The following is a 72,089-nucleotide window of genomic DNA, read 5'->3' on the forward strand; positions in this document are numbered from 1 at the left end:
GGTAAATGTGCATTGACTTCTGCTACGGTTTCTTGCTTAATCACACGCTTTACCAGAGATTAAAAAGGAAGTTTCACATGTTCCAAATGGGTTAATAGAAATCACGGCATTACAGACGCCGCGGCCACTAAATGCAGAGATAAGCATGTTGCTCTGAAGGCAAAAGAGCATGTTTAAGCCCGGGGCTGCACATGTAAAATATGTCAGCTCGCTTCTGCTGTTTTTAGCACGCCTAAATTTCAAGAGTGGCGATGCTGCTAAAAGCTGTCAAGACTCACAAGCACGCAAATGCTAAGTGCTTTGAGGCGCCGCTATCAAACATTTTATTTTCACTTCAGACGCTACGAAAAGAGGAGATGCACTTAAACCCAAACTTGTGTGTTTATTAAATGTCAAAAACACATCTGCCTGATGTTGTTTTGTGCCAAAGGAGGAGCAGACCAAGACTCTGCAAACAGTACCACCTTTAAAGGCCTACTTAAATGCGATTTTCTTATTTAAACGGGAATATCAGGTCCATTCTATGTGTCATACTTGATCATTTCGCGATATTGCCATATTTTTGCTGAAAGGATTTAGTAGAGAACATCGACCATAAAGTTCGCAACTTTTGGTCGCTGATAAAAAAGCCTTGCCTGTACCGGAAGTAGCAGACGATATGCGCGTGACGTCCCAGGTTATGGAGCTCCTCACATCCGCACATTGTTTACAATCATGGCCACCAGCAGCGAGAGCGATTCGGACCGAGAAAGCGACGATTTCCCCATTAATTTGAGCGAGGATGAAAGATTTGTGGATGAGGAAAGTGAGAGTGAAGGACTCGAGGGCAGTGGGAGCGATTCAGTTGGGAAGATGCTGTGAGAGGCGGGTGGGACCTGATATTCAGCTGGGAATGACTAAAACAGTAAATAAACACAAGACATACTCTATTAGCCACAACACAACCAGGCTTATATTTAATATGCCACAAATTAATCCCGCATAACAAACACCTCCCTCCTCCCATCCATATTGGCAATACAACTCAAACACCTGCACAACACACTCAATCCCACAGCCCAAAGTACCGTTCACCTCCCCAAAGTTCATACAGCACATATATTTCCCCAAAGTCCCCAAAGTTACGTACGTGACATGCACATAGCGGCACGCACGTACGGGCAAGCGATCAAATGTTTGGAAGCCGCAGCTGCATGCGTACTCACGGTACCGCGTCTGCGCATCCAACTCAAAGTCCTCCTGGTAAGAGTCTCTGTTGTCCCAGTTCTCCACAGGCCAATGGTAAAGCTTGACTGTCATCTTTCGGGAATGTAAACAATGAAACACCGGTTGTGTTTGTGTTGCTGCAGTCGGCCGCAATACACCGCTTCCCACCTACAGCTTTCTTCTTTCCTGTCTCCATTGTTCATTGAACAAATTGCAAAATATTCACCAACACAGATGTCCAGAATACTGTGGAATTTTGCGATGAAAATAGACGACTTAATAGCTGGCCACCATGCTGTCCCAAAATGTCGTCTACAATCTGTGACGTCACGCGCAGGCGTCATCATACCGAGACGTTTTCGGCAGGATATTTCGCGCAAAATTTAAAATTGCACTTTAGTAAGCTAACCCGGCCGTATTGGCATGTGTTGCATTGTTAAGATTTCATCATTGATATATAAACTATCAGACTGCGTGGTCGGTAGTAGTGGGTTTCAGTAGGCCTTTAAATATTTCAGGCATCTGAAAGAAAGACGGCCAAGATATCGGCTGGTTTGATCCGAATATGCAGATTTATTCGTGCAATCTTCTATTTCCCATTTCACACAATTAAAGGGGAACTGCACTTTTTGGGGTGGGGGGGGGGGGGGGGGGTTGCCTATCATTCACAATCCTTATGTACAAAAGCAGTGAAGTTGTCACGTTGTGTAAATGGTAAATAAAAAGAGAATACAATGATTTGCAAATCCTTTTCTACTTATATTCAATAGACTGCAAAAGACAAAATATTTAATGTTCACACTGGTAAAACATTAATTTAGAATTTAATGGCAGCAACACATTGCAAAAAAGTTGTCAGTGGGGCATTTTTACCAGTGTGTTACATGGCATTTCCTTTTAACAACACTCAGTAAAGGTTTGGTAACTGAGGAGACACATTTTTGAAGTGGAATTATTTTCCATTCTTGCTTGATGTACAGCTTAAGTTGTTCAACAGTCTCCCTTCTCATATTTTAGCCTTCATATTGCACCACACATTTTCAATAGGAGACAAGTCTAGACTACGGTCAGGCCAGTCTAGTACCCACACTCTTTTACTATAAAGCCATGCTGTTGTAACACGTGGCTTGGCATTGTCTTGCTGAAATAAGCAGGGGCGTCCATGATAACGTTGCTCGGCTGGCAACATATGTTGTTCCAAAACCTGTTTGTACCTTTCAGCATTAATGGTGCCTTGACAGATGTGTAAGTTACCCATGTCTTGACCACTAATACACCCTCATCCTCTTTATGTTCAGGCTCAAAAATAAAAAAATGTTGGTTCATCATGTGTCCCAACGTAGTCTTTGTCGTCTCTCATGAGGTCTGCCATGATTTGTGTAGTGTTGTTGTTGTTTAAGGAAACAGTGAACGTTAAATGTTGCCGTTTGCGTTAAATGATCAAAATACGTCAATATTCCATGTTATTATTTTACATATATACATACAGCGTGCATGTAAGATGTTAATGGAGGTTTTCGGAGCGCTTCATAGGCAGAATAGAGCAACTTCAAATATCTCCATTGTTGGCTAGCGATTAATCACGAGTGCTTAGATAAAGAAAAAACATGTGCGTGCTTGTTTCGCATATAGATGGTGAATGACAACATGCACATCATAATACATAAAAACATATTATTCAATCAGAAACACGCCGATGCACAGGCACAGCGTGTTAGAGCGCTAATAGGCTTTGCCGACGGCTCTTAGCCTTTCCTACGTCAAAAGGATCATCGCTGTCACGTAAGCAGCCATCCAGTGTGGCATTCAGAACTTAAATTGACCCTTTAGACCAACCCCATGAGTCATGCGAGGAAATCAGGTCCTGTTTACTGCGATCTCACTGCCTCTCATGCTACCCTTAAATGAATCTACGTAATAGTCAAGTCTTTTCTTCTTTTTCTTTTCTTTCTTCTGTTAATTCAAATGAAGACGGCATGCTGAGGCGGACATGAGGCCATCGACAGGCAGGAGTCGACTTTCATCGAGTTGTGTAACCCAACTGTGCACTACAGTAGGTCGCACAAACATTAATATTCATTGTTTTGGTGTTGTTTTCCAGTTTGTATGGGACTAATTTTGTTTTGCTTTCCAGTGATCCAGCTTGTTCACAGATCACAGGGGGGGTTCAAAGCCTTGAATAGTCAGCCTCCCCTTAGAGAACATAATAACTACACAAAACACTGATTTCCTGCATCAGACTGTCAAGTGTTTTGTTTTTGTTTTTTGCTATTGTTTACTCGATCGCTGCAGGAACTAAAAAAACGGTTTAATTTTACCTTTTATAAATAACTCAAATTAGCTTGGCACGGTTAAGAGAGCCTGCTGACCAACAACATCTCTGACTGGACTGGAGCCTGCAATGCCTCAGACTGGAAGTCTCTCCAGAGAGTGGTGAGGACGGCGGAAAAGATCACCAGGACTCCTCTTCCTCCTATCCAGGAGATCGCAAAAAGCCGCTGCCTGACCAGGGCTCAGAAAATCTGCAGAGACCCCTCCCACACCCCCACCAAGGACTGTTTTTACTGCTGGACTCGAGAAAGAGGTTCCACAGCCTCTGTAGCAGAACCTCCAGGTTCTGTAACATGCCCTAAGACTCTTGAACGCATTAAAATAATCCCCTCAATTCCCCCCAAAAAATGGATTAACTGGCTGGAATATAAAGACAATATAACATACATCCATAAACGTGGATGCATATTCAAAAGTGCAATATATTTATCTGTAAAGTAATCTATTTATTTATATCTGCACCTTATTGCTCCTTTATCCTGCCAAAAAAATGTGTTCTTATCTGTACTGCAAAGTTCAAATTTGAATGACGATAAAAGGAAGTCTAAGTCTAAGTCTCTTAATAGCTGTGTTTTTTCTTTATTTTTGTCAATTTGCTGCATCTGCCCTGGTGTCTTCTGGGTTCTTACACCTTGAGAACCGCTGGTCTAGACCGCTCCGTTTTGGCTTGTGAGACAAAGTGTCAAACGTCACCGTGGCAGTGTTGGATGTCAGGGTTCTTTGTGGCTCTACAGTCTCTTTTATTTCAGTTTTTGGTCTTTTCTCCCCCGTCTCTCGCTCATGCGTGCTTCCTCTCCGCTGGCCCTCTCCTCTCATGGTTCTGGACGCTGCTAATAAAGGAGACAGGTGATTAGATAACCCGTTTCAGCTGGAGAATCCACTCACCTGTCAGCTGCTTCGTAGCCGGCTCCTGCACACGCCCTTTCCGCAGGAGACACGCCGGCCACGCCCCCTCCACAGTCACTTTTATCCAAAGAAACGTACGCTGTCAACCGATGGAAGAGAGAGACAACTTCATATAAGTATTGATTTTGCAAATGCTGCTAGCCTCATAATTTTCTCGCTGAATCCTGGCACAGTTAGTATTCATTAGTGGCTAGCCTTGCGAGTCGTTGGGAGGGTAGCTTTCGCATTTGGACCGATATCGTACCAATTCCCGGTTCCTGGGAATAGGTGATCAACAGTACCATACCGCTGCTCTGTAGTCCATCATACCGCGGGGGCGGGGTGCAATCTATGTAGTAGTATCAATGAGTGCGTGCTTTGTACATAAGCCAGAAGTAGCTCCGTTCTGCGTCACGGAACAAAGTCAACATTCCAGGTGTTTTTGATGAAAGGGGAAGGGATTTCAGAGCGTCTTTGGCTGCAATGCTCTCACAAGTGGGGTTTACAGTATTTCCCTGCCAAGGCCAATGCACAGGGAAACAAATTATAGATAAGGTTTATTGTGGTTAGGGCAAGCAAACACATGCCCTAGTTCAGTGGTTCTTAACCTGGGTTCGATCGAACCCTAGGGGTTTGGTGAGTCGGCTTCAGGGGTTCAGTGGAGGTCAAAACACACCCGACTCATCGTGTGAATAAAAACGTCTCCCTATCGGCGTATTATGGATACAGCAACAGCAGAAGTTAGACTGATTTGCAGGTGTGTAATTTATTGTGAGTTTATGCACTGTGTTGGTTTTGTTGTTTGAACAAGGTGATGTTCATGCACGGTTCATTTTGTGCACCAGTAAAAAAACATGGTAACACTTTAGTATGGGGAACATACTCACCATTAATTAGTTGCCTATTAACATGCAAATTAGTAAAATATTGGCCCTTAACCAGTCATTATTAAGTACTTATTAATGCCTTATTCGGCATAGCCTTACTATAACCCGAACCATCTAACCCTAACCCTTGCCCTAACCCTAACCAAATGACTCTAAATTAAGTCTTTGTTACTTACAATATGTTCCCCATACTAAAGTGTTACCAAAAACCTATAACTTTGTCTTGAATTTGAAAAAAACATTTTATTTTTCACTAAAGAAGGGTTCGGTGAATGTGCATATGAAACTAATGGGGTTCAGTAACTCAAACAAGGTTAAGAACCACTGCCCTAGTTGTCTGTTCTGATTTTAAAATGTATTATATTGTCACCTTGCAGAGCAGAAACCTTCTCCGAGATGATCCAATATGCGATTCATTTAGACATCGCCAAAGTCCGAGTGCTCGCAGATCTGCACAACCCATCCATCACTTGGCTACTTGTACAGGTGCCATCATCTTGTGAATTTGTCGATTTGACCAGAGCAGTGCCCAAGCCAATCAGCAGATGACCTGTTATCACTGTTATCTTCAGAAAAAGAAAGAACTACTAGGCACACAACCCGCCACTTTTCCCGAGAATCCCTGAATCCAGTAGCAAACGTTCCATCAGGACCGGCAGCTTTTCGTCAAAAAGATCTTGATCATTTAGTTTAGGGACAAGTTTATCAATCCCAATGTTTTAGATTTCGGGGAACCGCGCAAAAGAGAGGCTCTTAGAAAGTTAAGACGAGACGAAAGTGCAAAGCAGAATAAATATGGGAGAGCCAGGAGAAGACCGAGTTTTGTCAGGAGTTCTTCGGTACAGGTCTATTAGGAAAACCACCCCCAAAAGAGCGTCTACATGCCCAGATGTAAGAAGTACATGACGCTACATGACTGCTAGGCTACCCAGATAAGTTGATTAAGATGCTGCGATTGTTGCATGACGGCATGACTGCCACTGGGCTGTACAATAACTCGGAAACGGACGCTTTCTCCACTATGACCGGTGTCAAACAAAGCTGTGTCTTGGCACCCTCCCGTTTTGACGTCTACCTTTCTCATCAAAGACCAACTCCCCGCCAGTGTCACAGTAGGATACCGGTTTGATGGAAGTATTTTCAATCAAAGCAACTACAAAAGTCCAGAAAATAAAAATAAATGACCTACAATTTGCCGATGACTGTGCCGTTGTAGCCAAGTTGGAAAAGGACCTAGAGGATACCCTTTATCTCTTTAATCCAGCCTATAAGCTGCTTGGCCTCCAAATGAAGAAAAAGAAGACGAAGATTTTGATTCAACCTGCTCCTGGCCAGCAGGCTCTTGTGACAAATATTCAACTAGATGTGGAAACACTGAAATCCGTTGAAAACTTCTGCTATCTCGGAAGCACTCTCAACACTAAAGCAAACATCCATGATGAAGTTACTCACCGACTAGGGCAGGGGTCGGCAACCCGCGGCTCCGGAGCCGCATGCGGCTCTTTGATCACTCTGATGCGGCTCAGCAGCTTACTTGCTGAACCCCCCAATTTTCCCGTGAGACTTCCGGATTTCAGTGCCTCTCGCAGAAAACTCCCGGGATTAATACTCACCGATTTTTACCCTTACAGCTATAATAAGGGCGTGCCATGATGGTATAACATTTGGCGCTCTCTACAATCTGTATTAACAGCGTGCCAGCACAACACTTGTTATACAATATACATCTTCTGCTTACACACGTACGTGACAGCAAGGCATACTTGGTCAACAGCCACACAGGTTACACTGACGGTGACGATATAAAACAACTTTAACACTCTTACTAATAATGCGCCACACTTTGAACCAAAACCGAACAAGAATGACAAACACATTTCGGGAGAACATCTGCACCTTAACACAACATAAACACAACAGAACAAATACCCGGAATCCCATGCAGCCCTGACTTTTCCGGGCTACATTATACACCCCTGCTACCACCAAACCCCGCCCCAATCCCAACCCTGCTCCCTCACACATCAACCCCCCCTCTGTGCGTCGGTTGAGGTGGGCGGGGTTTGGTAGCGGGGGTGTATAATGTATCCCGGAAGAGTTAGGGCTGCATGGGATTCTGGGTATTTGTCCTGTTGTGTTTATGTTGTGTTACTGTGCAGATGTTCTCCCGAAATGTGTTTGTCATTCTTGTTTGGTGTGGGTTCACAGTGTGGCGCATTATTAGTAAGAGTGTTATAGTTTTTTTTATACCGCCACCGTCAGTGTAACCTGTGTGGTTGTTGACCAAGTATGCCTTGCTGTCACCTACGTGAGCAAAGCGGAAACACCATACAACGTGTGGCTGGTTGTAGTGGGTGCTGTATGCTGTACCATCACGGCACGCATGACGCTGACAAGCGCCATTCATTTAAAACCCGCGTGCCGCACCAGCTTTCAAATTCTATATAAAGGTGTGGGCAGCGTGTCTGAGACCCCTGGTTTATACATAGCACAAAGCAAAAAGAAAACTTTGTATGCAGTGTTATTTCATTTAAAATTTAAAAAACATTTTGCGGCTCCCATTGTTTTCTATAATTTGCGAAACTGGTCAAAATGGCTCTTTGACTGGTAAAGGTTGCCGACCCCTGGACTAGGGAGAGCATGCGCATCTTTCAGAAAACTTCGGGAACTTGTATTCGAGAACTGTAACCTCAAAAATGACACAAAACTAATGGTATACAAATCCGTGGTCATATCAACCCTCTTGTACGGCAGCGAGACATGGGTGACATATCGCAGACACCTCAAAACCCTGGAGCTATTCCACCTACGAATAATTCTTGGGATCTCCTGGAAAGACTATTGGACAAATGTCAGCGTGTTGGAAGAAGCAAGGAGTTCCAGAGTTGAATCCATGGTCGTGAAGGACCAGCTACGCTGGGTAGGGCACTGTGCCGGAATGGATGACACATGTCTCCCGAAACAAATCTTTTTTGGAGAGCTTGAGCTGGCAACTCGCTCTCAGGGAGGTCAAAAGAAGAGATACAAAGATACTCAAAAAAAGAAAAGTCAAACCAAATATCTTTGAAAGTCTCACTTCAGACATCTCCTCCTGGCGATGGGCGACGACCAAAATAGTCGCGATCTACGAATCCGAACGTATAGACGATACTGTTCGAAAGAGATTGGCCCGAAAAGCAAGGCAGCAAGCCCCAAGTAGACCAACTCTTCCAGGAGGAACAACCGGCCCTAACTGTGGCTGCTCATGCAAATCGCGAATCGGCTTGTTCAGCCCAGTGACGTGCGGTGAGGTTGATGGCTGGTGAGGCACTGACTTCATCACAGTCAGATTTACAAACATATGAACCCTAAAGAGTATCTTATTCACCATTTGATTGGCAGCAGTTAACGGGTTATGTTTAAAAGCTCATACCAGCATTCTTCCCTGCTTGGCACTCAGCATCTAGGGTTGGAATTGGGGGTTGAATCACCAAAAATGATTCCCGGGCGCGGCGCCGCTGCTGCCCACTGCTCCCCTCACCTCCCAGGGGGTGAACAAGGGGATGGGTCAAATACAGATGACACATTTCATTACACCTAGTGTGTGTGACAATCATTGGTACTTTAACTTAACTTTAACTTTACACATACAAACTGTAGCACACAAAAAAGCACATTTAATAAAAAATTTTTTATTATGGTCTTACCTTTACTTACAAATTAAGTCCATGCGCCGCAACTAAAGCCCTCACTTAAACTTTCCACGTGCAAGATTGAATCTATTTAAAAAAGTGTAACCAAGGGTTTATAAATGTCGCCTATACTGTATGAAACTACAAAATAACAAACACGGAGGCTCCAGTTTACACGAGGACCACCCCATGTCATCACTTCCGCTCTTAGCGCCTTCAAAATAAGAGCTCAAGGCATATACTGTATAACAGCGCATAACAGGAACTTAACATCACAAAGAGGAAAGCCCATGAAAATAGGTTACAAAGGTTATTTAATAAGAAGCCAAAAAGTGCAAAAACAATAATGTTCATGTTGGAGGAGTTGTGAATTAGATACACCTGCAGTCTGCAGGTGTACCTAATGTTGTGGCCCTGCAGTCATTTACAACTCCTCCAACACGAACATTATTGTTTTTGCACTTTTTGGTTTCTTATGAAATAACTTTTTTAAATAGATTCAATCTTGCACGTGGAAAGTTTAAGTGTGGGCTTTAGTTGATATAACAATTCTACGGCGGGGGTGCAGGAGGCGGGGCTACTGGAGCCTCAGCCAGTGCGTCTTTTGCAGCCGTTTTATGATCGCTCAGCACAAGAAATACTTTACACACATACAGTTGTTGACAAAATACACTGTACATTATATACCTCAGCTAACTAAACTACGGAAATGTATAATATAATTCATATAGCAATACAGTCTCACTGCACAGCAGGCCAGCAGTTAGCCGAGTCCGGAATCCATGTTGAGGCACTGAGTGACGTGCCTCAACTGGCTGCTGTTCACCGCACCGTCTCTTCTCGGTATTTGAACGACAAATGTGAATATTCAGCGATTTTGAATAAAAATAATCTAAAACTGGTGAAGTTAAATGGAAAATAACTTTATAGTATAATCACTGGATACATATAACAATGTAATTATTATTTTTTTCTTTTTACATTTTTTTTTCTTTCCATGATGGCAGGTGAGGCCCTGCCTCACCTGCCTCTCGTGACTGCACGTCACTGGTTCAGCCATATGAGGAGCTGTAACAACTAACTATGAATGAACGACATAGACAATACCTCGCCATACTCTCCGGAGTGGCCGTAAAGATTAGGAAAACCACCCCCAAAAGACTGTCTACAGGCCCAGATGGCAAGAAGTACATTACGCTACATGACGTACAGCAGGGGTCCTCAAGTACAAATCTTGAAGGTCCACAAATGTTTTTTTGAAACAGGCTGGGTCCGTTTATTATCGGTCAAGCTTATATAATAGCAGGAGGTAGGTAGTTTAACATTTTCTTAAAATTAACAAAAATAAAATAAATATCCAATAAAATACATGAAATATTTTCTTTGAAACAAAAATAAATAAGAACTTTGAAAAAATGTGTCCTCTGCATTCGACCCATCCCTTGATCACCCCCTGGGAGGTGAGGGGAATCATTTTTGGTGATTCAACCCCCAATTCCAAGCCTTGATGCTGAGTGCCAAGCAGGGAAGAATGCTGGTATGAGCTTTTAAACATAACCCGTTAACTGCTGCCAATCAAATGGTGAATAAAATACTCTTTAGGGTTCATATGTTTGTAAATCTGACTGTGATGAAGTCAGTGCCTCACCAGCCATCAACCTCACCGCACGTTACTGGTATGTTGCTATTTGTTGTTGTGTCATAGATTTAACAAAAATCTTGCTTGATGTTTCATATGGCTTTTTCAGCCTCGTGATTTCTTTTTTTCTTAGCTCTGAATCATGAGGAAATGTCTCTTCAAATTCGCGGTGCTCTTTCAGATAGTGACGTTTCAGATTTTCACTTTTCACCAGAGCAACAGTACTGTTGCATATTAGACACATTGGTCTGGTACTTGCAGTAGGTAGGATGAAAACATATTGCTCTGTCCATTCTTCCTTGAAACGTCGGTTTTCCCTGTCCACCTTTCTTTTACCAGCCTGAGCCAACTTGGAGCATGCCATTGTGATTTGATTCACATTCAGTGACTGACAAGTGAACAGTTGGCGAAGTAGCGATACGAGACAACTGTGTGCCTGCAGCGAAAGGTTCCATGCAATGTGCACATGACCCAGGTGGTAACAGCCTGTCAGCGCGTCATTGTGAAAGAGATGACAACCCATACCCCGGAATTAGCCAATCAGAGTGGCGTTCTCTCGCTCTCACTCAGTCTTTCTCTCTTTCTCTCTCTGAGAGAGAGAGAGAGAGAGAGACGGAGTGAGTGAGACACGAGAAGTGTAAACGAAACGTGGAGATATTTGACTAAAAACAACAAAGAACGTTGACTTGCGCTAGCGATAACTCACATATAAATACAATTATTATATTTTTTTATAATAATTAGGGCCCGCCATGGCCCATTGCAAAAGGACTCCCACAGGGAGTCCTTATGCAATGGGACATAAGGACCTATTGAATTTCTAAGGTTTTATTCTTTATTATTATTATTATTCTTTATTATTCTTCCGCCGCCTCTTTGAGCACTAATTTGACCCACTTAACATGCTTCAAAATTCACCAAATTTGACCCACCCATCAGGACCTGCGAAAATTGTCTTTTAATACAAAAACCAAACCGCAAAAATCAAATTTGCGCTCTAGCGCCCCCTAGAAAAAAAAACTAGACTGCCTGTAACTCCCACTAGGAAGGTCGGAAAGACATGAAACAAAATCCTCTATGTAGGTCTGACTCAGACCTAACTTTCATAATGGTACATTCTCGGGCTAAAATCAACAGGAAGTTGGCAATTCCCCCTTCAAGACAAAAAAGTACTAAAAACAGTCACTTTTGCCTCTTTGAGCTGTAATTTGACCCCCTTAACATGCTTCAAAACTCACAAAACTGAACACACACATCAGGACTGGCTAAAACTGTGATCTAATGAAAAAACCTAACCCCAAATCTAAAAATTGTGCTCTACAGCAAGTTTTGAATACAACTGATAAAAAACTGCTCCTCGGAAGAAAAAAACTACAAAACTGCCTGTAACTCCCACTGGGAAGGTCGGAAAGACATGAAACAAAAACCTCTATGTAGGTCTCACTTAGACCTACATTTCATAAATTGACAACCCTCAGCTAAAATATACAGGAAGTTTGCTATTCCCCCTTCAACACAACATTTTTGTAAAAACCCGTCCCCTTTCTTCAAACATTATCTCCTCTGAGCGCGTTTGTTGTTTCGGCTTCAAACTAACACAGGAGAGAGATTGAACCCTTCCGATTAAAAGTTGGTGAAAGAGTTGTGATACCTGCTCCGGTTTTGATTTTATGACCCTTCAAAGACCCGCTGCACTGATGCTCCTGCGGTGCTGTTTTTTTAAGATGGCTGCTCAAAAGCAGGAAGCACCAACGTGCCCACACAATGCAGACAAGGTAGGTACACTAGACAAAAGTCTTGGGACACTTCAGACTAAAAGTAGACAAAACTATTGGGACACTTAGGACTAGCACCTGCCAAATACGCGGGCCCGAACAACGCTGCTTGCAGCTTTAATTATTATTATTATTATTCTTTATTATTCTTCCGCCGCCTCTTTGAGCACTAATTTGACCCACTTAACATGCTTCAAAACTCACCAAATTTGACCCACCCATCAGGACCTGCGAAAATTGTCTTTTAATACAAAAACCAAACCGCAAAAATCAAATTTGCGCTCTAGCGCCCCCTAGACAAAAACAAAACTAGACTGCCTGTAACTCCCACTAGGAAGGTCAGAGAGACATGAAACAAAATCCTCTATGTAGGTCTGACTCAGACCTAACTTTCATAATGGTACATTCTCGGGCTAAAATCAACAGGAAGTTGGCAATTCCCCCTTCAAGACAAAAAAGTACTAAAAACAGTCACTTTTGCCTCTTTGAGCTGTAATTTGACCCCTTTAACATGCTTCAAAACTCACCAAACTGAACACACACATCAGGACTGGCTAAAACTGTGATCTAATGAAAAAAGCTAACCCCAAATCTAAAAATTGTGCTCTACAGCAATTTTTGAATACAACTGATAAAAAACTGCTCCTCGGAAGAAAAAAACTACAAAACTGCCTGTAACTCCCACTGGGAAGGTCGGAAAGACATGAAACAAAAACCTCTATGTAGGTCTCACTTAGACCTACATTTCATAAATTGACAACCCCCAGCAAAAATCAACAGGAAGTTTGCTATTCCCCCTTCAACACAACATTTTTGTAAAAACCCGTCCCCTTTCTTCAAACATTATCTCCTCTGAGCGCGTTTGTTGTTTCGGCTTCAAACTAACACAGGAGAGAGATTGAACCCTTCTGATTAAAAGTTGGTGAAAGAGTTGTGATACCTGCTCCGGTTTTGATTTTATGACCCTTCAAAGACCCGCTGCACTGATGCTCCTGCGGTGCTGTTTTTTTAAGATGGCTGCTCAAAAGCAGGAAGCACCAACGTGCCCACACAATGCAGACAAGGTAGGTACACTAGACAAAAGTATTGGGACACTTCAGACTAAAAGTAGACAAAACTATTGGGACACTTAGGACTAGCACCTGCCAAATACGCGGGCCCGAACAACGCTGCTTGCAGCTTTAATTATAATCCATCCATCCATCCATCCATCCATCCATCTTCTTCCGCTTATCCGAGGTCGGGTCGCGGGGGCAGCAGCTTAAGCAGGGAAGCTCAGACTTCCCTCTCCCCAGCCACTTCGTCCAGCTCCTCCCGGGGGATCCCGAGGCGTTCCCAGGCCAGCCGGGAGACATAGTCTTCCCAACGTGTCCTGGGTCTTCCCCGTGGCCTCCTACCGGTCGGACATGCCCTAAACACCTCCTTAGGGAGGCGCTCGGGTGGCATCCTGACCAGATGCCCGAACCACCTCATCTGGCTCCTCTCGATGCGGAGGAGCAGCGGCTTTACTTTGAGCTCCCCCCGGATGACAGAGCTTCTCACCCTATCTCTAAGGGAGAGCCCCGCCACCCGGCGGAGGAAACTCATTTCGGCCGCTTGTACCCGTGATCTTGTCCTTTCGGTCATAACCCAAAGCTCATGACCATAGGTGAGGATGGGAACGTAGATCGACCGGTAAATTGAGAGCTTTGCCTTCCGGCTCAGCTCCTTCTTCACCACAACGGATCGATACAGCGTCCGCATTACTGAAGACGCCGCACCGATCCGCCTGTCGATCTCACGATCCACTCTTCCCTCACTCGTGAACAAGACTCCGAGGTACTTGAACTCCTCCACTTGGGGCAAGATCTCCTCCCCAACCCGGAGATGGCACTCCACCCTTTTCCGGGCGAGAACCATGGACTCGGACTTGGAGGTGCTGATTCTCATCCCAGTCGCTTCACACTCAGCTGCGAACCGATCCAGTGAGAGCTGAAGATCCTGGCCAGATGAAGCCATCAGGACCAAATCATCTGCAAAAAGCAGAGACCTAATCCTGCAGCCACCAAACCGGATTATATATATTATTATAATTATAATAATAAAAAAAAACATTTTATTTTTTTTTATTTTTTTTTTTATTATAATTTGTGCTGGGTCCGGACGGACACATCGCTGGGTCCGGACATGGACCGCGGTCCGCCTGTTGAGGATCACTGACGTACAGTATATGCGTACTCCTAAGTGACATTATGAGTTGGCTTTAGAAAAGCCACAGACGTTTAATCTCCCTGTTGTCACGTGACAACGTCTGAGGAAGGCAACAGCTGGAGCCGAAACCATCAGGTATGGAAATAACCACACTGGTCTGGCTATGAGAATAACACATTGCATCATTTTTTTGAAGACCCAATGAACATCTTTGGATCACATTTTATCCGTTTGAGAATGATTCTAAAGTCAGTCCTCAGCAGATTCATGATATCTGTTTCCACATTATTCTAAGAATACCGTATTTTCCGCACTATAAGGCGCACCTAAAAACCACACATTTTCTCAAAAGCTGACAGTGCGCCTTATAACCCGGTGCGCTTTATTACGATTCATTTTCATAAAGTTTCGATCTCGCAACTTCGGTAAACAGCCGCCATCTTTTTTCCCGGTAGAACAGGAAGCGCTTCTTCTTCTACGCAAGCAACCGCCAAGGAAAGCACCCGCCCCCATAGAACAGGAAGCGCTTCTTCTTCTACTGTAAGCAACCACCCGCCCCCGGAAGAAGAAGAAAAAACGCGCGGATATCACCGTACGTTTCATTTCCTGTTTACATCTGTAAAGACCACAAAATGGCTCCTACTAAGCGACAAGGATCCGGTTCATAAAAAGACGCAATCTCTCCATCCGCACACGGATTACTACCGTATTTCACAGCAACTGATATTCCTGTGAACCGCACTGTGGAACGGGAGCACGTACGGTGAATATTCGCACCACAGGGAATGAGAAGTCATCCTTCACTGTGGTTCTAGCTTGCCATGCTAACTTCCACCCATGGTGATATTCAAAAGGAAGACCTTGCCAAAAGAGACCTTTCCAGCCGGCGTCATCATAAAAGCTAACTCGAAGGGATGGATGGATGAAGAAAAGATGAGCGAGTGGTTAAGGCAAGTTTACGCGAAGAGGCCGGGTGGCTTTTTTCACACAGCTCCGAAGGCGAACACACCTTCACTAAGACGGGCAGACAGCGCCGGACGACATACGCCAACATTTGCCAGTGGATCGTAAATGCCTGGGCAGATATTTCGGTCACAACTGTGGTCCGAGCTTTCCGGAAGGCAGGATTCACAGAACAACAGCGACACTGACTCCGATGACTTCGACGAGACGGAACCGGCCATTTTGGATACCACGCTTGCGCAACTTTTCAATTCGGACACCGAAGACGAAGAATTCGAAGGATTTACGAATGAAGAATAACTTCAGAAGGTGAGCGCTATGTTTATTTTGTGTGTTGTGACATTAACGTTCGAGCAACATTATGTTGCTATTGCTCTACACCATTTTGAATTTTACTATGTTTGTGATTGCACATTTGCGTACATTTTGGGACAGAGTTGTTAGAACGCTGGTTTTCAATATATTATTAAAGTTTGACTGAACTATCTGACTGTTTTTTTGACATTCCCTTTAGCGCAGCGTAGGCGCGGCTTATAATCCGGGGCGGCTTATTGGTGGACAAAGTTATGAAATATGTAATTCATTGAAGGTGCGGCTAATAATCCGGTGCGCCTTATAGTGCGGAAAATACGGTAAGTAAAGATTGTTTCATCAAAAGCTACAATAAGGTATAATAGTTCCCCTTTGTTGAAAACAACTGAGTGTATATTCTGTGTGACACAAAGCGTAGGTGGGGTGTCTCATTTATGACTTTGACACAAGTTGGCTCTCACTACACCAACGCTGTTTCAAACACAAATGTACTTTCCGTCCATCTGTGTGCCTATTTTTTGTCTTGAAGCTGCAGTCAGGAAAGCGACAGAAAGTGCTTTCCTATTTAAATAATGTCACCAAAAAGGTCAATAGCAGCCTCTTTTGGCAGCTCCTGGTCCCGCTGCGTTCTATATCTGGAAAAGCGGAACACTTGTAAGCCGAGAGAGTGCACTGATCCGTTCCTAGCAGAAAGTCTTTGGGGCTGAGCTGTCACTTGTGGGCACTCCAGCAGTCTTGCTGTTACATTCTCCAGTCTTGAAAATTAACTCAGCAGATACTAAGGCAGGGGTCGGCAACCCATAATGTTAATAGAGCGATATTGGACCAGAAATAAAAAAAAAAACAATTCTGTCTTGAGCCGCAAAAATATAAAGCCTTATGCAAGTCTTATAATGAAGGCAACGCCTGCTGTAAGTGTCTATATTAACTATATTAGCCTATTATCTAAATTACTTTAAAAAAACGTATAGAAGTGTTATAATGAAGACAACACATGATGTAAGTGTCTATATTAGCTATTTTAGCCTACTATCAAAATGACTTTAAAAGTCTTATATAAGTGTTATAATGAAGACAACACATGATGTGTCCATATTAGCCTACTATCAAAATGACAATTTGTCGCAGGTTGACACAAATCTTCTTTGTCAGAAATGTTGAAATGTAATATTTATTCTACACATTTTTACAACATTTGGAAAACATTAGTAAAACCGAGGCCTTTCAGAGGGTGCAATAACTCCTGGAAATGACCGTCTTACAAACCCCGTTTCCATATGAGTTGGGAAATTGTGTTAGATGTACCGTATTTTCCGCACTATAAGGCGCACCGGATTATTAGCCGCACCTTCAATGAATTACATATTTCATAACTTTGTCCACCAATAAGCCGCCCCGGATTATAAGCCGCGCCTACGCTGCGCTAAAGGGAATGTCAAAAAAACAGTCAGATAGTTCAGTCAAACTTTAATAATATATTGAAAACCAGCGTTCTAACAACTCTGTCCCAAAATGTACGCAAATGTGCAATCACAAACATAGTAAAATTCAAAATGGTGTAGAGCAATAGCAACATAATGTTGCTCGAACGTTAATGTCACAACACACAAAATAAACATAGCGCTCACCTTCTGAAGTTATTCTTCATTCGTAAATCCTTCGAATTCTTCGTCTTCGGTGTCCGAATTGAAAAGTTGCGCAAGCGTGGGATCCAAAATGGCCGGTTCCGTCTCGTCGAAGTCATCGGAGTCAGTGTCGCTGTTGTTGTCCAGTAGTTCTGTGAATCCTGCCTTCCGGAAAGCTCGGACCACAGTTGTGACCGAAATATCTGCCCAGGCATTTACGACCCACTGGCAAATGTTGGCGTATGTCGTCCGGCGCTGTCTGCCTGTCTTAGTGAAGGTGTGTTCGCCTTCGGTCATCTATTGTTCCCACGCCGTTCGCAGTCGTGATTTGAATGCCCTGTTGACACCAATATCCAGCGGTTGGAGTTCTTTGGTTAATCCACCCGGAATGACGGCGAGTGTTGTATTTGTGTGCTTCACTTGTTTTTTGACACCATCTGTGATGTGGGCGCGCATAGAGTCGTATATCAACATGGACGGAGCTGCGTGAAAAAAGCCACCCGGCCTCTTCGCGTAAACTTCCCTTAACCACTCGCTCATCTTTTCTTCATCCATCCATCCCTTCGAGTTAGCTTTTATGATGACGCCGGCTGGAAAGGTCTCTTTTGGCAAGGTCTTCCTTTTGAATATCACCATGGGTGGAAGTTTCTGGCCATTAGCATGGCAAGCTAGAACCACAGTGAAGGACGACTTCTCATTCCCTGTGGTGCGAATATTCACCGTACGTGCATTTTGTAGTCTGGTCTTTACAGATGTAAACACACAAAGGAAATGAAACGAAATATCCGCGCGTTTCTTTTTCTTCCGGGGGCGGGTGGTAGCTTACAGTAGAAGAAGAAGCGCTTCCTGTTCTATGGGGGCGGGTGCTTACCTTGGCGGTTGCTTGCGTAGAAGAAGAAGCGCTTCCTGTTCTACCGGGAAAAAAGATGGCGGCTGTTTACCGAAGTTGCGAGATCGAAACTTTATGAAAATGAATCGTAATATTAATCCATATATAAAGCGCACCGGGTTATAAGGCGCACTGTCAGCTTTTGAGAAAATTTGTGGTTTTTAGGTGCGCCTTATAGTGCGGAAAATACGGTAAATATAAACGGAATACAATGATTTGCAAATCCTTTTCAACCCATATTCAGTTGAATATGCTACAAAGACAACATATTTGATGTTCAAACTGATAAACTTTTTTTTTTTTTTTCGCAAATAATCATTAACTTTAGAATTTGATGCCAGCAACACGTGACAAAGAAATTGGGAAAGGTGGCAATAAATACTGATAAAGTTGAGGAATGCTCATCAAACACTTATTTGGAACATCCCACAGGTGAACAGGCACATTGGGAACAGGTGGGTGCCATGATTGGGTTTAAAAGTAGATTCCATGAAATGCTCAGACATTCACAAACAAGGATGGGGCGAGGGTCACCACTTTGTCGACAAATGCGTGAGCAAATTGTTGAACAGTTTAAGAAAAACCTTTCTCAACCAGCTATTGCAAGGAATTTAGGGATTTCACCATCTACGGTCTGTAATATCATGAAAGGGTTGAGAGAATCTGGAGAAATCACTGCACGTAAGCAGCTAAGCTTGTGACCTTCGATCCCTCAGGCTGTACTGCATCAACAAGCGACATCAGTGTGTAAAGGATATCACCACATGGGCTCAGGAACACTTCAGAAACCCACTGTCAGTAACTACAGTTGGTCGCTACATCCGTAAGTGCAAGTTAAAACTCTCCTATGCAAGGCGAAAACCGTTTATCAACAACACCCAGAAACGCCGTCGGCTTCGCTGGGCCTGAGCTCATCTAAGATGGACTGATACAAAGTGGACAAGTGTTCTGTGGTCTGACGAGTCCACATTCCAAATTGTTTTTGGAAACTGTGGACGTCGTGTCCTCCGGACCAAAGAGGAAAAAAAACATCCGGATTGTTATAGGCGCAAAGTTGAAAAGCCAGCATCTGTGATGGTATGGGGGTGTATTAGTGCCCAAGACATGGGTAACTTACACATTTGCGAAGGTGCCATTAATGCTGAAAGGTACATACAGGTTTTGGAGCAACGTATGTTGCCATCCAAGCAACGTCACCATGGACGCCCCTGCTTATTTTAGCAAGACAATGCCAAGCCACGTGTTACATCAACGTGGCTTCTTAGTAAAAGAGTGCGGGTACTAGACTGGCCTGCCTGTAGTCCAGACCTGTCTCCCATTGAAAATGTGTGGCGCATTATGAAGCCTAAAATAGCACAACGGAGACCCCCGGACTGTTGAACAACTTAAGCTGTACATCAAGCAAGAATGGGAAAGAATTCCACCTGAGAAGCTTAAAAAATGTGTCTCCTCAGTTCCCAAACGTTTACTGAGTGTTGTTAAAAGGAAAGGCCATGTAACACAGTGGTGAACATGCCCTTTCCCAACTACTTTGGCACGTGTTGCAGCCATGAAATTCTAAGTTAATTATTATTTGCAAAAAAAATATATAGTTTATGAGTTTGAACATCAAATATCTTGTCTTAGTAGCATATTCAATTGAATATGGGTTGAAAAGGATTTGCAAATCATTGTATTTTGTTTATATTTACATCTTTTTTTATTTTTTTATTTTTTTATTTCTTTTTTTTTGTGTGTCCTGTCCAGCTTCTCAGGCAAATCATATAGTTGATGTAGATGCCCATGTCGGCTGTTCAGATTTACTTTACAAAAGAGAAGTGTAGGATACTTCTCTTGTTGCCTTATTTGTATTTGACTTTATTAAATGTATTTATATTATCATTTAGTGCAGCCGGGCCGGAGCAGGAGGGGATAGAAAGAGAGAAAAAAAGAAGACAGAGGGGGAAATTGTGGGGACAAGAGGGGGATTAGACAGAGAGACAAAAACAACAACAGCAAACAACAACAACAACAACAATAGAGCAACATCAGCAAATATGACATGTACAAATATGATGGTAAAAGTAATAGCAAATAAGCAGCTAGCGAAAAATAAAAAATAATACAGAAATGACAATGAGCATTATTACACTACAAATGGATCAATACAAATACCAATAGAAATAGCGCTATTGATAATGAACAATACCAATAATTTACCTTTATTATCAACAATACAGTTGTTTAAATGCAACAATACATATACGTAATGATAACTTGAGATACGAAAGAATGCAGAAAAATGGAGGGGGAGAAAGAGAAGCAACCTACATTAACCTTGTAGATTGTTATAGTCACAATAGGTTAAGCTTTGTCAGTGTGCCATGTGTTACACCCAGTTTACCCTAGGGCGACAACGTTAATATATGTTTGATGAAACGTGATTATGTGCATGAGTGTAAGTATGCATATGTACTTGTATATGTACAGAATGTGTATATGTGTTTGTACAGTGAATGTATATGTACAGTATGTGTATGTGTATGTTTGTATATTGATTGCGCGTGTGGATGTACGAACTTTAGGTATGTAAATATGTACTGTATTTGTGTATGTATGTGGGAGCGTAGGTACCTATGTACGTATATGAGCATATGTGAATTTGCATGTACAATACATTCGACTCCCAGAGTGCGTGGGAGCCAGAGCACGGCCCCATCACCCCCGAGAGCCCAACCCACAAACAGGAGGCGTGGTGCCCAGGGAACCAGGGATCACCGCCCCCACGCAGCCAAGCCGGCTAGCGACAGGAACCCCAGAGCCCGGCCCACCGTACCGCCCACAAGGGCCAGCAGCAGGCCGCGGACAGACGCACCCGGCAGAGGACAGGGCACGAGAAAAGCAGGGGACAGCCAGACCCCAAGCCAGCGAGAGACCACACCCCACACGGGCAGAAAGGCGAGACGCCCCGCCCGAGGGACCCAGAGACTCCCCGCAACCGGACGGGAAGACCGCCCCCGCCCCACCGGCAACCGGGCCCCCACGAGCCCACCCCCCACCCCCGGAGAGCGCGGCGAGGCCAGCCCCCGGCAACCCCACCCAAATCGGCCGCCGCAGGACCACCCAGGCACAGGGCCACGGGAACCACCCACCCCACCCGCAGGGACCCCAACGATGGAGATGGAACAACCAGCAACCGCCCCGCCGAGCCCCCCCCCCTGAGGGAGGGGAAAAATTAAAAAATAATATTAATAAAATATCTAACACAATTTCCCAACTCATATGGAAACGGGGTTTGTACATGTTATTATGAATGTTACTACATTCCATAAATACTTTGTGTCTGTATAAAATGATGATTGGGGCTTTAGGATGTTTGTAAAGGCTGACTGTTGCTAGCATGTTTTTATGAGTTAGAATGCATTAAAAAAAAAGAAAAACATACGTATGCTTGTCACATAATGATAGGCAAAATTCCATACAGTGAGAACATATCTTCACTTGTGTATGGTTCTTCTCTCTTTTAGTACTGCTTCACAAACTGAGCACGTTTATTTATTTTTTATTTTTTAATCTCTTTGTATCATAAATTAATGCGGATGTAAATTAGCATCATTCTCATATTTACACAGCAAACCTCGTGTCGTTGTGTTCATTACTGCGCGCTGTCCCGTTTAGATAATTAATGATGTAACTGTCGAAACGTTGCTATTTTAATTCCTATATTAATCCTTCTCTACAATCTTGAGCCTCACTGAGTTGCCGCTCCATCACTCTCGGCCGTGAAAACTTTCCATCTTCCCTGCTTCTAAATCCATCATTGTCTGCGCCATGGAATTTCATTTTTGATTCCCCATCTCTGAAAAGATTGACTAAATCTGTCACAAAAGTTGAGAGGCTTCATTCGGCAGATTCACTGAATAATGCCCTTCATGAAAGGGATTTAGACGGATTTCTTCCAGATCGAGCACCTTGTGAAGATTGTGTTATGCAAAGGCGGTTGAGAAGGCCATCAATATTCAGAGACGTGGTGGAAGTGATTCATGATCATAATGGATTTGTGCAGAACTCAACGTATAATAAGTGCCTTCCTTCTCATACACGGAGGAGGTGCTGATGCTGGCCAACCACAGTCGGGTCAGGTCTCCTTTTCTCCTCAGCTGAGGTCCTTACCTGCAAGTCTGCCTGGTCTACTCGGGCCCTCAGACCTTCTACACCAAAGATGTTCAAAGGTGGCCACAATTGGCTTTTTCAGGTTGGCTGGCCCAGGTGGAAGAAGGTGGTCTCTGGAAAGAGATTCCATAGACCACGGGTGTCAAACTCAAGGCCCCGGGGCCGTCATTTAGCGTGCTCCGCCACGTAATTTAATGTAACGCGTCTCTTAATTTTTAATGTGGCTTGCTACATAAATATAATGTGGCCTTTCTAAGATGTTCATTGTGAAGACATTGTATAGTCCACAGGTGTTCAACACAAGGCCCGGGGGCCAAATCTAGCCCTGCCATATAATTATAATGTGGCCTGCCACATCATTAATGTGGTCCGCTAAGTCATTAGGTGGCCAGGTGCATTTTTTTTTTAAATTTGGCTCGCCACATTATTTAACGTGGTCCACCACTTCTTTTTAATCTGGCCCTACACATAATTTTACAGTGGCCCTCCACATAATTTTCGCCACATTATTTTTTGTGATCCGCCACTTTATTTTTTGTGGACCACATCATTTAAAGTGGCCTGCCACATTATTTTTTGTGATGCGCCACTATTTTTAAAGTGGCCTTCTACGTCATTTTCCAGAGTGGATCTAACATAACAGTGAGAGTCCAGTCCATAGTGGATCTAACATAATAGTGTGAGAGTCCAGTCCATAGTGGATCTAACATAATAGTGAGAGTCCAGTCCATAGTGGATCTAACATAATAGTGTGAGAGTCCAGTCCATAGTGGATCTAACATAATAGTGAAAGTCCAGTCCATAGTGGATCTAACATAATATTGTGAGAGTCTAGTCCATAGTGCATCTAACATAATAGTGTGAGTTCAGTCCATAGTGGATCTAACATAATAGTGAGAGTCCAGTCCATAGTGGATCTAACATAATAGTGTGAGAGTCCAGTCCATAGTGGATCTAACATAATAGTGAAAGTCCAGTCCATAGTGGATCTAACATAATATTGTGAGAGTCTAGTCCATAGTGCATCTAACATAATAGTGTGAGTTCAGTCCATAGTGGATCTAACATAATAGTGATAGTCCAGTCCATAGTGGATCTAACATAATAGTGTGAGAGTCCAGTCCATAGTGGATCTAACATAACAGTGAGAGTCCAGTCCATAGTGGATCTAACATAATATTGTGAGAGTCTAGTCCATAGTGCATCTAACATAATAGTGTGAGTTCAGTCCATAGTGGATCTAACATAATAGTGATTGTCCAGTCCATAGTGGATCTAACATAATAGTGTGAGTCCAGTCCATAGTGGATCTAATATAATAGTGAGAGTCCAGTCCATAGTGGCTCTAACATAATAGCGAAAGTCCAGTCCATAGTGGGTCTAACATAATATTGTGAGAGTCCAGTCCATAGTGGATCTAACATAATAGTGTGAGAGTCCAGTCCATAGTGGATCTAATATAATAGTGAGAGTCCAGTCCATAGTGGATCCAACATAATAGTGTGAGAGTCCAGTCTATAGTGGATCTAACATTATAGTGTGAGAGTCCAGTCCAGAGTGGATCTAACATAACAGTGAGAGTCCAGTCCATAGTGGATCTAACATAATAGTGAGAGTCCAGTCCATAGTGGATCTAATATAATAGTGAGAGTCCAGTCCATAGTGGATCTAATATAATAGTGAGAGTCCAGTCCATAGTGGGGCCAGCAGGATACCATCCCAAGCGGAGACGGGTCAGCAGCGCAGAGATGTTCCCAACCGATGCACAGGCGAGCGGTCCACCCCGGGTCCCGACTCTGGATAGCCAGCACCTCATCCATGACCTGTGTTCCCCCCTCTCTTACAATATTAGCTCACAATAAAAGAGCATACTAACGTGACAGGTATCATTTGCCAATATTTGACGCTGTAAAATTAGCAAAAAATGACTGCTAATAATAAAATACTAACGATTGTGCTGTGGGCCATTAAAAAAAAAAAGAAGTGAATGTGTGACTGAAGCTCGTGGAAGGAACGTCTAAAATGTTTCCAATGACGTCATGACTCGGTTTAGGAGCCAGATGTCGAGAACAATACTAAACAAGTATGTGTCAATTGATGCTAAAACACCGCAAACAAGTGCAGAATCGTATCAAAAGGAGCATTATGTGGGTCAAGTGGTGCTAATCTGCATATGAATTGTATAAATCCATATAAGATGCATAATCATGCATGTGGTGTAATCACTAACTGCACTATGAAATGCTTCCATACTGTTCTATTATTTCATACCTACTGTATTTATGTCTGCTAATAAGTTCAGGTCCGCTGCCCAGACAGCCCTGACATTAACATCCACAAATGCTTGTCTGCTTGCAATCAATTTGTGTTTGGGTGCAGGACCCGGGAAGAAAGGAAGATATGTGAACGCCATCTTGTCACGCCTAAGTAATAACTACGTCTTGTTTATTAGCAATATGTTTGCACACATTTCCTTACAAGCAGGCTATAAAGTAGTCAACGTGAAATAAATAGCGGATGCAAAATGAGCCTAGCTGAGGCGCTAACGGTTTCTTTCGCTCCACCATGGCCTCTGAGGTTTAAATGAGTTAAATATTTTGTTTTCGAATGTAAAAAAGCAATGACTTATTGCTCATAGTTACAATTTAACTGTAGGGCTGGAAAATATGGCTGGAAAATGTATATAAATATATATATATATATATATACATATATATATATATATATATATATATATATATATATATATATATATATAAATAAATACAAACCCTGTTTCCATATGAGTTAGGATATTGTGTTAGATGTAAATATAAATGGAATACAATGATTTGCAAATCATTTTCAACCAATATTCAGTTGAATATGCTACAAAGACAACATATTTGATGTTCAAACTCATAAACTTTTCTTTTTTTTTGCAAATAATAATTAACTTAGAATTTCATGGCTGCAACACGTGCCAAAGTAGTTGGGAAAGGGCATGTTCACCACTGTGTTACGTGGCCTTTCCTTTTAACAACACTCAGTATATGTTTGGGAACTGAGGAGACACATTTTTTAAGCTTCTCAGGTGGAATTCTTTCCCATTCTTGCTTGATGTACAGCTTAAGTTGTTCAACAGTCCGGGGGTCTCCGTTGTGCTATTTTAGGCTCCATAATGCGCCACACATTTTCAATGGGAGACAGGTCTGGACTACAGGCAGGCCAGTCTAGTACCCGCACTCTTTTACTATGAAGCCACGTTGATGTAACACGTGGCTTGGCATTGTCTTGCTGAAATAAGCAGGGGCGTCCATGGTAACGTTGCTTGGATGGCAACATATGTTGCTCCAAAACCTGTATGTACCTTTCAGCATTAATAGTGCCTTCACAGATGTGTAAGTTACCCATGTCTTGGGCACTAATACACCCCCATACCATCGCACATGCTGGCTTTTCAACTGTGCGCCTATAACAATCCGGATGGTTCTTTTCCTCTTTGGTCCGGAGGACAAAACGTCCACAGTTTCCAAAAACAATTTGAAATATGGACTCATCAGACCACAGAACACTTTTCCACTTTGTATCAGTCCATCTTAGATGAGCTCAGGCCCAGCGAAGCCGACGGCGTTTCTGGGTGTTGTTGATAAACGGTTTTCGCCTTGCATTGGAGAATTTGCATTTGAATTTAACTTGCACTTACAGATGTAGCGACCAACTGTAGTTACTGACAGTGGGTTTCTGAAGTGTCCCTGAGCCCATGTGGTGATATCCTTTACACACTGATGTCGCTTGTTGATGCAGTACAGCTTGAGGGATCGAAGGTCACGGGATTAGCTGCTTACGTGCAGTGATTTCTCCAGATTCTCTGAAACCTTTGATGATATTACGGACCGTAGATGGTGAAATCCCTAAATTCCTTGCAATAGCTGGTTGAGAAAGGTTTTTCTTAAACTGTTCAACAAATTGCTCACGCATTTGTTGACAAAGTGGAGACCCTCGCCCCATCCTTGTTTGTGAATGACTGAGCATTTCATGGAATCTACTTTTATATCCAACCATGGCACCCACCTGTTCCCAATTAGCCTGTTCACCTGTGGGATGTTCCAAATAAGTGTTTGATGAGTTTTCCTCAACTTTATCAGTACTTACTGCCACCTTTCCCAACTTCTTTGTCACGCGTTGCTTGCAAAAAAGTTCATGATTATTTGCAAAAAAAAAAAAATATTTATCAGTTTGAACATCAAATATGTTGTCTTTGTAGCATATTCAACTGAATATGGGTTGAAAATGATTTGCAAATCATTGTATTCCGTTTATATTTACATCTAACACAATTTCCCAACTCATACGGGAATGGGGTTGTATTTATATTTTTACATATACATATATATATATATATATATATATATATATATATATATATATATATATATATTTTTTTTTTTATGACCTATTGAAAATGAGGACCAGGAGAAAAAAATATTAACTGATACAATTTGTATTTAAAATGTAACTGTAGAGAGGGGCGTGGTCTGCGGGCCTGCCGCAGAGCGGGGTGTGTAAGGAAGTCAGCGGTAGGTGAGTAGATTGCCCAGCTTGTTATCTAATCACCTGTCGCCCTTATTAGCAGCAGCCGGGACGAGACACGTGGTTGGATTTTGGAGTTGAAGCAGAGCGAGACAAATGAGCAGACTGAAAAGTCACAAGAGCAAAGACTGCTGGAAAGCGGGTTATCCTTGTGCGTGTGTGCTTGTAATAAAAGACTTGTTCAAACCTGACCACTAGGCTCCCAGAAGATCTGTCGGCACCAGGAGAAACCACCAAAAAGAGGGACTTCCACAGTAACCTTCCTTAGGTTCAAGGAATAAAGTAAAGGAAATGTCAACACCAGCATGGAAAACACTCAAACAATGTCAACAACATTCTAAAAACACATCAAAACACTTAATAAGGTGCAAAAATTAAATAAAAAAATATGTAACAAATGCTCAATAAATTAGTGGAAGAAAATATTACAAAGTGTAAAAACGTAAAGATAGAGAAACCTGAGAAGAACTATTTTCTGCAGATTTAGTGCCAGGAAGGTACGATGAATTTAGTTTGTTCGTATTTAGTATGGACAAAATGTATGGTATGCAGTAATTATCTAAATATAATTGGACCGAGTTACTATTATTTCAAAGTAGCACATTTTTTTATATCTTGTAATTTATTTTATTTATACAATCCTGCATTTTAGTTCCTACTTGTTGTTTCCGTTTACCCAACGAGGGTTGAAAAGAACAGAGCTGAGCGCGGCATATAAAAAAAAAAAAAAAAAAAGGTCCGGTCTTCCATCCATCCATCCATTTTCTACCGCTTGTCCCTCGTCGGGGTCACGGGGGTGCTGGAGCCTTTCTCAGCTGCATTCGGGTGGAAGGTGGTGTACACCCTGGACAAGTCGCCATCTCATCACAGGGACAACACAGATAGACAGACAACATTCACACTCTAGGGCCAATTCAGTGTTGCCAATCTTATCGCAGTTCAAAACTTGCTATAGAAAGCCCACTTTCGCCCATAAAATCCCTGAAGCGGCAGCCTGGCCAGGCTGCACCGACGCTGTGAATGACGGCTCGTCTTTTAACAGTTCCCAAACACCCACGACTCGCCTTAAATGGTCACTTTTGGACATGGAGTCGCCGTATAAACGGTGAGCCTTCTCTCCAATAATAGCCTCGGAAATGCTTAACATATGACCTCACTTAATTTTTTAATAGCAGGTAAATAAAGCCTTTTTTTGGATTTGTTTCAATAATGTAAATTAAAAGATCTTAGATTTATTGTGGGTTTAATTTTTTGATTAAAAAAACCGTGCTCAAAATATCAGGTCTCTAGTTTCTATGTCACGACGGAAACACAAGCGTTTTAGAGGCGTGGCTAGTTCTATATTTAGGCCACACCCCTACACAGGGCAGCAGCCTAAGCAGAGAAGCCCAGACTTCCCCCTCCCCAGCCACTTCATCCAGCTCCTCTCGGAGCTCCCAGGCCAGCCAGGAGACACAGTCCCGCCAACGTGTCCTGGGTCTTCCCCGTGGCCTCGTACCGGTCGGACGTGCCCTAAACAACTCCCTAGGGTGGTGTTCGGGTGGTATTCTGACCAGATGCCCGAAACCACCTCATCTGGCTTGTCTCCATGTGGAGGAGCAGCGGCTTTACTTTGAGCTCCCCCCGGATGACAGAGCTTCTCACCCTATCTCTAAGGGAGAGACCCGCCACCCAGTGGAGGAAAATCATTTTGGCCGCTTGTACCCGTGATCTTGTCCTTTTGGTCATAACCCAAAGATCATGACCATAGGTGAGGATGGGAACGTAAATCGACCAGTAAATTGAGAGCTTTGCCTTCCGGCTCAGCTCCTTCTTCACCACAACGGATCGATACAGCATCCGCATAACTAAAGACGCTGCACGGATCCGCCTGTCGTTCTCACGATCAACTTTTCCCTCACTCGTGAACAAGACTCCGAGGTACTTGAACCCCTGGACTTGGGGCAAGATCTCCTCCCCAACCCGGAAATGGCACTCCACCCTTTTCCGGGCGGGAACCATGGACTTGGACTTGGAGATGCAGATTATCATCCCAAGTCGCCTCACATTTGGCTGCAAACTGATCCTTTGAGAGCTGAAGATCCTGGCCAGATGAAGCCATCAGGACCACATCATCTGCAAAAAGCAGAGACCTAATCCTGCAGCCACCAAACCGGATCCCCTCAACGCCCTGACTGCGCCTAAAAATTCTGTCCATAAAGTTATGAACAGAATCGGTGACAGAGCGCAGCCTTGGCGGAGTACAACCCTCACTGGAGACGGATCCGACTTACTGCCAGCATTGCGGACCAAGCTCTGACACTGATCGTACAGGGAGCGAACCGCCACAATCAGACAGTCCAATACCCCATACTCTCTGAGCTTTCCCCACAGGACTTCCTGAGGGACACGGTCGAATGCCTTCTCCAAGTCCACAAAACACATAGACTGGTTGGGCGAGCTCCCACGCACCCACAAGGACCCTGTAGAGAGTATAGAGCTGGTCCACAGTTCCACGACCAGGACGAAAACCACACTGTTCATCCGAGGTTCAGCAATCCGGCGTAGTCTCCTCTCCAGTACACCTGAATAGACCTTACAGAGAAGGCTGAGGAGTGTGATCCCACGATAATTGGAACACACCCTCCGGTTACCCTTCTTAAAGAAAGGAACCGGTCTCCCAATTCAGAGGTACTGCCCTTCGATGTCCACGCAATGTTGCAGAGTCTTGTCAACCAAGACAGCCCCACAGAACTCCCAGGTGGATCTCATCTACCCCCGGGGCCCTGCCACCTAGGAGCTTCTTAACTATTTTGGCAACCTCAGCCCCGGAAATAGGAGAGTCTACCACAGATTCCCCAGGCACTGCTTCCTCATAGGAAGACGAATAGGTGGGATTGAGTAGGTCTTTGAAGTGATTCCTCCACCGATCCACAACATCTGCAGTCGAAGTCAGCAGCACACCATCCTCACCATACACGGTGTTGACAGTGCACTGCTTCCCCTTCCTATATATAAACTATATTGGCAAAAGTAATTGGCCACCCATCCGAATGACACAGGTGTATAAAATCAAGCACTCAGGCATGGAGACAAACATTTGCGAAAGAACGGGCTGCTCTCAGGAGCTCAGTGATTGATCATAGGATGTCACCTGCAAACAAATCCAGCCGTGAAATTTTCTCGCTCCTAAATATTCCAGAGTCAACTGTCGGCTTTATCATAAGAAAATGGGAGAGTTTGGGAACAACAGCAACTCAGCCACCAAGTGGTAGGCCACGTAAACTGACAGAGAGGGGTCAGCGGATGCTGAAGCGCATAGTGCAAAGAGGTCGCCCACTTTCTGCACAGTCATTTGCTACAGAGCTCCAGACTTCCTGTGACCTTCCAATTAGCCCACGTACAGTACGCAGAGAGCTTCATGGAATGGGTTTCCATGGCCGAGCAGCTGCATCTAAGCCGTACATCACCAAGTCCAGTGCAAAGCGTGGTGTGAAACATGTTGCCACTGGACTCTAGAGCAGTGGTGATGCCTTCTCTGGACTGATGAATCACGCTTTTCCATCTGGCAATCTGATGGACCAGTCTGGGTTTGGAGGTTGCCGGGATAACGGTACATTTTGGACTGCATTGTGCCCAGTGTGAAATTTGGTGGAGGAGGAATTATGGTGTGGGGTTGATTTTTAGGAGTTGGGTTTGGCCCCTTAGTTCCGGTGAAAGGAACTTTGAATGATCAAGGATACCAAAACATTTTGGACAATTCCATACTACCAACCTTGTGGGACCAGTTTGGAGCGGGCCCCTTCCTCTTCCAACATGACTGTGCACCAGTGCACAAAGCAAGGTCCATAAATACATGGATGACAGAGTCTGGTGTGGATGAACTTGACTGGCCTGCACAGAGTCCTGACCTGAACCCGATAGAACACCTTTGGGATGAATTAGAACGGAGACTGAGAGCCAGGCCTTCTCCACCAACATCAGTGTGTGACCTCACCAATGCGCTTTTGGAAGAATGGTGGAAAATTCCTATAAACACACCCCGCAACCTTGTGGACAGCCTTCCCAGAAGAGATGTAATAGCTGCAAAAGGTGGAGCCACATCATATTGAACCCTATGGGTTAGGAATGGGATGGCACTTCACGTTCATATGTGAGTCAAGGCAGGTGGCCAAATATTTTTGGCAATATAGTGTTCCACACTCTTGCGTCACTCTCTAAAAGAAAAGGTGACACGTCATCAAAAGCACTTTTACATATTCTTGAGTACATAAAAGCTTCTTTGGCTGTCTTGAACTCAAATGAAATGAGTAAAATGTCTTTGTTTTCGCGCCAAGCGGCTCGCTGTGAACGAGTTAATTCTGTCTGCACTGATAGCGCACGTCTAATTACAAAGCACAACATATTTAATTTGGGAGGAGACACAAAGTGGACGGTAATGGGCGGAAGCACAGGCTAATTCTAAGGAAAGACTGATAATAATAATAAAAATGGATTAGATTTTATGAAGCGCCTTTCTAAACACCCAAAGCACTTGACAGTGAAACTCGTTATTCAATTAGCACACAGTCACACATTGATGGTGGTCAATGTAGAATAGAAGCTGTGAATCTTAGGCCACCACACCATTCGATTCAGAATCGATTCTCGTTTCAAAAGCGATACTTTTTTTTAATACCCGTTCTATGATTAACTACATTTCTCCATAAAATACAAACCCCAAAAGCAGTGAAGTTGTCACATTATGTAAATGGTAAATAAAAAGAGAATACAATGATTTGCAAATAATTTTCAAGTTATATTCAATTGAATAGACTGCAAAGACAAGATACGTAATGTTCGAACTGTCCATCCATCCATCCATCTTCTTCCGCTTATCCGAGGTCGGGTCGCGGGGGCAGCAGCCTAAGCAGTGAACTTCGTCCAGCTCTTTCCGGGGGATCCCGAGGCGTTCCCAGGCCAGCCGGGAGACATACAGGTAAAAGCCAGTAAATTAGAATATTTTGAAAAACTTGATTTATTTCAGTAATTGCATTCAAAAGATGTAACTTGTACATTATATTTATTCATTGCACACAGACTGATGCATTCAAATGTTTATTTCATTTAATTTTGATGATTTGAAGTGGCAACAAATGAAAATCCAAAATTCCGTGTGTCACAAAATTAGAATATTACTTAAGGCTAATACAAAAAAGGGATTTTTAGAAATGTTGGCCAACTGAAAAGTATGAAAATGAAAAATATGAGCATGTACAATACTCAATACTTGGTTGGAGCTCCTTTTGCCTCAATTACTGCGTTAATGCGGCGTGGCATGGAGTCGATGAGTTTCTGGCACTGCTCAGGTGTTATGAGAGCCCAGGTTGCTCTGATAGTGGCCTTCAACTCTTCTGCCTTTTTGGGTCTGGCATTCTGCATCTTCCTTTTCACAATACCCCACAGATTTTCTATGGGGCTAAGGTCAGGGGAGTTGGCGGGCCAATTTAGAACAGAAATACCATGGTCCGTAAACCAGGCACGGGTAGATTTTGCGCTGTGTGCAGGCGCCAAGTCCTGTTGGAACTTGAAATCTCCATCTCCATAGAGCAGGTCAGCAGCAGGAAGCAGGAAGTGCTCTAAAACTTGCTAGTAGACGGCTGCGTTGACCCTGGATCTCAGGAAACAGAGTGGACCGACACCAGCAGATGACATGGCACCCCAAACCATCACCCAACCATGCAAATTTTGCATTTCCTTTGGAAATCGAGGTCCCAGAGTCTGGAGGAAGACAGGAGAGGCACAGGATCCACGTTGCCTGAAGTCTAGTGTAAAGTTTCCACCATCAGTGATGGTTTGGGGTGCCATGTCATCTGCTGGTGTCGGTCCACTCTGTTTCCTGAGATCCAGGGTCAACGCAGCCGTCTACCAGCAAGTTTTAGAGCACTTCATGCTTCCTGCTGCTGACCTGCTCTATGGAGATGGAGATTTCAAGTTCCAACAGGACTTGGCGCCTGCACACAGCGCAAAATCTATCCGTGCCTGGTTTACGGACCATGGTATTTCTGTTCTAAATTGGCCCGCCAACTCCCCTGACCTTAGCCCCATAGAAAATCTGTGGGGTATTGTGAAAAGGAAGATGCAGAATGCCAGACCCAAAAACGCAGAAGAGTTGAAGGCCACTATCAGAGCAACCTGGGCTCTCATAACACCTGAGCAGTGCCAGAAACTCTTCGACTCCATGCCACGCCGCATTAACGCAGTAATTGAGGCAAAAGGAGCTCCAACCAAGTATTGAGTATTGTACATGCTCATATTTTTCATTTTCATACTTTTCAGTTGGCCAACATTTCTAAAAATCCCTTTTTTGTATTAGCCTTAAGTAATATTCTAATTTTGTGATACACGGAATGTTGGATTTTCATTTGTTGCCACTTCAAATCATCAAAATTAAATGAAATAAACATTTGAATGCATCAGTCTGTGTGCAATGAATAAATATAATGTACAAGTTACACCTTTTGAATGCAATTACTGAAATAAATCAAGTTTTTCAAAATATTCTAATTTACTGGCTTTTACCTGTAGTCTTCCCAACGTGTCCTGGGTCTTCCCCGCGGCCTCCTACCGGTCGGACGTGCCCTAAACACCTCCCTAGGGAGGCGTTCGGGTGGCATCCTGACCAGATGCCCGAACCACCTCATCTGGCTCCTTTCGATGTGGAGGAGCAGCAGCATTACTTTGAGTTCTTCCCGGATGGCAGAGCTTCTCACCCTATCTCTAAGGGAGAGACCCGCCACCCGGCGGAGGAAACTCATTTGGGCCGCTTGTACCCGTGATCTTGTCCTTTCGGTCATGACCCAAAGCTCATGACCATAGGTGAGGATGGGAACGTAGATCGACCGGTAAATTGAGAGCTTTGCCTTCCGGCTCAGCTCCTTCTTCACCACAACGGATCGATACAGCGTCCGCATTACTGAAGACGCCGCACCGATCCGCCTGTCAATCTCACGATCCACTCTTCCCCCACTCGTGAACAAGACTCCGAGGTACTTGAACTCCTCTACTTGGGGCAAGATCTCCTCCCCAACCCGGAGATGGCACTCCACCCTTTTCCGGCGAGAACCATGGACTCGGACTTGGAGGTGCTGATTCTCATCCCAGTCGCTTCACACTCGGCTGCGAACCGATCCAGTGAGAGCTGAAGATCCTGGCCAGATGAAGCCAGCAGGACCACATCATCTGCAAAAAGCAGAGACCTAATCCTGCAGCCACCAAACCAGATCCCCTCAACGCCTTGACAAGACAAGATATTTACGTTTTTTGCAAATATTAGCTCATTTGGAATTTGATGCTTGCAACATGTTTCAAAAAAGCTGGCACAAGTGCAAAAAAGAGTGAGAAAGCTCGTCAAAAGACTTATTTGGAACATCCCACAGGTGAACAGGCAAATTGGGAACAGGTGGGTGCCATGATTGGGTATAAAAGCAGCGTCCATGAAATGCTCAGTCGTTCACAAACAAGGACGGGGCGAGGGTCACCACTTTGTCAACAAATGCCTGAGCAAATTGTTTAAGAACAACATTTCTCAACCAGCTATTGCAAGGAATTTAGGGATTTCACCATCTACGCTCCGTAATATCATCAGAGAATTTGGAGAAATCACTGCACGTAAGCCATGATATTACGGACCTTCCATCCCTCAGGCGGTACCGCATCAAAAAGCGACATCGGTGTGTAAAGGATATCACCACATGGGCTCAGGAACACTTTAGAACCCCACTGTCAGTAACTACAGTGCGTCGCTACATCTGTAAGTGCAAGTTAAAACTCTACTATGCAAAGCGAAAGCCATTTATCCACAACACCCAGAAACGGCACCGGCTCGGCTGGGCCCGAGCTCATGTAAGATGGACTCTTTCTTAACGACCGGAACACCCAAGAGCAGGACAGCAGATGTTCGGGGGGGGGTTATTTTTTTATTTGTTTTAATATTTTTTTTTGTCATAAAAAAATACAATATTTACAATACAATACAATACAAAAATACAAAAAAAATAAAAATAATTAAAATTAAAAAATTAAAAAATACAATCATGTGTGCTTACGGACTGTATCCCTTCAGACTGTATTGATCTATATTGATATATAATATAGGTACCAGAAATATTATTAACAGAATGATTTAATTAAAAAAAAAAAAAAAAAAAAAAAATATATATATATATATATATATATATATATATATATATATATATATATATATATATATATATATATTGTTGCGTTTCATGACCTTTTGTTCCTCCCAGGGAATTCAAGTCACAAGTCGCTCCCAAGCTCTTTACGACACTTAAAGCTGAGTAGAAAAACCACCAGAGACAGAATAGGTATTTTGTAATATATTTGCAAAATGTTGCATATATACATTGAGACCAGTCCAGCATAGAACATTCAATCGCCCCGCTAAGATGGTCTGCCCCCCGAAAAACCCTCTTCCCTCTTACGTCCCTGGCAGTCATGTCTCTCTAGCCAAAACAAATGTCCATTATCTCTCTCTCTAACATTCCTCACTTCAAGGTTAAGCACACAGTTTTGCAGACAACCAAAAGACCACATTTGGAAGAAAAACACTAGCTGTTTTGTAATATGAAAATGAATTGAAAAGAAGTAACACTTAAATTCGGATATATGTAAATATCTGCCTCCGACAATATATACAGGTAAAAGCCAGTAAATTAGAATATGTTGAAAAACTTGATTTATTTCAGTAATTGCATTCAAAAGGTGTAACTTGTACATTATATTTATTCATTGCACACAGACTGATGCATTCAAATGTTTATTTCATTTAATTTTGATGATTTGAAGTGGCAACAAATGAAAATCCAAAATTCCGTGTGTCACAAAATTAGAATATTACTTAAGGCTAATACAAAAAAGGGATTTTTAGAAATGTTGGCCAACTGAAAAGTATGAAAATGAAAAATATGAGCATGTACAATACTCAATACTTGGTTGGAGCTCCTTTTGCCTCAATTACTGCGTTAATGCGGCGTGGCATGGAGTCGATGAGTTTCTGGCACTGCTCAGGTGTTATGAGAGCCCAGGTTGCTCTGATAGTGGCCTTCAACTCTTCTGCGTTTTTGGGTCTGGCATTCTGCATCTTCCTTTTCACAATACCCCACAGATTTTCTATGGGGCTAAGGTCAGGGGAGTTGGCGGGCCAATTTAGAACAGAAATACCATGGTCCGTAAACCAGGCACGGGTAGATTTTGCGCTGTGTGCAGGCGCCAAGTCCTGTTGGAACTTGAAATCTCCATCTCCATAGAGCAGGTCAGCAGCAGGAAGCATGAAGTGCTCTAAAACTTGCTGGTAGACGGCTGCGTTGACCCTGGATCTCAGGAAACAGAGTGGACCGACACCAGCTGGACTGCTGCTGAGTGGTCCAAAGTCATGTTTTCTGACGAAAGCAAATTTTGCATTTCCTTTGGAAATCGAGGTCCCAGAGTCTGGAGGAAGACAGGAGAGGCCCAGGATCCACGTTGCCTGAAGTCTAGTGTAAAGTTTCCACCATCAGTGATGGTTTGGGGTGCCATGTCATCTGCTGGTGTCGGTCCACTCTGTTTCCTGAGATCCAGGGTCAACGCAGCCGTCTACCAGCAAGTTTTAGAGCACTTCATGCTTCCTGCTGCTGACCTGCTCTATGGAGATGGAGATTTCAAGTTCCAACAGGACTTGGCGCCTGCACACAGCGCAAAATCTACCCGTGCCTGGTTTACGGACCATGGTATTTCTGTTCTAAATTGGCCCGCCAACTCCCCTGACCTTAGCCCCATAGAAAATCTGTGGGGTATTGTGAAAAGGAAGATGCAGAATGCCAGACCCAAAAACGCAGAAGAGGTGAAGGCCACTATCAGAGCAACCAGGGCTCTCATAACACCTGAGCAGTGCCAGAAACTCATCGACTCCATGCCACGCTGCATTAACGCAGTAATTGAGGCAAAATGAGCTCCAACCAAGTATTGAGTATTGTACATGCTCATATTTTTCATTTTCATACTTTTCAGTTGGCCAACATTTCTAAAAATCCCTTTTTTGTATTAGCCTTAAGTAATATTCTAATTTTGTGACACACGGAATTTTGGATTTCCATTTGTTGCCACTTCAAATCATCAAAATTAAATGAAATAAACATTTGAATGCATTTTTTTATTTTTTTTTATTTCTTGTGCGGCCCGGTACCAATTGATCCACGGACCGGTACCCGGTGGTTGGGGACCACTGCATTAAGCCATATTGTACTGAGCAGCCAGGACTCAATATCCCGTTTCATGGTTATCATGGTAGTATTCGTCCCGGCGATCTTCTAGCGTCACTTCACACAAAATGCACGGAAGAACTCCGAGTCTCACTTGACATTCCCTGCAGAATAAAGGACATTTTAATGCTCTAACCTCCTTTGTGCAGACGTCATTGTGAGCAGGATGCCCGTGGAGACGCAGGGAGCGGATGGAGCTGCTGCGACGAGGCATTAGTGCCTGGGCCCTGGCATGTTGGCATTGTGTTGGCCTCGCTTTTACGCTGTCATCCCGGCTTAGGCATCTATCTGTCAGCGCTCACATCAAAGCCACCCTGACGGGCTCCACCAGCTATCCTGGCGACAACAGGAGATGTTGCCTTATTAAAAAGTCATGCCCGCTGTTTCATGAGGCAGAAAATGTCTGGAGAAACATCTGTGAAACAAGTTGTGCATTAATCATGCAGGAGCTACATTCACAATTCCTTTTTGCATGGGCTCTAAAGAGAATCCGCAGTGTGCACCTCCGAGCTCCTTCAACCTCTCCCACAGTCAAAATTATTTCCACACGTCTGCGGGCCGAGAAAGCCGTCAGAAATGTTTCTCTCCCCCAGCAGAAATGAGTGACTCGACGCTTTTTTTTGGTCTCCGGTCGATTAAAAAGAAAACAAAGCAGGAAAGTTTTGCGCCGCTTTCCCCGAAAGCATTTGTGTAGGCTAAAGAGTTCATTAATGCTGTTTTATTTTTTTTTGTTCTGAAGAGGCGGCCACCCCGGAGACATGCGGACTCCCCGGGAGAGGGAAGTGAAGAAGGGATTGTTAAAGGAGTGCTGCATTTCAAAGGTTTCTTTTTTTTCCATACGAATTTGCCTCATTCTTATGAATTATTACAATGGCTTAATATTTGGTGTGCAATCTCTAATCGACATGCTATCACTAGACAGCAGCTGTGTTTTGTTGCTGAAACCTGGCATGTACAGTACTCGTAAATAAACCTACTCACTTTAGAGTAGTCGGTGTACAGCTTGGAGACGTGTAATATCTACTGAAAATAGCAAAACAGCCATTATTGTTTAAAAAGCGTCAATTAGCCTCGCGAAGCGCACCTCGGGACACGCCCACAGCCGCTCTTCTCATGTACGCGTCACTCCGGCAGCAGCAAGCAGCTGCAGGCAATCAGCATTATGCGCACCTGTGGTTGATGATCTCCCTCGGCTTCTTAAGCCAGTACAGACCTGCGTTCCGGGCCAGAACGTAATCATCTGTTACCATGAATTGATTTACGTGGACCCCGACTTAAACAAGTTGAAAAACTTATTCGGGTGTTACCATTTAGTGGTCAATTGTACGGAATATCTACTGAACTGTGCAATCTACTAATAAAAGTTTCAATCAATCAATCAAGCATCCCTTCTCTGGCTTCCCTCCAGCGTACTTGATCTCTCTCTCTCTCTCTGTGTCTTCCCAGTTCCCGTGTCTTATGTCCCTTGCGTTTCCCGCAGTACTTCCCGTGTCTCCCGGGATCGAGCTGTGTGCCTCGACTTCCCTCTGGACTTTGGACTGCCTCCCTCGATCCTCGACCCCGCTGCTTGGACACGGACCTCGTTGCTTCTCTCCAGCCCCCGACCGCTTGCTTGCCCACGGACTGCCTTCTCGCCTTGCCCCTCTGGTCTGACGAAAGATTCGCTCAACACTCACGGTAACACACAACAGTTAATTCCACACATAGTCTCACACACACACGTTTGGATTTTGTCACACTTAATTTCTCTAGTTTAGTTATATTATTGTTTGATTATTATATATATATATATATATATATATAATAAAAACTAGAGCTACTATGCCCCCTTGTGTCTGTGCCGTTTACACTCTTTCCGAAATATAACAAAAAGCTGACAACAACATTGAGTAATGTATTTTTCGGACTATAAGGCACACTTAAAATCCTTTCATTTTTTCAAAAATGGACAGTGCACCTTGCAACCTATATTTATTCTGGCTGTGCTTACCCACCTCTGTATGTGTATATATACTGTATTCATGTGTGTATATGTATATACTGTATAAATATATATATATATATATATATATATATATATAGGACGGCGTGGCGAAGTTGGTAGAGTGGCTGGCCAGCAACTGGAGGGTTGCTGATTACTGGGGTTCAATCCCCACCTTCTACCATCCTAGTCACGTCCGTTGTGTCCTTGGGCAAGACAATTCACCCCTTGCTCCTGATGGCTGCTGGTTAGCGCCTTGCATGGCAGCTCCCGCCATCAGTGTGTGAATGTGTGTGTGAATGGGTGAATGTGGAAATACTGTCAAAGCGCTTTGAGTACCTTGAAGGTAGAAAATCGCTATACAAGTACAACCCATTTATTTATTTATTTATTATTTATATATATATATATGTGTGTATATATATATATATATATATGTATATATATACGTATATATGTATATATATATATATATATATATATATATATATATATATATATGTATATATATACGTATATATGTATATATATATATATATATATATATATATATATATATATATATATATATATATATGTATATATGTATATATATATATATATATATATATATATATATATATATATACATATACATATACATATATATATATATATATATATATATATATATATATATATATATATATATATATATATATATGCAAGTTATATATATATATATATATATATATATATATATATATATATATATATATATATATATATATACATATATATGTGTGAATATATTTTATTTTTTATAATTTAACTTTTTATATATATTTAAAAGTTTGCATTCCAATTTTAATGTAAAAATATGAGAAATACACGTTGTTTTTCTCGATTATTATTATGTATGATCATTACATCAGTGGTGAATTTGGTCTCAAAATAGTGTTGACATAATATCGTTTATTGGCAATAATTTGTAGGTCAATATATGCTCGAGCAAAATGTATTATATAGGCCCCCGACTGGTGTATACAGATGAAGGAGAAAAATTTAAGTATTTTCCACACCACGTGTCACCCATTCCATGTATTATGGATGATTTTACCCCCACTCTACATTGCCGCTTGTATCCGTCTTCTCTCTGAGGGCACTCGTCCAAACTGCTAATGTAGGCGATCACTTCCTGTCCGCGCCAAACAATCGCATGCAAATGCCCAAAAATATGCATCGGCAACAAAAAAGCAATTTCTCTTCCACAATTTGACTCCAAATAGGAACTTTAGGAAAGGCCCCCAATCAGGGCCGGCCCGTGGCATAGGCCGTATAGGCAAATGCTAAGGGCGCCGTCCATCAGGGGGCGCCACGCCAGTGCCACAAATGTTGGAGAAAAAAAAAAGTTGGTACTATTATTTCTAAATACAAAAAATAATCCCACGTTAATTAAAATGCAAAGTAAAGCCTATTTAATAGAAATATTATTTGTTACAACATTACGTCCCCCCCCCCTCATCCCCCCGCACGGTACGCCCCCTCCCTTCCCGTATCATGACTCTTTTTGGACGTCACCACATCAAAAAATCAACACAAGATGTCAAAACGGCCAAAACTGTCAGGTGCCCAGGGAAGAAAAAAGAGAAAAGAAGAGGAGTAGAAACGAGAAAAGACAGAGGTAGCAGTTGGGTAACGTTAGCCTACATGAAATTATTTGTCTGTTACAGAATGTGATAGTAACCTGGCTTTTTAGCATTAAGCTAATGTTACATGATTCGGCAATTGCTAATCAATAAATAGCTAGTTCTGTTTTAACGTCGGGTTAATATTGTAGAGGGGGCTAAATTGTTATGGAAAATAATAATGTAACGTTAGGTAATTGCAGTACTCCCACCTTACATTCCTCAGGGACATTTGTATTAGATCTTTTAAGCAGGTGTTTTTTGTTTACATTGTTATTGCCTTCTGGTTAGCTAATGTTTGCCCTGCAGATAATAGTCACTTTTCCACCCCTTTATATATTAGGTATAGTTGTAAGTAAAAAAAAAAAAGGTCAAAGACAAAGCTATTCGGGTTCTTGTGAGTATATACACTTCACTGCCGATGTGGGGGGGCGCCACCTAAAATCTTGCCTAGGGCGCCAGATTGGTTAGGGCCGGGCCTGCCCCCAATGGCCACGTTGTTGTCGCCAAAGGGCATTTCCTTGGAGCGACTGATAGTATTCCTAAACAGAGAGCGATGTTTGCACAATGCTGCAAACATGTGATCCAAAACAATAAGCAAGAGCGCCGACACTTAAAAGACGGGAGTAAAATATCTAAATTAATTTAGCTCTTTTCGACATGTCTCTCAATGTATGAGCTTGGAATACTGAAATCCTGTGGCGTTTTATTTTGTTGGACTGCTGCACCATTTGGACCTTGAATAGCTTTTCTCAGCACTCAGCAGTGAGATGAAAGGTTCTATTCTGAAGTGCTTAGCGCCCGCCGCTATGCTCGACCGACTGCCTTCTATCCCTGCTTCAGTGTCAGACATTTTGGCCGGCCATGTGTGAAAACCGCTGTTATCACATGAAGAGGCCGATCTCTCACCACAGGACATGTCCAAGGGTGTTATCAGCCGTCAGGTGGCGGCTTCTGGGGGATCTTCAATAAATGCTCTTTTAGAGTAGAATAGAATACAACTTTGGTGTCATTGCACTTGAAAAATACAAAAGCCAATAGCAGTGAAGCTGTCATGTTGTATAAATGGTAAATAAAAAGAGAATACAATGATTTGCAAATCCTTTTCAACTTATATTCAATTGAATAGACTGCAAAGACAAGATATTTCATGTTCACACTGAGAAACTTAATTTTTTTTTGCAAATAATCATTAACTTAGAATTTAATGGCAGCAACACATTGCAAAAAAGTTGTCAAAGGGGCATTTTTACCACTGTGTTACATGGCCTTTCATTTTAACAACACTCAGTAAAGCTTTGGGAACTGAGTAGACACATTTTTGAAGTGGAATTATTTCCCATTCTTGCTTGATGTACAGCTTAAGTTGTTCAACAGTCTCCCATCTCATATTTTAGCCTTCATAATGCGCCACACATTTTCAATGGGAGACAGGTCTGGACTACAGGCAGGCCAGTCTAGTACCCGCACTCTTTTACTACGAAGCCATGCTGTTTGTAACACGTGGCTTGGCATGGTCTTGCTGAAATAAGCAGGGGCGTCCATGATAACGTTGCTCGGATGGCAACATATGTTGCGCCAAAACCTGTATGTACCTTTCAGCATTAATGGTGCCTTCACAGATGTCTAAGTTACCCATGTCTTGGGCACTAATACACCCCCATACCATCACACATGCTGGCTTTTCAACTCTGCACCTATAACAATCTGGATGGTTCTTTTCCTCTTTGGTCCGGAGGACACGACGTCCACAGTTTCCAAAAACAATTTGAAATATGGACTCGTCAGACCAAAGAACACTTTTCCACTTTGTATCAGGCCATCTTACATGGGCTTGGGCCCAGCGAAGCGTTTCTGGGTGTTGTTGATAAATGGCTTTCACTTTGCATAGTAAAGTTTTAACTTGCACTTACAGATGTCGCGACCATTACTGACAGTTTTGAAGTGTACCTGAGCCCATGTGTTAATAATAATGATAATAATAACTGGGATTTATATAGCGCTTTTCTAAGTACCCAAAGTCGCTTTACATGTAGAACCCATCGTTCATTCACACCTGGTGGTGGTAAGCTACTTTCATAGCCACAGCTGCCCTGGGGTAGACTGACGGAAGCGTGGCTGCAATTTGCGCCAACGGCCCCTCCGACCACCACCTATCATTCATCATTCAATTCACCGGTGTGAGTGGCACCGGGGGCAAAGTGTGAAGTGTCCCGCCCAAGGACACAACGGCAGCGATTTTTGGATGGTTAGAGGCGGGGAGCGAACCTGCAACCCTCAGGTTTCTGGCACGGTTGCTCTACCCACTACGCCACACACTGATGTCACTTTTTGATGCAGTACCACCTGAGGGATCCAAGGTACGTAATATCATCGCTTCTGTGCAGTGATTTCTCCAGATTCTCTGAACCTTTTGATTATATTACGCACCGTAGATGGTAAAATCCCTAATTTCTTTGCAATAGCTGGTTGAGAAATGTTGTTCTTAAACAATTTTCTCACGCATGTGTTCACAAAGTGGTGACTCTCGCCCCATCCTTGTTTGTGAATGACTGAGCATTTCATGGAAGCTGCTGTTATACCCAATCATGGCACCCACCTGTTCCCAATTAGCCTGTTCACCTTTGGGATGTTCCAAATAAGTGTTTGATGGGCATTCCTCAACTTTCTCAGATTTTTTGCCACTTGTGCCAGCTTTTTTGAAACCTAGTTGCAGGGAAAAATAACAGTTTTCCAGTTTGAACGTGAAGTATCTTGTCTTTGCAGTCTATTCAATCGAATATAAGTTGAAAAGGATTTGCAAATCATTGTATTCTGTTTTTATTTACCATTTACACAACGTGACTACTTCACTGGTTTTGGTGGTTTGTACAACAAAATGACTGCAAAGGCGTGTCAGAGAGTTTAGTAGCAGTCCATGGGTGCGTGTTTTGCCCATAAGCCGAGACGTTGCTTCGTTCAGCGCCTTGGAACAAGGTTAACATCCCAGGTTTCTTTGAAAAGGGGGAAGGGATTCAAAATGTCTTACTTGCCATGGTCTTGCTGGGGTGTTTTCTGCATGACCATGTCAAGGCCAATGCAGAGGGAGCCTAATTAGATCAGGATTGTTTTGGTTCAGGCGGCCAGACACATTCCAATAGTTTCTCTGCTCCGGTTGTCTGTTTTGGCTCTTAAATTGATCGTAATTTCGTCTCTCCAAGATGTTATGCAGCTTGCGGTTCAGTACAGCAACCACAAAAGTTGTGAGTGTCCACAGCTCTGCTCACCCTTCAATCATTTGTGCCAGCTCGAGGGTACCTTGAATTAGTCGATACACCAGGGCCACACTTACTCCGACCAGCAGATGTCCTGTTGTCAGGACTGCGATTAGCTCGATGTCTTCAACGTCCTCGACTGGAAGAATCGACAAGCACACAACACTCCACTTCTCTCAAAAGTCCATTTTGTTGTCCAGAGCAGGCAGTTTCTTGTACAGTTCTGTTGGTTTCGGAGAGCAACAAACGCACCGAATGTCTGTGCATTGGAACGTCCAAAGTCAGAAGGCCCTACAGTCGCACAATTGGACACTGTGATTAAACAAGAAATTCAACTTCTCTTGGATGCTCAGTACAAAAAATGGTGGACGTTGACCATGACAGAAGAAGTATCACGGTCAGGAAGTGCTGGCAAGTTTAGGTGGAAGTCAAAAGCAATATTGGACTGCTGGCAGAAAAAGGTGTATTCCAAAACCAGTGGAGGACACAAAAGTGTCTTGGCTGAGACACCTCGGTCTCCTTAGACGCATCCTCGCTCATCCATGCGGACTGGACACTGGCCGAGAGTTAGTGGGCGGCCCGAGAGTGGAGTCGGCTCTCTTGGTTGCTTTGTTGGGTCTGCTCCTGTCTCTGGCCATGCTCCCCCCATCCCAGCAGGCGTTGGTTTTTTGTATTTTTTTTTGTAGCTGTATGAAGAAATGACTGGTTGCATCCATACTTGCCAACCCTCCCGAATTTTCCGGGAGACTCCCGAAATTCAGCGCCTCTCCCGAAAACCTCCCGGGGACAAATATTCTCCCGAAAATCTCCCGATTTTCAGCCGGAGCTGGAGGCTACGCTCCCTCCAGCTCCATGCGGACCTGAGTGAGGACAGCCTTTTTTCACGACGGGAGGACAACAGGGTGACAAGAACTAAATCATCCAGACTAGAGACAAATTGTATTATTATGTTTATCTTACCTAAAAATAAATATATTTATTAATTAAAAAAAAAAAAACTAAATACATTTTTACTATATTTTGCTAAAAACATAAAAATTAATTGTATTTTTATTTGTATTTTTTCTGACTCCTTATTACATCCAGCCATAGAATTATACATTAAAATAAACATATTTGAAATAATTAATTTTAAATTATCATAATAATTCATTTAAAATGACCATATTTAATTATTAAAATAATTGCTTGTTTATCAACAACTTTAGCATTTTATTCATTACATTTTGAAGCTCTCAGAAGCCAAGTTATGTTATATTCCTTAATATTTATTTATGCAAGTTTGAAGTATCAATTATCTAAACACAGTTTTGTTTGCAATATATATATATATATTTGATTATTTGGATATATATATATATATATATATATATGCATATATATATATATATATATATATATATATATATATATATATATATATATATATATATATATATATATATATATATATATGCATATATATATATATATATATATATATATATATATATATATATATATATATAATGTATTAAATACTTGACTTGGTGAATTCTAGCTGTCAATATACTCCTCCCCTCTTAACCACGCCCCCAACCACGCCCCGCCCTCCCCCCGACCACGCCCCCCCCCCACCCTCCACCCCCACCTCCCGAAATCGGAGGTCTCAAGGTTGGCAAGTATGGGTTGCATTAGCTCTGCTCTTTCAATGTCTTTGATGTCCTTTGTGTTCTTTGATGTTTCCCTCTTACACACATGCTTATGTGTGCTATGGCTATAAGGTTTTTGTTCAAGGGCCCAGGCTTAGACTGGTTTTTGTTTTTTTTCACCCCACCCCCCAGCGTTTACCTGTTTCTCACCATTTGTGTAAGGGCTGCCGGAAGTCGGCAGAGCCGTCCGCGATCCTGTTCTGTCTCCCTGTAATGTTTGTCTGATCTAGAATGGGATTTTGCTGAAAATCTTGATTTCTCCTCGGGGATGAACAAAGTATTTCTGATTCTGATTCTGATTTTGAAAAGTATCACATATCAAGTAAGAGTGTCCAGAATGAAGGAAGAAGCTCTGAGCATGAAAACTGAGAACTGAATACAGAGACTAATTACATAACTCAATTAGGGCTGCTTTGATTATTCCATTAGAAAAAAGATTGAATTAAAATTTGGTTGATTCGATTAATCGTTTAATGACAATAAAAATGTATCAAATCCATATAATAAGTATACTATTAGTGCCCTACAACCCCAGAACCTAGTCCCTTTTGCTTTTGCTGTTTCCTTGATATTTTACAGTGCATCGGGAAAGTATTCACACTGCTTCAGTTAGTCCACTTTCTCTTCTGTAACAGCCTTATTGCACAATGGAATACATTCATTTCAAAGAATATTTCAAGGCTGAAACAGGATGAACCTGAGCTCACAGTCGACCGTCACGGCAAATACTGTGTATACCTAAGTACAAACCCCGTCTCCATACGAGTTGGGAAATTGTGTTAGATGTAAATATAAACGGAATACAATGATTTGCAAATCCTTTTCAACCCATATTCAGTTGAATATGCTACAAAGACAACATATTTGATGTTCAAACTGATAAACATTTTTTATTTATTTTTGCAAATAATCATTAACTTTAGAATTTGATGCCAGCAACACGTGACAAAGAAGTTGGGAAAGGTGACAATAAATACTGATAAAGTTGAGGAATGCTCATCAAACACTTATTTGGAACATCCCACAGGTGAACAGGCAAATTGGGAACAGGTGGGTGCCATGATTGGGTATAAAAGTAGATTCCATGAAATGCTCAGACATTCACAAACAAGGATGGGACGAGGGTCACCACTTTGTCAACAAATGCGTGAGCAAATTGTTGAACAGTTTAAGAACAACATTTCTCAACAAGATATTGCAAGGAATTTAGGGATTTCATCATCTACGGTCCGTAATATCATCAAAGGGTACAGAGAATCTGGAGAAATCACTGCACGTAAGCAGCTAAGCCCGTGACCTTCGATCCCTCAGGCTGTACTGCATCAACAAGCGACATCAGTGTGTAAAGGATATCACCACATGAGCTCAAGAACACTTCAGAAACCCACTGTCAGTAACTACAGTTGGTCGCTACATCTGTAAATGCAAGTTAAAACTCTCCTATGTTACGTGAAAACTGTTTATCAACAACACCCAGAAACGCCATTGGCTTCGCTGGGCCTGAGCTCATCTAAGATGGACTGATACAAAGTGGAAAAGTGTTCTGTGGTCTGACGAGTCCACATTTCAAATTGTTTTTGGAAACTGTGGACGTCGTGTCCTCCGGACCAAAGAGGAAAAGAACCATCCGGATTGTTATAGGCGCAAAGTTGAAAAGCCAGCATCTGTGATGGTATGGGGGTGTATTAGTGCCCAATACATGGGTAACTTACACATCTGTGAAGGCACCATTAATGCTGAAAGGTACATACAGGTTTTAGAGCAACATATGTTGCCATCCAAGCAACGTTACCATGGACGCCCCTGCTTATTTCAGCAAGACAATGCCAAGCCACGTGTTACATCAACGTGGCTTCATAGTAAAAGAGTGCGGGTACTAGACTGGCCTGCCTGTAGTCCAGACCTGTCTCCCATTGAAAATGTGTGGCGCATTATGAAGCCTAAAATACCACAACGGAGACCCCCGGACTGTTGAACAACTTAAGCTGTACATCAAGCAAGAATGGGAAAGAATTCCACCTGAGAAGCTTAAAAAATGTGTCTCCTCAGTTCCCAAACGTTTACTGAGTGTTGTTAAAAGGAAAGGCCATGTAACACAGTGGTGAACATGCCCTTTCCCAACTACTTTGGCACGTGTTGCAGCCATGAAATTCTAAGTTAATTATTATTTGCAAAAAAAATAAAGTTTATGAGTTTGATCATCAATATGTTGTCTTTGTAGTGCATTTAATTGAATATGGGTTGAAAAGGATTTGCAAATCATTGTATTCCGTTTATATTTACATCCAACACAATTTCCCAACTCTTATGGAAACGGGGTTTGTACATGGGATTTGTTTTACTATATTGCCAAAAGTATTTGGCCACCTGCCTTGACGCACATATGAACTTGAAGTGCCATCCCATTCCTAACCCATAGGGTTCAATATGATGTGGGTCCACCTTTTGCAGCTATTACAGCTTCAACTCTTCTGGGAAGGCTGTCCACAAGGTTGCGGAGTGTGTTTATAGGAATTTTTCACCATTCTTCCAAAAGCGCATTGGTGAGGTCACACACTGATGTTGGTGGAGAAGGCCTGACTGTCAGTCTCCGTTCTAATTCATCCCAAAGGTGTTGTATCGGGTTCAGGTCAGGACTCTGTGCAGGCCAGTCAAGTTCATCCACACCAGACTCTGTCATCCATGTCTTTAAGGACCTTGCTTTGTGCACTGGTGCAGAGTCATGTTGGAAGAGGAAGCGGCCCGCTCCAAACTGTTCCCACAAGGTTGGGAGCATGGAATTGTCCAAAATAATTTGTTATCCTGGAGCATTCAAAGTTCCTTTAGCTGGAACTAAGGGGCCAAGCCCAACTCCTGAAAAACAACCACACACCATAATTCCTCCTCCACCAAATGTCACACTGGGCACAATGCAGTCCGAAATGTAGCGTTCTCCTGGCAACCTCCAAACCCAGACTCATCGATCAGATTGCCAGATGGAAAAGTGTGATTCGTCACTCCAGAGAAGGCATCTCCACTGCTCTAGAGTCCAGTGGCAACGTGCTTTACCGGTCCGTGGATCGATTGGTACCGGGTCGCACAAGAATAAAAAAAAATAAAAAAAGTTTATTTTTATTTTTTATTAAAAATCAACATAAAAAACACAATATACACTTACAATTAGTGCACCAACCCAAAAAAACTACCTCCCCCATTCACACTCATTCACATTTATTCGCACAAAAGGGTTGTTTCTTTCTGTTATTAATATTTCTGGTTCCTACATTATACATCAATATAGATCAATACAGTCTGCAGGGATACAGTCCGTAACCACACATGATTGTATTTTTTTATGACAAAAAAATTTAAAAAATCCCACACTTTGCATTGGACTTGGTGATGTATGGCTTAGACGCAGCTGCTCGGCCACGAAAACCCATTCCATGAAGCTCTCTGCGTACTGTACGTGGGCTAATTGGAAGGTCACATGAAGTTTGGAGCTCTGTAGCAACTGACTGTGCAGAAAGTCTTTGCACTATGCTGACCCTCTCTGTCAGTTTACGTGGCCTACCACTTGGTGGCTGAGTTACTGTTGTTCCCAAACTCTTCGCTTTTCTTATAATAAATACAGACAGTTGACTTTGGAATATTTAGGAGCGAGGAAATTTCACGACCGGATTTGTTGCACAGGTGGCATCCTATGACAGTTCCCAATGGAAATATTTCACAAATGTTTGTAGAAACAGTCTCCATGCCTAAGTACCAGAGGTGGGACCAAGTCATTGTTTTGCAAGTCACAAGTAAGTCTCAAGTCTTTGCCCTCAAGTCCGAGTCAAGTCCCGAGTCAAGACAGGCAAGCCCCGAGTCAAGTCCAAAGTCAAGACTGGAAAGTCTCAAGTCAAGTCCTAAGTCCTGCATTTTGAGTTTCGAGTCCTTTCAAGTCCTTTTAACCACAGACTAATATATTAACACAGATTGTGTATGCTTTTCAAACGCTGTATTTATTTATTAAAACAAGTGCATTTTAAATTGCAGGAAAGAAAATTGTGCTGACATTGCACTTCATAATAGCACTATTAACCAGTCATTTTAAACATTAACTCATTCCTTTACAGAACAAACACATTGAAAAATAAAGTGCAAATGTACTTATTTGTACAAAAGTGTTAACATTGAAAAAACATGACATATACGTGAACATAACAAAAAAGTTGTAATTTTTATATGTCAGGGCCCTATGCTGCATTGCATTTGCAAAAGACCAAATTAGCCAAGAGTCTGTCAGTCATTTGTGCACGATGGGGGCGTAGTATGATGCCACCATGGCTGAAAACTCGCTCCACTGGAGCACTGGAGGCAGGCACTGCCAAGACTCTCATGGCCACTCGGAACAGTGAAGGAAGAGTCTTCATGTTCAATGCCCAGAACAAAAGGGGGGAGAGAGTTGTTTTGGGTTGGTGCACTACTTGTAAGTGTATCTTGTGTTTTTTATGTTGATTTAATTAAAAAAAAATATATATATATATATTTTTTGTGCGGCCCGATACCAATCGATCCACGGACCAGTACCGGGCCGTGGCCCGGTGGTTGGGGACCACTGAGGTAAACAACCAACAGTATGTCAGAAAGCTAGCTAAAACGGTACACATATTCATAATATAGTATACATTTTAACTGACCTTTATTTGACTATTTTTGTCTTTTTTTAGGTGGCTAAAATACGCGGTGCTGCTGACCGCCGTCTAACGTTACGTGTGATATATTGACTAACGTAACCCTGCTTAAAAAAAAATCACTGAACAAAAAGTATGAATAAGGTAGTGAACTGCAACAGATTCCCGTGTTTGCAATAACGTTATAACATTAGCAGTGAGTTTACAGCCTCACTGATTTAACTACACAGCAAATAAAAGTCACGTTACTTAGCCAATAAACGTTATCTTACATTCAAAACTTACCGTTCTTTGTGCAACTTCAAATGCCGGACGAAGTTGGAAGTTGTTGCCTCTCCATCAGTCATTTTCGAACCGCATGTGTTGCATACTGCAAACCGTTTTGTGTTGACCACCTCGTCATTTTTATACCCAAACGAAATTATTTTAGGTATCATTTTTTGTTCACTGGCGTGTGGTTTGGACATGTCTTCTTCGTTGGTTGTCCTGCAATTTGATTGGATGAATGCTGTGTGATGAAAACAAAGTAGATCTAATTCGATTGGCTGTTGTACTGAGAGCACACCAGCTGACACACGCAACGCTGATAGACAAGTACACAATGAAAAATACGGAGCGCTCCCGAATAACTTTTTCATCTTTGGGTTTTTGGGGAAAGTAGCAAGTCATGTCAAGTCATGTCAATTCAAAAGGCTCAAGTCCAAGTGAAGTCACAAGTCATTGATGTTAAAGTCTAAGTCGAGTTGCAAGTCGTTTTACATTTTGTCAAGTCGAGTCTAAAGTCATCAAATTCATGACTCGAGTCTGACTCGAGTCCAAGTCATGTGACTCGAGTCCACACCTCTGCTATAGGGTATTGTGTGTAGAATGTTGAGGACAAAAACAAATGTATTCCATAATGGAATAAGGCTGTAACAATTTTAAATGTGGAAGAAAAAAACTGAAGCCCTGTGATTAGTGTGCGGGTGCAGTGTAAATGTCAAATGATTGAAATGAAACTTCTGAACAAGCACACGTCTTCAAGCGGCGTACATTTGGCGTGCAGCAGCACTCGCCGCCTCTGCGGGACTATGCAGTAGCCATAATACTGATTGATTGCACCACTTACAAAATGCTACAGATGCATTTAATGGCTGGTCCAACATTTTTATAATTAAAGGAACACCTAAGTGTCCTACCCGGAGCTCTCCGTGCTATTAAACGTGCAGCTGAAATGGAATCAATAAAAGGGATGGTGTGAGAGGGGGAAAAAGTGGCAGCGTGTGTGGACAAAGACGGATAGTGCCATCGTCCTTATTCCCGCACACGTGTGATCCGTGTCAGTGTTGGAGGAAGACGGCATCACGCGAACCACCAGGAACAGAACAAGACGGAGGGAGATGAAGAAAACCAAACAATGCGTGCAACATTAAAAGATGTAACCTTGTTGCTGTCACATTAGGTTAGTGTTGTGTTGTTCAAGTGTCGAACTCAAGGCCCGGGGGCCAGATCTGGCACGCCACATCATTGTATTTGGACCGCGAACTGTCAAAATACCTTTATATGTTCTTAATAATTGACATTAAAAAAAAAAACATGACTTTGCATATATTTCTAAACTTTACTGCTATACAATATTGCCAAAACTATTGTATCATACTTACAAACATTTTTTTTAATTTTTTTTTTAGTAAAAATAAATACTTAAATAGCTGCTTGACTTATGACTTGTACATTGTAAAAAGGACAATACATTTTACGGGGAAATTGACGGTGGTTTTTGCAGCATATTACTGTTGTCACACCGCAATGAGCATACTTGCCAACCCTCCCGGATTTTCCGGGAGACTCACGAAATTCAGCGCCTCTCCCGAAAACCTCCCGGGACAAATTGTCTCCCGAAAATCTCCCGAAATTCAGGCGGAGCTGGAGGCCACGCCCGCTCCAGCTCCATGCAGACCTGAGTGACGTGTTGACAGCCTGTTCACACGTCTGTGAACAGGCTGATCTAATCTAATGATCGAGGGCGAGTTCTTGGTTTCTTGTGTGGGTTTATTGTTAGGCAGTTTCATTAACGTCCTCCCAGCGCGGTAACAACACACAACAACAGCAGTCGAGTTTTCGTCTACCGTAAAGCATTTCGTCTGCCGTAAACAGCGATGTTGTGACACTTTTAAACAGGACAATACTGCCATCTACTGTACATGCATATGTGACCCACCCATAATGTGTCACATTTTTGTGTTGATTTATTTATTTTATTTTGTGGTTTGAATTCGTTTTTGGAGCTGTCATTACACATTTATCAGTATTCACATTGGCCAGTAGGGGGCAGTAGGGCGTTTCTTCCCAATTGAATGCTATCACCTGCAAACCGGAAGTGTCTTGTCATTCTGATGAGCGCGACCAGTCTGTGAACAATTGAAATGTCCTGTGTGCTTTTTCCTCCTGTATAACAGGTTAGTTTTGGTGAATCAACTCACTGAATAATATCCATGTGATCTTCAAAAGTTTAAGTACACATTGTGATGGTGGAGCCTAACTCTAAAGTGTTTGTGAGTTGCAGTTTGTATTTGTGAATGAATCCAGTGCACAGCTGCAGTAATCAATACAAAAAGGCGACGTGAGTACGCAATGTTTATATAGGAACTTCTGATCGTAATTCAGACTCCCAAATTAGAGCTCCCGTTTTCTTATTGATTTTATAATGTATATTTGTATAATGTGTGTGTTCTGAAATAGTGACAGAGAATAGAACAAGGATAGACAATTCAACCCTTAAATCAACAATGAGTAAATGAGTGTTATGTGTGTATATGTGTAAATAAATGAACACTGAAATTCAAGTATTTATTTTATTTATATATATATATATATATATATATATATATATATGTAATTATATATATATATATATATATATATATATATATATATATATATATATATATATATATATATATATATATATATATATATATATATATATATATATATATATATATATATATATGACACTGAAAGTCAAGTATTTCTTATATATATATATATATATATATATATATATATATATATATATATATATATTTATTTTTTTATTTTATTTTTTTTTTAACCACGCCCCCAACCACGCCCCCCGCCCCACCTCCGACCACGCCCCCACCCCCCACCTCCCGAAATCGGAGGTCTCAAGTTTGGCAAATATGGCAATGAGGGATGTCTTGTCTTGTTTTTTTCTGTCTTGTGATTTGCATGTTTTAGTTTGAAAAGTAACTCTCCTCTCGTTTCAGGTCACTTGCCCTTCCTTGTGTGTCATCAGTCTGACGTCATCCCGGTTCCCTGATTGTTTCCACCTGTTCCCCATTATGTGTCTTGTAAGCCCACTCATCCCTTTGTTCTGTGCCAGATTGTCTCGTTTATTCGTGCTCTCTAGCCTCCATGTCCATGTCCATGCCTTGCCTCGTCTCGTGCTTATGTTCCTTGATCCTGAATCCCTTCGTTGCTATTTTGAGTTTTCCTTTCTTCCTCCTCAGCAGAGTGATTTTTTTGTTATTTAGTTTATTCAGCCAAAGTGGTGAGTTATCAGTTATTTTTCTTCTTTCCTCAAATTTTTGAGTGACAATTTGTGTTAAACTTTATTAGATTAGATAGTGTAGAATTTTTCATAGCTGTTGTTTCTTCCTCCTGTTGGAGCGTTTTTTGTTAATACATTTTATACAATTATAGTTTGTCTTTGCTTTTGTGTTTTCCTCCGTTTGGAGTGATTTTCAGGTGTTCCTATTTTTTGGAACCTTTTTCGCCGATTAGTTTTTTGGTTATTATAGATATTGTAATTCCTTGACTTTGGAGGTGAAAGGAAGCTGTCAAAATAAAGGCCTAAGTTCCCTACTCTGCATCTGAGTCCTATCCTTTTTACCAAGCCTGACAACTGTAAATTAAATAGAATATTTAAAAATCCACTGTTTTTTTACAGTAATATTCTGTCAACTTTTTTTTTTTTTTTTTTTAACATAAATCTACCGTTTTTGTTTTTACGGTGTATTACCGTAAATGGAAAAACGGTACCACATTTTTTTATGGTAAAAAAAAATCTGTCATCTCTGTTTCCCAGGATTTAAAAAAAAACAATGGTACTGTTTTTCCATTCACAGTAATATGTTGTTTAAAAAAATAAATTAAAAAAAACTGCACAGCACAGGTGTCAAACTCAGCCAAAACTTGCCAAAACCATTGTATCGTACTTTCAAAAAAATGTTTTTTTTTTGTAAAAAAATAAAAAAGGAAATATCTTCTTGACTTGTGACTTGTACACTGTAAAAATGTCAATAGAATTTATGTTGGAATTGACTGTGGTTTTTACTGCATATTACTGTAAAAATAAAGACAGTAATATTCTGTTGACTGAGGTTCCAGTTTGTTTTTTTAATGTAAAAGCTACAATATTTTTTTCTACGGTGTATTACAGTAAATGGAAAAACTTTAAAAAAAAATTCCGGTAACAAACTAGCAGCTCAGTTGCCAGGATTAAAAAAAAACAACAGTGCTCTACCAGTCTTATGGCCCCATTGGTCGCGGTTCACCGGACACATGGAACGTGACAAATTGGGGGTACGCTATCCACATCCAAAATGTTGACTGGTCTGAGGCCCAATGGGAAGAGATAGCTAAGAGTGATGGCATACTCTTGCTGCACTAGAGTCTTCCTGTAAAGCATCTCAGCAGACTACCGGTCTGTGGTCCAATGTCTGTTGGTGGACCTCTGCAGAAGCACCCATACTGCAGCAGATACAGGCGATGCCTGAGGGCATCAAGAAAGCAACCGGCCAAGCTCCCACTATGTCCTCCCCCTCAAGTCCAAGCCAGGGGAAGTGATCACCGACCAGGGTAAACACCTGGGTAGACCACTACCTTGAGCTCTACGCCACGCAGAACCGACTCTGCCCTTGCTGCCGTCCCAGACCTGCCAGTCATGGAGGAGCTTGACTCAGCACCCACAGAGGAGAAGCTCAGCAAAGCCATCGACTGTCTTGCCAGTGGAAAATCCCTGGGGAGTGACCGCATGCAGGCAGAACTTCTGAAAAGTGGAAAGTCTGTGCTGCTCAAGCGAACTATTTTGCCGATGCTGTGAGGAAGGACACGTTCCTCAGGACATCGTCACCTTGTCCAAGAACAAGGGGGACAGAAGTGACTGCAACCTCCCTGCTCAGCATCATGGGAAAGGTCTTTGTCTGTGTTGTCCTGACACACCTAAAACTGCCGTGACTACCCAGAGTCCCAGTGTGACTTCCGTGATGGCCGGTCAACAATGGACATTAAATTCTCGCTGCGCCAACTGCAAGAAAAATGGTAAGAACAACCGATGCCCCTCTACGTTGCCTTCATCGAACCGACGAAGGCGTTTGACCTGGTCAGCAGGAGCGGACTTTTCAGACTTCTTCAGAGAATCGCTACTTGCTGTGATCACACCATTCCACGAGAACATGCTCAGCACCGTCTGCTTCATTGGCGCCATCTCTGAGGCCTTCTGAGTCTGTAGTGGCGTGAAGAAGGAGTGCGTCCTTCAGAATATTATTTTCAATGCTCCTCCAATATTCCTTCAAGGACTGCAGCGAGGGAGTCTACATCCACACCAGGGCCGATTGATAGCCTACTTAACATCGGCTGCCTCCGTCCCAAGACCAAGGCGACTGATGTGCTCATCCATGAGCTGCTCTTTGCGGACCATGTAGCCTTGTCATGGCACACGGAAGACGGTGTCAACAGCTCATCAATCGCCTCTCTCAGGCGTGCAAAGGGTTGGGACTGACCATCAGCCTTAAGAGGATCCAAGTCTTGGCGCAGGGCACAGACCACACCACAAGCTGGAGGCTGCTGACAACTTTGTCTACCTTGGGTCCACCGTCTCAAGCTGGCTGTCCCTGGATGTAGAAGTGAGCGGTTATTATAGTGAAACTGCACCCTAGAGTTCGGAACAACCCTTGTCTCATGGAGAACTGCGTGCTCTGCACACTCCTCTACAGCAGCGAGACAATGACCGCCTACGCGAGGCTGGAGAGGGCACTGGACAGCTTCCTCTTAAGATGCCTTTTGGTGCATCCTGAACATCCGTTGGCAGAACAAGGTGCCAAACACGGAAGTCCTGCAACAACTTGTGTTGACCAGCGTTTTCACCGACCCCGGTGAGAGACCCCTACGCTGGCTTGGTCGTGTCCGAGGGATGGAACCCGGATGCATCCCAAAGGACCGACTGTGTGGCAAACTCGTGGAAAGTAAACAATCGATTGGGCGACCACGTCTTCTTTGAAATAAAGACAAAGACTTATTGGGGGTGCCTCGCTGCCGACCGTGCATCCTGGCATCAGCCTTGAGGAGCGGTGTCCGGACATACGAAGATGCGAGACATGTGGCTCTTGCAGATAGAAGGACAAGACGGAAGAGAAGCGACAATCCTACATCTGCACCAAGTGCACCAGAGACTGCCACTCGCAGGTTGGGCTATTTAGCCATCCTCAGAGGTGCCGACGAGACACAAAACGGAGCTATTCCATCGTCTCACGTCGACGGACGAATGCCAAAGACTATCCACTTTGGCCACCAGATGGCAGTAGACTGTTTAATATCTTAAAATGTGGTTTGTGACTTTTACAACTTTGACCACAGTGTCAGTTGCGATGGAGAGTGGTGCTTTCCATCATTTTCAGCAGACTGCCTTGCAAAATGATCACTCAGGAATGGGGCCGTATGAATCCCTTCCCTACTCTGTTGTAAAAAAACACCCTAAATTTTACAGTAAAGCTGCAATTGTTTCCTCCCTTAAAAAATAGTGATACTGTTTGTTCCAACTTGAGGTGTTTTATTGTTTGAGGCATGGCGCCATCTTTTGGACGAGTTCGCTCACTTCAGGTGCTGCAATGTCCTTCCATTTTACCGGCAGTGCTTTTTTTTGTTTTTTTCAACCGAAGTGTCGTTCAGTCTTCCACTCGTATGGATTCTTCATCACTCCAATCAACGTTTGTAAGTCTTGCAATATAACTAAAACAATTCTCACTTACTATGTTCTCATGCATATTTCTACTTGCTGTCAAAATGTAATGACTCTTGCGTCCTTAGCATTAGCTAATATGCTAACACCTTTACGAGGGCTTGCGTTAGTATCGTTACCTTACAACGGCATTATTTTTGTATTGTTTCAGTTTCACAAAATCCTCGGCAAATTCCCCAGAACGTCACCGTGGAGTTATTGAGTCTGTTTAGCAGAGCTGGCTTTTCCAGCTCCATGACGATGACTTCTGTTTTGTTTGATCGGCCGTTTTACTGCCGTGTTACAGACACTGTTTGGAAACAATTAAGGTATGTGTCATGTCTGTGTTGATCTTGTTTTTGTTTGGCCATGCGCTGTTTGTTTCTTGGATGCTTTTTAGTTCCTGGTTTCACTCTCTTGTTTTGTCACCATAGCAACCATTAGTTTTCACCTGTCACGTCACGCACCTGTTTCACGTTTTGAGCCACGCACCTGTTTTCACTAATCATGTCACTATTATTTAAGCTTCGAGTTGCCAGGCTGTCTTTCTGGCAACATCACTCTTTATGATCACTCTGCTTCATGCCTTGTTCACAGTCCCATGCCAAGTAAGTTTTTGTTTCATGTTTATAGCTTTTTGCCTTTGTGCAAGTCTTTTGTTTTCATTAGCCAAGTTTTGTACCTCCGCCCTCGTGCGCGCCTTTTGTTTGATTCCTTTTTTGAACGTTAACAATAAATATTGTACTCACATTCCCGTCTCGCCCGAGCCAACTTTCCGTTGCCTTCCGGAAAAACAAAACCCAAGGACCAAGTCTTGACAGTATGTAAATAAACATTTATAAGATCTTTGTGTATAAATAACACATTTCCGTTAACATTTTTCCGCGACTTATAGTCAGGTGCTGCTAATGGAAGAAAAAAAAATGTTTTTCTCAAAAATTTAGCGGGTGCTGTTGATATCCCGAAAAATATGTCATGAGATAATCAAATGCGCAGGCAAATACATTTATTATTTGCTGTTATAAGAGGCCCTCTCAAGAAACGTGGCCCTCAATGTTATAAAAACCATCGTAAATTTTACGGTAAAAGTCTGGCAACTAAGCTGACAGATTTTACATAAAAAAATAGTGGAACTGATTCTACGTTTACTAAAATATGTATATAAAAAAAATACATTTCCGTTAACATTTTTCCGCGACTTATAGTCAGGTGCTGCTAATGGAAAAAAAAAATGTTTTCCTCAAAAATTTAACGGGTGCTGTTGATATCCCGAAAAATATGTCATGAGATAATCAAATGCGCAGGCAAATACATTTATTATTTGCTGTTTTAAGAGGCCCTCTCAAGAAACGTGGTCCTCAATGTTATAAAAACCATCGTAAATTTTACAGTAAAAGTCTGGCAACTAAGCTGACAGTTTTTACATAAAAAAATAGTGGAACTGATTCTACGTTTACTAAAATATGTATATAAAAAAAACACATTTCCGTTAACATATTTCCGCGACTTATAGTCAGGTGCTGCTAATGGAAAAAAAAAATGTTTCCTCAAAAATTTAGCGGGTGCTGTTGATATCCCGAAAAATATGTCATGAGATAATCAAATGCGCAGGCAAATACATTTATTATTTGCTGTTATAAGAGGCCCTCTCAAGAAACGTGGCCCTCAATGTTATAAAAACCATCGTAAATTTTTACAGTAAAAGTCTGGCAACTAAGCTGACAGTTTTTACATAAAAAAATAGTGGAACTGATTCTATGTTTACTGAAATATGTATATAAAAAAAACACATTTCTGTTAACATTTTTCCGCGACTTATAGTCAGGTGCTGCTAATGGGGAAAAAAAATGTTTTCCTCAAAAATTTAGCGGGTGCTGTTGATATCCCGAAAAAGATGTCATGTAATAATCAAATGCGCAGGCAAATACATTTATTATTTGCTGTTATAAGAGGCCCTCTCTGTTATAAAAACCATCGTAAATTTTACAGTAAAAGTCTGGCAACTAAGCTGACAGTTTTTACGTAAAAAAATAGTGGAACTGATTCTACGTTTACTAAAATATGTATATAAAAAAAACACATTTCCGTTAACATATTTCCGCGACTTATAGTCAGGTGCTGCTAATGGAAAAAAAAAAAAAATTTCCACAAAAATTTAGCGGGTGCTGTTGATATCCCGAAAAATATGTCATGAAATAATCAAATGCGCAGGCAAATACATTTATTATTTGCTGTTATAAGAGGCCCTCTCAAGAAATGTGGCCCTCAATGTTATAAAAACCATCGTAAATTTTACAGTAAAAGTCTGGCAACTAAGCTGACAGTTTTTACATAAAAAAATAGTGGAACTGATTCTGATAAAAAAAACACATTTCCGTTAACATATTTCCGCGACTTATAGTCAGGTGCTGCTAATGGGAAAAAAAAAAATTTTTCCTCAAAAATTTAGCGGGTGCTGTTGATATCCCGAAAAATATGTCATGAAATAATCAAATGCGCAGGCAAATACATTTATTATTTGCTGTTATAAGAGGCCCTCTCAAGAAATGTGGCCCTCAATGTTATAAAAACCATCGTAAATTTTACAGTAAAAGTCTGGCAACTAAGCTGACAGTTTTTACGTAAAAAGATAGTGGAACTGATTCTACGTTTACTGAAATATGTATAAAAAAAAAAACGTACAATGTGTTTTTTGGGGTTTTTTACAGGTAAAATTCGAGTGACCTGTATTTTACTGTAAAATCTACAGGTTTTTGTTTAGTGTGCGTATATGTAACAATCAATGAAATAGTCAAATTCATGTATTATTCGCAATAAAAAAAATTGTGAGCGAGTGGAGCCGAGCAGTTGTTGAGTCAGTCAGCGTCAGTCCGCTCGCGTGGGGTCAGTCCGCTCGCGTGGGAACAAGATTTATTGGGTTTGAAAAGGCGGCCCGCTGTGTGCTCCGTGCTTCGTGCAGGTTTGACTCAGTTTCCCAGCGTGAAGCCGCTGATTGTTTGGACTCGACCTTGCCGCGGTGGTCCCGCCACGTGCTCTTGTTGTCGTTACTCAATTAGATGGAATTAGGCACCAGGTAACATGACAGCGGCATGCTGGGAAAACTGAATCCAAATAATATTCCGGGCCCAGGCAACGCTAATTTGTGGCCACACAGCCGGTCGCCACAGGTCACTTTTAATGCCATGATTCAAAAAAAAGCCTAAGGATGTTACTGCAGCGTGCTCGCTCCTCACAGGACTTGTTGGACTAATGAGGTGAGCTGAGGACATTTTGCACAACAAAGTGTCAGTGGGCCGTGTCAGCGGGTCAACTCCTTGCTGCTGGGAGAGATATTCCATCAATCAAAGCTTTTATTGGCTTGCAAAGTGGAAAGAGAAACGCCACAAAGATGAGTTTTTGTGAAGATGTATCCAATTTCTTCAAAGGAGCGTGCAGGCAACACGTCTTTTGATGGCAGGTTTTTATTTACAAGTCCAGCAGAGAATGGTGTTGGCTCCCAGTCTGTTTCTACACAATGTGGCCAATGTCAAAGTTGTTTTCTAGCAGGTAGACTCTCAGGTCAAACAAGATTGTCTCAGATTGTTACTCTTCTCTCAGATTTAACTCGATCGCTTTTCTCAGATTTTTTTATCTTTTCTCAGATTTTTACTCGCTTTTCTCAGATTCAACTCGCTTTTCTCAGATGTTTACTCTTTTCTCAGATTTAACTCGCTTTTCTCAGATTCAACTCGCTTTTCTCAGATTTGTACTCGCTTTTCTCAGATTTAACTCGCTTTTCTCAGATTCAACTCGCTTTTCTCAGATTTTTACTCTTTTCTCTGATTTAACGCGCTTTTCTCAGATTTTTACTCGCTTTTCTCAGATTTGTACTCGCTTTTCTCAGATTTTTACTCTTTTCTCAGATTTAACTCGCTTTTCTCAGATTTTTACTCGCTTTTCTCAGATTTGTACTCTTTTCTCAGATTTTTACTCTTTTCTCAGATTTAACACGCTTTTCTCAGATTTTTACTCGCTTTTCTCAGATTTGTACTCGCTTTTCTCAGATCTTTACTTTTTTCTCAGATTTAACTCGCTTTTCTCAGATTTAACTCGCTTTTTTCAGACTTTTAATCTTTTCTCAGATTTTTACTCTTTTCTCAGATTTAACTCGCTTTTCTCAGATTTGTACTCGCTGCTCTCAGATTTTTACTCTTTTTTTCAGATTTAACTCGCTTTCCTCAGATTTTTACTTGCTTATCTAAGATTTGTACTCGCTTTTCTCAGATTTGTACTCGCTTTTCTCAGATTTTTACTCTTTTCTCAGATTGAACTCGCTTTTCTCAAATTTCTACTCTTTTCTCAGATTTAACTCGCTTTTCTCGGATTTGTACTCTTTTCTCAGATTTAACTCGCTTTTCTCAGATTTTTACTCGCTTTTCTCAGATTTGTACTCGCTTTTCTCAGATTTTTACTCTTTTCTCAGATTTTTACTCTTTTCTCAGATTTAACTCGCTTTTCTCAGATTCAACTTGCTTTTCTCAGATTTGTACTCGCTTTTTTCAGATTTTTACTCTTTTCTCAGATTTAACTCGCTTTTGTCAGATTCAACTTGCTTTTCTCAGATTTGTACTCGCTTTTCTCAGATTTTTGCTCTTTTCTCAGATTGAACACGCTTTTCTCAGATTTTTACTCGTTTTCTCATATTTGTACTCGCTTTTCTCAGATCTTTATTTTTTTCTCAGATTTAACTCGCTTTTCTCAGATTTAACTCGCTTTTTTCAGACTTTTACTCTTTTCTCAGATTTTTACTCTTTTCTCAGATTTAACTCGCTTTTCTCAGATTTGTACTCGCTGCTCTCAGATTTTTACTCTTTTTTTCAGATTTAACTCGCTTTCCTCAGATTTTTACTCGCTTATCTCAGATTTGTACTTGCTTTTCTCAGATTTTTAGTCGCTTTTCTCAGATTTGTACTCGTTTTTCTCAGGTTTTTACTCTTTTCTCGGATTTAACTCGCTTTTCTCAGATTTTTACTCACTTTTCTCAGATTTGTACTCGCTTTTCTCAGATTTGTACTCTTTTCTCAGATTTAACACGCTTTTCTCAGATTTTTACTCGCTTTTCTCATATTTGTACTCGCTTTTCTCAGATCTTTACTTTTTTCTCAGATTTAACTCGCTTTTCTCAGATTTAACTCGCTTTTTTCAGACTTTTACTCTTTTCTCAGATTTTTACTCTTTTCTCAGATTTAACTCGCTTTTCTCAGATTTGTACTCGCTGCTCTCAGATTTGTACTCTTCTTTTCAGATTTAACTCGCTTTCCTCAGATTTTTACTCGCTTATCTCAGATTTGTACTTGCTTTTCTCAGATTTTTACTCGCTTTTCTCAGATTTGTACTCGTTTTTCTCAGGTTTTTACTCTTTTCTCGGATTTAACTCGCTTTTCTCAGATTTTTACTCACTTTTCTCAAATTTGTACTCGCTTTTCTCCGATTTTTACTCTTTTCTCAGGTTTAACTCGCTTTTGTCAGATTTTTACTTGCTTTTATTCATGATGTGGGTGTGTTTGCTCTTTTTGTTCACAGAGTGCACGCAGAACAATGAACAACTTTGTCTCCTTTCTTTGTGTCACAGCAGGACCTGTCAAGACCTGTTGCTCCCAAGGATGCCGGTCCCTGGAAAGTAGCTATTGGTTGTCCTGGAAGTCGCTGGAAAACCTCAATTGCATAATTGATCGCAATGGATGGCGAAGGAGCGAGGAATAAAAAGTAGGTTTAAGGAAATGCAAAGTGTGATTCGAACTGCAAATGAACTTTCTTCTATTGATTTGGAGTGGTTTTCTGTCAATTTAATCCCGTTTTGTTCTGCTTTGTTAGGCAGTTGACGTGATCCAAAGACTATGATTCATGTCCCTAAGAGGAGTTGCAAAGTTGGCAGATTTAACGAGAAAGTCGCCAAGTACATGTGATGAGGCGTTTGAGTGCAGTGCGTAACTCTGTGTTTTGACCATTTTTTTAACTGGATATGACCGCAAAATAAGCAAACGCGGGGCCGAGGAAAGTTGTGAGTGGCAGCACTTTGATAAAGAAAGTGAGAAACGTTTCTTGGCTGTCATCAATAAGGACACAAGTGATCCTAAATATTAAATTACTGATTTGTATTTCACAGTTTTCTGCATTTTAAAACCATATTGACTATAAAATGTGTATTTTTTAAAATTCTGTTAGCATTAACTGGATTTGCATTATTTCTGAAATCGATAGGATTTCGCGATAGAGACGATGTACAAAATAAATGTCAGAGCTTTTAATGCTATTGTCATATCGTGATCATGCATGTTGATGATAAATGTCACGCAAATTTGACAGCGACTAGCGAACAAAGGCGTCCTCAACGCAATGTAACATCGGGAGGTTAATGTCCCTCCACAGTGTCACTTCTAAATCACTCATCCTCGCCTCTGCAATAAACAATGTTTTTCACAAATAGTAATACCACCGGAGGACTAGAGGACAAGGAATAGCTAATACAAGAAGTCATGCTAAATGCTGAGCTAGAGCTCTAAAATGTGAATGGGGAAGGGCGGCTCGATACAGATAGAGAGTAACAACACCATGAATAGTATCAGGATGTGGTCTACACACCATGAATAGTATCAGGATGTGGTCTACACCATGAATAGTATCAGGATGTGGTCTACACCATTAATAGTATCAGGATGTGGTCTACACCATGAATAGTATCAAGATGTGGTCTACACCATGAATAGTATCAGGATGTGGTCTACACCATGAATAGTATCAAGATGTGGTCTACACCATGAATAGTATCAAGATGTGGTCTACACCATGAATAGTATCAGGATGTGGTCTACACCATGAATAGTATCAGGATGTGGTCTACATCATGAATAGTATCAAGATGTGGTCTACACCATGAATAGTATCAGGATGTGGTCTACACCATGAATAGTATCAAGATGTGGTCTACACCATGAATAGTATCAGGATGTGGTCTACACCATGAATAGTATCAGGATGTGGTCTACACACCATGAATAGTATCAGGATGTGGTATACACTATGAATAGTATCAAGATGTGGTCTTCACCATGAATAGTATCAGGATTTGGTATACACCATGAATAGTTTCAATATGTGGTCTACCTCATGAATAGTATCAGGATGTGGTCTACACACCATGAATAGTATCAGGATGTGGTCTACACCATGAATAGTATCAGGATGTGGTCTACACCATGAATAGTATCAGGATGTGGTCTACACACCATGAATAGTATATGGATGTGGTCTACACCATGAATAGTATCAGGATGTGGTATACACTATGAATAGTATCAAGATGTGGTCTTCACCATGAATAGTATCAGGATTTGGTATACACCATGCATAGTATCAATATGTGGTATACACCATGAATAGTATCAATATGTGGTCTACATCATGAATAGTATCAGGATGTGGTCTACACACCATGAATAGTATCAGGATGTGGTCTACACCATGAATAGTATCAAGGTGTGGTCCACACCATGAATAGTATCAGGATGTGGTATACACCATGAATAGTATCAGGATGTGGTCTACACCATGAATAGTATCAGGATGTGGTCTACACCATGAATAGTATCAAGATGTGGTCTACACCATGAATAGTATCAGGATGTGGTCTACACCATGAATAGTATCAGGATGTGGTCCACACCATGAATAGTATCAGGATGTGGTCTACACCATGAATAGTATTAGGATGTGGTCTACACCATGAATAGTGTCAGGATGTGGTCTACACCATGAATAGTATCAGGATGTGGTCTACACACCATGAATAGTATCAGGATGTGGTATACACTATGAATAGTATCAAGATGTGGTCTTCACCATGAATAGTATCAGGATTTGGTATACACCATGAATAGTTTCAATATGTGGTCTACCTCATGAATAGTATCAGGATGTGGTCTACACACCATGAATAGTATCAGGATGCGGTCTACACCATGAATAGTATCAGGATGTGGTCTACACACCATGAATAGTATCAGGATGTGGTCTACACCATGAATAGTATCAGGATGTGGTCTACACACCATGAATAGTATCAGGGTGTGGTATACACTATGAATAGTATCAAGATGTGGTCTTCACCATGAATAGTATCAGGATTTGGTATACTCCATGCATAGTATCAATATGTGGTATACACCATGAATAGTATCAATATGTGGTCTACCTCATGAATAGTATCAGGATGTGGTCTACACACCATGAATAGTATCAGGATGTGGTCTACACCATGAATAGTATCAGGATGTGGTCTACACACCATGCATAGTATCAGGATGTGGTCTACACCATGAATAGTATCAATATGTGGTCTACCTCATGAATAGTATCAGGATGTGGTCTACACACCATGAATAGTATCAGGATGTGGTCTACACCATGAATAGTATCAAGATGTGGTCTACACCATGAATAGTATCAGGATGTGGTCTACACCATGAATAGTATCAGGATGTGGTCTACACCATGAATAGTATCAGGATGTGGTCTACACACCATGAATAGTATCAGGATGTGGTCTACACCATGAAAAGTATCAGGATGTGGTCTACACCATGAATAGTATCAGGATGTGGTCTACACCATGAATAGTATCAGGATGTGGTCTACACCATGAATAGTATCAGGATGTGGTCTACACCATGAATAGTATCAGCATGTGATCTACACACCATGAATAGTATCAGGATGTGGTCTACACACCATTAATAGTATCAGGATGTGGTCTACACACCATGAATAGTATCAGGATGTGGTCTACACCATGAATAGTATCAGGATGTGGTCTACACCATGAATAGTATCAGGATGTGGTCTACACCATGAATAGTATCAGAATGTGGTCTACACACCATGAATAGTATCAGGATGTCGTCTACACCAGTGATTCTCAACCCATTGTTGGGCCACCAAAACATACCTGTTTCTCAGCTGTGGTCCGTATGGGCCGCAGCGGTTCTCAGGTGTAATACATTTTTCCACCACTTGCGGCAGTAATGACAATATCAAACAAACAGAAGACGTCTCTTAAGCGCCAAAATGATGACTAAAGTGGTGAATTGGTATTTTAATTTGCACTTAAAAGGAATTTACAGTTTAAGAAAGATGATGCAGTGAACCTGGCCCTCCACTTCATCCTGGAGCATCTGGACTCCGCAGGAACCTACGCCAGGATTCTGTTTGTGGACTTCAGCTCTGCCTTCAACACCATCCTCCCTGGACTGCCACAAGACAAGCTCTACCAGCTCTGCGTGCCCGACACCCTCTGCAGATGGATCAATGACTTCCTGACGGACCGAAGACAGCACGTGCGGCTGGGGAAGATTGTCTGGTTCAGTCGGACCAAGGACACTTGTACTCCTCAGGGCTGTGTACTTTCCCCCTGGCTCTTCACCCTGTACACAAACTGCCGCAGACCTACCACAACGGCTGCGATGGCGGAAGAAGGCTGCAGCAGAAAAGGCTCCCCAGTCGTCTTGGACTCCATGCCACTGGACCTTGATCCGATTCTGTCAAGGATCGTGTGGCGACTGTCTGTGCACCGGTCTCCCCACGTAAAACAAAGTCACGCACAGGCATCCTCCATAAAGGGATACCCCCCTACCAGGAGGATTGTCATACTCGTTCGAGTGACCGCCGATGATAATGGCTGATGACACTAGTTTTGGATGATACCACACATTTAGGTATCGATCCGATACCAAGTAGTTACAGGATCATACATTGGTCATATTCAAAGTCCTCATGTGTCAAGGGACATATTTACTGACTTTATAAACATAATATGCATTTTTAAAAAAGGAAAAAAAAGATACAAAATATCGATGTAATCATAGTAGTATCGACCAGATACGCTCTTGTACTTGGTATCATTACAGTGGATGTCAGGTGTAGATCCACCCATGCCGTTTGTTTACATTCGTGAGCTATTGTATCCTCCTACGGTGTGTAGTGAAGCATGTTTAGCTATTCCTCATCCTCCAGTGATAATGTTACTTGTAAAAAACTTACTTTATTTGTCGCCATGGAGACGAGGATTAGTGATTTAGAAGTAGCTAAAACACTGCCAACTGCGACTGGATGTGATCTGCTAGCCTTGTCTTAAAGCACCTCTTCCTGAGGGTGTTTCAGTGTTATAACTTCACCTTTATCTTTACTTTTTACACCAAAATGCGTCCGTCTGTGTCTGCTTGTAAGTACTCTGCAGAGGTGGGACCAAGTCATTGTTTTGCAAGTCACAAGTAAGTCTCAAGTCTTTGCCCTCAAGTCCGAGTCAAGTCCCGAGTCAAGACAGGCAAGCCCCGAGTCAAGTCCAAAGTCAAGACTGGAAAGTCTCAAGTCAAGTCCTAAGTCCTGCATTTTGAGTTTCGAGTCCTTTCAAGTCCTTTTAACCACAGACTAATATATTAACACAGATTGTGTATGCTTTTCAAACGCTGTATTTATTTATTAAAACAAGTGCATTTTAAATTGCAAGAAAGAAAATTGTGCTGACATTGCACTTTATAATAGCACTATTAACCAGTCATTTTAAACATTAACTCATTCCTTTACAGAACAAAAGTGCAAATGTACTTATTTGTACAAAAGTGTTAACATTGAAAAAACATGACATATACGTGAACATAACAAAAAAGTTGTACTTTTTATATGTCAGGGCCCTATGCTGCATTGCATTTGCAAAAGACCAAATTAGCCAAGAGTCTGTCAGTCATTTGTGCACGATGGGGGCGTAGTATGATGCCACCATGGCTGAAAACTCGCTCCACTGGAGCACTGGAGGCAGGCACTGCCAAGACTCTCATGGCCACTCGGAACAGTGAAGGAAGAGTCTTCATGTTCAATGCCCAGAACAAAAGGGGGGGAGAGTTTTTTTGGGTTGGTGCACTACTTGTAAGTGTATCTTGTGTTTTTTATGTTGATTTAATTAAAAAAAGAAAGAAAAAAAAAAAATTATTTCTTGTGCGGCCCGATACCAATCGATCCACGGACCAGTACCGGGCCGCGGCCCGGTGGTTGGGGACCACTGAGGTAAACAACCAACAGTATGTCAGAAAGCTAGCTAAAACGGTACACATATTCATAATATAGTATACATTTTAACTGACCTTTATTTGACTATTTTTGTCTTTTTTTAGGTGGCTAAAATACGCGGTGCTGCTGACCGCCGTCTAACGTTACGTGTGATATATTGACTAACGTAACCCTGCTTGAAAAAAATCACTGAACAAAAAGTATGAATAAGGTAGTGAACTGCAACAGATTCCCGTGTTTGCAATAACGTTATAACGTTAGCAGTGAGTTTACAGCCTCACTGATTTAACTACACAGCAAATAAAAGTCACGTTACTTAGCCAATAAACGTTATCTTACATTCAAAACTTACCGTTCTTTGTGCAACTTCAAATGCCGGACGAAGTTGGAAGTTGTTGCCTCTCCATCAGTAATTTTGGAACCGCATGTGTTGCATACTGCAAACCGTTTTGTGTTGACCACCTCGTAATTTTTATACCCAAACAAAATTATTTTAGGTATCATTTTTTGTTCACTGGCGTGTGGTTTGGACATGTCTTCTTCGTTGGTTGTCCTGCAATTTGATTGGATGAATGCTGTGTGATGAAAACAAAGTAGATCTAATTTGATTGGCTGTTGTACTGAGACCACACCAGCTGACACACGCAACGCTGATAGACAAGTACACAATGAAAAATACGGAGCGCTCCCGAATAACTTTTTCATCTTTGGGTTTTGGGGAAAGTAGCAAGTCATGTCAAGTCATGTCAATTCAAAAGGCTCAAGTCCAAGTGAAGTCACAAGTCATTGATGTTAAAGTCTAAGTCGAGTTGCAAGTCTTTTTACATTTTGTCAAGTCGAGTCTAAAGTCATCAAATTCATGACTCGAGTCTGACTCGAGTCCAAGTCATGTGACTCGAGTCCACACCTCTGGTACTCCGTGTGTGTGCGCTGCCGAACATGCTCCCCTGCTCGTAAAACCAACAATGTCACGACGTCATGCCCGTTAAAAAAATAAATAATTTGGAAACCGGTACTTTTCAAACAGATTATAGTACCATTTTTGATTCATTAGTACCGCGATACTATACTAGTACCGGTATACCGTACAGCCCTAGTACATTGTTTGATTTCTTTGCTTCATCCATTCCATAATATAATCCCACATACTGACATGCTGAAGGTTTTAAGTGTTGTACGTGCGTACAAATGTTCCTAAATGGTGACGGGCGGAAATAATATACTTTTCATCGGGATGAAAGCGTTGTGGTAAGAAATGAAATAATGATGAATTAGACCTTTGCGTTTAGAGGATGTTTACAAGCTGCCTCTGAATGTTCCAGACGAACGTCAGCGTTCATCCTCACAAGGCCGTGCAGGAAAACATTCTTCCTCCACAAGGCCAGACCGCGTTTGAAAGCTGCCGTTAATGAAAAAGCCGCTCGGATGTTAATTGCGTGGGAAATAACTCTCACGCTCCCGCGTCGGCGTCCTGTTGAACGGGGCAGGATTGTCGTTTTGATGGCGCTCGTTCATAGAATGGAGCTGTTACCGCGCACGTTTGGACATCTGCTGAGCGCTTCATTGTGACCTTGTTGGTGTTTGCGAAGGCTATTTTTCCTCCTCCTTGCCTGGCGTGGATGAAAGGGTGACAGCGTGGGCTCATTAAGAGGCCATCTGGCGGGAAGACGAAAGCAGAGCGCGGCTCTAATGATCTTCTTGCTGTGGCCTTCACCAGCACCAATGCGTGGAAGTTGTTACACCGCAGAAGACAAATGTGGTGTCCCGCGCAGAGAACTTTCAAGAAACAAGTCAAAGGATGCATTTTGATCCACGATACATGTTCATCATACACTAGGCCTGTGATGTGTTCATTCCAATTGAATAGAATAGAATAGAATAGAAAGTACTTTATTGATCCCTGGGGGAAATTCAGCACCATAGTTCGCTCACAATAGACAATAAACACTTGGGTATTTTTTACATGTGTATAATAAAAATACAGTCTATTATACAGCATTATTCACATGTGAATAACATAAATACAGTCTATTATACAGAATTACTCACATGTGAATAATATAAATACAGTCTATTATACAGCATTATTCACATGTGAATAATATAAATACAGTCTATTATACAGCAATACTCACATGTGAATAATATAAATACAGTATATTATACAGCTTTATTCACATGTGAATAATATAAATACAGTCTACTATACAGCATTATTCACATGTGAATAACATAAATACAGTCTATTATACAGCATTATTCACATGTGAATAATATAAATACAATCTATTACTCACATGTTAATACAATAAATACAGTCTATTATACAGCATTATTCACATGCAAATTATATAAATACAGTCTTTTATACAGCATTATTCACATGTGAATAACATGAATACAGTCTATTATACAGCATTATTCACATGTGAATAATATGAATACAGTCTACTATACAGAATTATTCACATGTGAATAATATACATACATGTGAATATAGTCTATTATACAGCATTATTCACATGTGAATACAGTCTATTATGCAGCATTATTCACATGTGAATAATATGAATACAGTCTATTATACAGAATTATTCACATGTGAATAATATACATACAGTCTATTAAACAGCATTATTCACATGTGAATTATATAAATACAATCTTTTATACAGCATTATTCACATGTGAATAACAAGAATACAGTCTATTATACAGCATTATTCACATGTGAATAATATAAATACAGTCTATAATATAGCATTATTCACATGTGAATAATATAAATACAGTCTATTATACAGCATTAGTCACATGTGAATACAATACATACAGTCTATTATACAGCATTATTCACATGCAAATTATATAAATAAAGTCTTTTATACAGCATTATTCACATGTGAATAACATGAATACGGTCTATTATACAGCATTATTCACATGTAAATAACATGAATACAGTCTATTATACAGCATTATTCACATGTGAATAATATGAATACAGTCTATTGTACAGCATTATTCACATGTGAATAACATGAATACAGTCTATTATACAGCATTATTCACATGTGAATAATATGAATACAGTCTATTGTACAGCATTATTCACATGTGAATACAGACTATTATACAGCATTATTCACATGTGAATAATATACATACAGTCTATTAAACAGCATTATTCACATGTGAATAATATGCATACAGTCTATTATACAGCATTATTCACATGTGAATAACATAAATACAGTCTATTATACAGCATTATTCACATGTGAATAATATAAATACAGTCTATTATACAGCATTATTCACATGTGAATAATATAAATACGTTATACATTTACAGTCCATGTAAAGT

The sequence above is a fragment of the Nerophis lumbriciformis genome, linkage group LG27, assembly GCF_033978685.3.
Source record: "Nerophis lumbriciformis linkage group LG27, RoL_Nlum_v2.1, whole genome shotgun sequence".
NCBI classification, from domain to species: Eukaryota; Metazoa; Chordata; class Actinopteri; order Syngnathiformes; family Syngnathidae; genus Nerophis; species Nerophis lumbriciformis.